The sequence below is a fragment of the Anthonomus grandis genome, chromosome 3 (assembly GCF_022605725.1).
Source record: "Anthonomus grandis grandis chromosome 3, icAntGran1.3, whole genome shotgun sequence".
Lineage (NCBI taxonomy): Eukaryota > Metazoa > Arthropoda > Insecta > Coleoptera > Curculionidae > Anthonomus > Anthonomus grandis.
The window spans coordinates 46,010,215-46,082,303 of record NC_065548.1 but is presented as its reverse complement, the minus strand read 5'-3'; the positions used below and the strand labels follow the sequence as shown (position 1 = coordinate 46,082,303).

General features: G+C 34.1%; 2 protein-coding genes and 1 long non-coding RNA gene across 3 annotated transcripts; 1 reads left to right on the top strand and 2 right to left on the bottom strand.

The window, feature by feature from the left end:
* Positions 1–22,254: 22,254 nt before the first annotated feature.
* LOC126734121 (rhamnogalacturonate lyase-like) lies at positions 22,255–66,261 on the bottom strand. Its single transcript, XM_050437654.1, has 7 exons — positions 65,995–66,261; positions 56,560–56,768; positions 46,765–47,005; positions 46,454–46,709; positions 42,655–42,890; positions 38,369–38,552; positions 22,255–22,776 (listed from the first exon to the last, which is right to left on the bottom strand). Exons 1-7 carry the CDS (start codon positions 66,212–66,214, stop codon positions 22,455–22,457), a joined length of 1,668 nt encoding a protein of 555 aa, XP_050293611.1. The 5' UTR covers positions 66,215–66,261; the 3' UTR covers positions 22,255–22,454.
* Positions 24,071–29,271, bottom strand: LOC126734122 (uncharacterized). Its single transcript, XM_050437655.1, has 2 exons — positions 25,932–29,271; positions 24,071–25,854 (listed from the first exon to the last, which is right to left on the bottom strand). The coding sequence occupies exons 1-2, from the start codon at positions 25,936–25,938 to the stop codon at positions 24,221–24,223; spliced, it is 1,641 nt and encodes a 546-aa protein (XP_050293612.1). The 5' UTR covers positions 25,939–29,271; the 3' UTR covers positions 24,071–24,220.
* A 2,821-nt stretch (positions 66,262–69,082) lies between the features above and the next one.
* On the top strand, positions 69,083–69,976 carry LOC126734128 (uncharacterized). The gene is made up of 3 exons (XR_007659981.1): positions 69,083–69,216; positions 69,275–69,418; positions 69,673–69,976. It is a non-coding gene; the product is annotated as an uncharacterized LOC126734128 (long non-coding RNA).
* The last annotated feature ends 2,113 nt before the right edge of the window (positions 69,977–72,089 follow it).

Genomic DNA, 72,089 nt, shown 5'->3' with positions numbered 1-72,089 from the left:
GGGTGTGTATTGAAAATAAAATTGAGCTATTTTTGATAATTACTTGAACAGATAAATAGTTATAAAAGTTTACTAATTCTTTAAATTCAGGTATTCGGTTTGGACCATATATTGTTTTTATATTTTCTATTAAATTTAAAAGTTGGTTAGGATTGAGTATAGAGTTGTGCATTTTATTTACATGAGCGAATGAGATTGCGTTTTCAATGTTATTTATTACGGAATTTAAAGTGTTTAATTGCAACATTATATTGTCTAATATTAAAGACATATATAGGGCATTAGATAAATCTAACTGATTTTTCTCAAGTAAATTTAGTTTTTCCAATATAATTGCTTGATTGGTATTTATTTTTTCTAAATTTTTAGTAAATTCTTGTGTGATAGAGGATAGAATTGATTGTTCTTTATTAAAGTTGTTATTTAGAATTTCTTGATTTTTTGTTAGCATATCGAAATAGTTATTATAGCGGGTTTCATCGTCTGAGTCAAGGGTACCGAAGAGCCATTTTTCAGCGTTACCTACTACGTTAAGTAATCCTCTTTTTGATCGATTAGGTTTGTAAAAAATCTTGGTATTTCTTAAAATTGTCCGAAAATATTCATAGGTTTGATTAAATTTATAGGATGTAAGAATTGAGAAGCTTTTCTTTTGATTTGTACTGAAAACAGTTTTGTTTGCCTGAGTTAGTATGTTTTTTATGTTATATAGGGGAATTTCCATTTCTGTGAGGTTTATGTGAAAAGTGGATGTATATTTCGTAGCTGATATATAGGTTTTTCCTATGGCCATTGGTAATATGCGATTTCTAATTCTTTTTACTTCTAAGTTCGTAGCTATGGGTAGGAGGAGCAGGAATGGGATGATTTGTCTCATCTGAAACAAGGTTACGTTGTGGTTTTAATAAGTTTTTATGTATTCGTCTATTTTGGGTGGCTACGGCGTTAGTTTTTTGTGTAACAGGTTTGGTTACTTTTTTATATTTATCTGATTCTTTAACTTTTGATTTCTGTGGAAACGTTTTCGCAAAAAGTGGTTTGTTAGGGTCGATGTCTACTACATTTCGGTCTTTATTTACTTTATCTAAAGAAGATTGTCGTTGGTCTGTTAATTTTTCATAAAGTTCATGATTAATTATTTTAATATTCTCTGCATGCTCTTGCATGTATTGGGAAAGATTTTGTTCGTTTGAGAGGTCTAGAGGGTTTTTATAGTCTAATTAGCCTCTGACAATTTGAAAAGGGGTATATTGGGATGCACTATGTGTAGAGTTATTATAGGAAAGAATGGCATAATTCATTAGAATTATTATATTTTCTTTTGGCTTTTGGTGCTTAAGGGTAAGAATAATTTCATTTAAAGTGGAGTGAAGACGTTCAATTGGACTATTTGAGTTGGGGTTGTGAGGGGTACAATAATGAATTTCAATTTTATTTATTTATTTATTTATTTATTTACGGGCATTACCCATTTTTACAGAAATAGCATAATTTACAATAACAATAATTTATAACCTCAAACAATTTATACTTAGTATTATTTTATATAATTATCATTTGATATTCACAATCCATTACTATCACAGTCATAGAATAAAACAGGATTAATAAATAATGGCAACAGGAGAACTTAAAAAATATACAATAAAAGAACACAATAAAATTAATTAAATTCAGTTTTCACTCCCTTGAACCCAATTATCACCTCCAAAATTGGTTTAAACCAGCACACAATAGTATGAAGTATGAATAGTATGTACACACAATTAAACAGAATAGCAAAAACCCCACAACAATATACAAAGTCACACATGAAAATCCTCAACAAACTTAGCAAAGCGCCTTGGACTTATATTGAAATCTATGTTCAGAGATGTACTATTATTTGCAAGCCTGGCTGATCTAGCAATAAAGCTATTGTACTTGATGTTTGTTCTACAGAAAGGTTAGTAGAAAAGGCTGTTTGACCTTGTATTTCTCGTAGGTATTGCTAGACCTATTGAATATAGCAGGTCTGGTGAATCTACAGAAGCAGTCAGAAGGTTATGCAAATTTTTTAAATCCCGTTGTTCCCGACGAACAACAAGAGGAGGAAGACAAAACAGCTCATACAGAACCCTGTAATCATAATGGTAGTTGTCAACAGGATCAATTTTGGATTTAAATGCCAGGTATTTCAGCATTCTCCGTTGCACCTGTTCCAACCTGTGAATATAGCAGGCATAATGAGGACTCCAGACTGAGGAGGCATACTCCAACAAAGGTCTGATCAATGTACAGTAGAGCATGCGGATAGCAGGGGTATTTGTAAACTCTCTTGTGCATCTCTTGACAAAACCTATTATTTTAAGGGCTTTTGTTACTATCTCAGATATATGAAAGCTAAATGTAAGAGATGAGTCGAATATGACTCCAAGGTCCCTAATTGTTGTCACATTCGACAAGGGTCTATTGCACAAGGAATATGCGAATGTTGTGGTATTTCTACGCTTGGAGAAGCAAATACTATAGCACTTGGCTGGATTCAAATCCATGCAGTTCTGAACACACCACTCTTCCAGTCTGGAAAGATCTGACTGTAGATTGACACAGTCATTAAGAGAGGAGATAGCTAGAAAACATTTCAGGTCGTCTGCAAAACATAAGAATCTGGAATATTTAAAACATGAGTGGATGTCGTTCATAAAAACATTAAAAAGAAGCGGCCCCAAATGTGATCCTTGAGGAACACCTGAGGGAACGCTTAGCTCATAGGACATGAAGCCATTGACCCTTACGATTTGGGACTTATCTGATAGGTAGCTGCGAAACCATCTCAAGAAATTTCCCCCTACACCCGCGGCTCCAAGCTTACTCATGATTGACTCTGTCGAACGCCTTCGAAAAGTCGGTATAGATAGTGTGAACCTCGCCACCCCTATCCAAGACGCTCGCCAGATAGTCTGCATAAGTCAATAGATTAAGCTCTGTTGATCTCCTGGTCTTAAAGCCAAACTGCTCTGATATAATGGTAGGACCCAAAAATGATGTAAGATGTTGTGTTACAATTTTCTCGAATAGTTTTGGAATAGCGTTTAAGTTGCACACTGGTCTATAGTTGCTTACGTCGCCCTTGTTTCCTGCTTTATGTATAGGGGTCAAGTAGCTTGTCTTCCAAAAATCAGGGAAGACTCCCAATTCTAATGATTTATTGAATAAAATAAAAAGTGAATGAGACAGAACAAAACTGCATGATTTAAGGATGGAGGGTGGTATGCCATCTGGCCCTGGACCCTTATTGGTGTTCAAGCTGCAAATTTCATTGTATATTGTAGAAATATTTATGTGAAAATTGCTTATGTTGATATTATTGAAGGATAAAGATTCAGGTACAGGGTAGTTTTTGGTTGAGATCGTAGATAGATAGAAGAGATCAGGTAGGGCAGGACCAAGAAGGCAATGCTTATCATTATAGAACATTTCTGAAGGTAGATCATTTCCTAGTCTTCTAGAGTTTACATAAGACCAGAACTTCTTTATGTTACTGTGATCAACTAAATTTCTTTCTGATTCGGAAACATATTGTTCAAAACAGACTTTTGCAAGTAATTTACACTCTGATCTTAAGCTTGAGAAGGTAATATAATCATCTCTGGAACCCGAATCTTTGAAAACTTTATGTGCCTGTTTCTTTGAAATTACCAAATTTTTAAGAGCTGGAGAAAACCACTTTGGAAAGTGCCCGCGAGACACCCGTTTTAAAGGTACAGCAATATGTATAACTGAATAAAGTATATCATAAAAAATATTTAACATAATATCTAGGGAATCCTGTTGAAGTACATAATTCCAATTAACCTGTCCAAGAAGTTCATTAATTAAATAAAAATTTGCTGAATTATAATCATAATAATATTGATTATTAAATCTACCTGGATGATTAGTATGTCCTCTCGAAACAGTAATGGATGTAAGAAGGGGTGGATGGTAATTGTCCTGTGGAACCAGAGCATCATCAGCTGCCGTGACCTCTGCAGGGTACTCTCACAAAAAATCAGATCCAGTGTATTCCCCAGGTGGTTTGGAATATTATTCCATTGGTATAGATTGTGGAAACTACATAAGTCTGATATCACTTCTATGGACTCGACTTCCAGAGGGCAAGCACCCAGTGCACTGGTCGCTTGAGAACAAAAGTTGTCTGATGACCAAATTGCTTTTGGCAGATTGAAGTCCCCGAACAGTAGTAATGGGCACTCCTGATTCCCAGAGAAAGAATCGATCTCTTGGCTGAGCATGTTGTACTTTTCTGAAGGTGATTTTGGAGGGAAATAAATACAGCCCACTATGAACTTTCCTAGCCCAGAGCCTACACTAACAAATAGCAGTTCAAGGTCTGTTGACAAGTTTATTACAGCACTAGATAGTTCCTTTGAGATCGCCACCAATACTCCACCACCTCTTGAGGAGGTGCTAGATTTTGCACTTCTGTCAGTCCTAAAGACATTGTACTTATCCAAACCAAGCTCTGCATCCGATATATCAGCCGAGAGCCAGGTTTCACTTAGTAAAATTATGGAGTAGCAATTAGAGATAATGTTACTCTGGAGAACTGACAACTTAGTTCTCAATCCTCGAACATTCTGGTAGTAAATATCTAGGTTTTGCTGTCTATGGGATGGTTGCTTTGTTGTAGAAGGCCCGTTTATTAGTTTTTTTCTTAAAAATGTATGGGGTACCATTACGATACCTAATGGATACATTTTCACCCTGGGCTCTCCGGCTACTAAGCTCAACTGACAATTTCTTTTCAGCATCCCTCTGCTTCATGGTGAGATCAAAGTTCAAGAAAACATTCTTTCCTTTAAGTTTAAAGCGATTCCTGACAAGATTCATGACATCATCTGGTGATTTGAGAGATATCCTTAAAGCCCGAGCCTGATTTGCGTTAGGTTTACCAATCCGAGAAAAGTGTAACACCTCTGGGGGATTTTCAGTGAGATGTTTAAATAGTTCTTCGACCTTTTTCTTGTCCTCACCCTCAGGTAAATTAAAGAGCATTAGATTCTTTGATCTCTTCTGCCGCTCCTGCCATTCCAGGATAACTTCTTCCTCTAAAGCTTGGCTTGTAATTGGTTGTGCAGAACTATTTGAATTATCCTTAGCTGCATTCTTTAAGCCTTCTATTTCCGTTTTAACTAGAGATTTGATGTCCTCAAGACTTGCTGAAAATTGGGATTTCATTGTTTTTAGGTCATTCGAAAAAGACCTCATAAGATTGGCTGAATCCAAAATTCCCTGTGTACTACTTTTTAATTCGGTAAATTCAATCTCAAGAGCTGTGACACGGTTAACTAGTTGCATGGTTTCATTTAATTTTGGCAAGCACAATTTGCATATATAAGGCATAACTCGGCTGCTCATGACGATGGCCCGAAGTTCAGTGGTACTAATTCCTGAACATTTCCTGCATAAAATCTTCTTACAAAAATCACATGGGTAGCCAAAAACATCGTTTGAATTTTTTGGCTCTTTCAGCACACAATCCTGAGAGCAGGAGGAACATATGTTAGACATTATAAGTTATGAAGAAAGATTCAGATTCGCCAAATAACGTAGGAAAATGAAAATAACGTAGATCATGCAAAAATTGGTACATGCGAAAACTGCGCGTAAGTTCGTCCGTTGGTCTTTTTATCAGTGCATTCCTTTTTTTTTGTTGGAATTGCAGTAAATTTCAAAGAGCAAATGATTTTGGTAGTTGTTTATCCACTTTCTAGTAACTCGAGATTAATATTAATACACAATAATAGTTTTATAATATCGGCGAAAAAAAGCTGCACATTATGACACTAAATAACCTGTGTTATTGGGAATAAAACTATCACAATTTGTCAGAATATCGGGAGTAAGAATACCGTGCGACCGCGCGTTGTTAAGCAAAAAAGATGTAAAGAACAGTAGATTTATGTAAAGAACAGAGGTTTTGAATTATTTCGTTTTTAAAGGATGTGCCATTATCTGTAGTAATTTTTCGGGGAAGGCCATAATGATTAAAATAGGTAATAAGTTTGTTAGCTACTTCGATTCCTGTGGGTGTTAAAAGAGGGTATGCTTGCCCTAATTTAGAAAAGCTGTCAATTACGGTTAGAAAGGACGTATTATGTGTTTTATAGATATCTATATAGATGTGATCGAAAGGTTCGTGACCAATAGGGGTGGGTTTAAAAACGATTTTGTTAGGATGTCTTTCGTATTTAGTTTTTTGGCAAATTTCGCAGAGGTTAACATACATTTTGACGTCATTTTCTAAATTTGGCCAGTAGAAGTTTTTCTTAAGTGATATAATATTTTCTTGAATACCTCGGTGGGAAGTTTTGGTCTTGTGATAATATTTAATCTTTAATTGTTGGTCTTCTACGTCTGTTATGTCTTCTAGTAGGGTATTGGATATGTAAAGGTTAAACGAATTATTTTTAAAGTATTTTTGAAAAACTCTGATTATAAGTGGCTCAAGAGATTTATTTATGAAATGTAGGCAGTATGTAGTTTTGGGTATAAAATGTTCTTTAATAATGTCACAGAGATCTTTTTCAGATGGATCATTTTTCAAAAATATAATCGTTCTTTGTTTGTCAAAAATAAATTCTTTTTGAACTTTAATTTTGTTATTATTGGAGTATCTAAATATAATTTGATTTTTATAGATATTTAATGCTTTTTGAACGTATGGGGCACCAATAATGGGATGTTCTATGTTAGAGTGTTTAGTTTCTAGGTTGGTAGAGGGTTGTGCTGGTCGTATTATTATGTCAGAAATTATGTTTATTTTTTCGTTGTCTGGTTCTGGTTCATTACAAAGAGTGTTCAGAATTTCATCAAATTCTTCAGGCGGTAATTGGGGAATTTCATCTGGGTCGAAGTTGGGTAAAATTGACATTTGATGGGGTTAATGGGGCTTCAATGGGGTTAATTTGTATGCGGGATAGACAATCGGCATTAGAATTTTGTGTTCCTTTTTTATATACGATTTTATAGTCGTATTCTTGGAGTTTTAATCGCCATCGAATAAGTTTAGAATTGGGTTCTTTAACAGAAAATAACCATTGTAATGGTTTATGATCTGTAACAATTTTGAAACGGGTCCCATAAAGATAGGGGCGGAAATATTTTGTTGCCCAGACTATAGCAAGAAGTTCACGTTCGATGGTGCTATAGTTTGTTTCTGCCGGATTTAGGGTGCGTGAAGCAAATGCGATTGGCAAATCGTTGCCAATGGGGCCTTGGGACAAAATTCCACTGATAGCGACGTTTGACGTTGAACAGGGTCATTTATTTACAGAGTTTTGCAAGTTTCAAAACACTAAATGAATTGAGGGGTATGTTCAACTTTTTTATTTTTTTTTTAACAATTTGTTAATGGTTTTGTGAGGTGTGCAAAATTTTTGATAAATTTCCGATAATAGCCAATTAAGCCTAGAAATGACTTTATGTCGCGAGATGTTTTTGGCCATGGAAATTTTTGGATGGCTGCAATTTTTTTCGGATTGGGTTTCACACCTTCGGGCGTAAGAACATGTCCTAAAAATTCTACGGTTTTGCAGAGAAACTCGCATTTATCAAGCTGGATTTTAAGGTTGTTTTCTTTGAGTTTTTGAAAGACGGCCCATAGATTAGAAATATGTTCTTGCAAGGATGTAGAGAAGACGATAATGTCATCCATATATACAAGACATATTTTGCCAAGGAGATCTTTAAGAACATTGTCCATGAGTCTTTGGAAAGTGGCAGGGGCATTTTTAAGGCCAAAGGGCATTCGGAGAAATTCGTAGTGTCCATTTTCGACACTGAATGCGGTTTTCTCAATGGAATTTGGGTGCATGGCTACTTGATGAAAGCCAGAGGCTAGATCCAATGTAGTAAAATATTGGCTGCGTCCAAGTTTATCGAGGGTATCTGAAATATTGGGGATGATATAACAATCTGTTATAGTTTTTTCGTTGGTTTTACGATAGTCTATAACGATTCTCCATTTTTGTTTCATGGAAGCGTCATTTTTTTTGGGGACAACCCAGACAGGACTAGACCAGGGGCTTGAAGAGGAACGAATAATACCATTTTCTAACATTTCCGAAATTTCTTTTTGTACTTCTTTTTTGTGTACAAAGGGATATCTGTATGATTTTGTATAGACTGGGACATCATCTGTGGTCTTAATCACATGTTTAACGGTATTTGTACAAGGTAATTTTTCGTTTGGCCTATGTAAAACTTCTGGAAATTGAAGGATGACTTTTTTAAGGGCGGTTTTTTCTTCGCTATTTAAATGATCTGTACGGATAAGTGAAAAATCATGGCTTTGATCGGGACTGTCATATGTGTGAAAATTGGATGTTATTTGCTCGATATTAAATATCTCGAAATTTTGGGCATTAAAAACTTGAACTACTTTTCTAAGTGAATCAGGATAAAATTCTAAGACGATACTTTCGTTGCTATGATTTTGAAATTCCAAAGGGACAGTGCCATTTTGAACTTTTAAAAGGGATCCTGGGATTTCAATATTTTGGCCAGTGTGTAAATGAGGAATGTATAATTCGGTTTCGTCAGGAATATCAGTATATATGTTTTTTATTATTATAGATAAGGGTGGTATTTCTATTTTTTGTAAATCAAAGTTGTCTCTGTAATAAATAGGTATTTCTGTCGTATCATTTTTTAAAAGCCTATTTGTTATATCAATGTTAAGACCTAGTTTACGTAAATCTCTCATACCTATTATTCCATCGAAATAGTCGTGAAAACTATATAAAATTAATTCAAGTTCATTATTAATATTAAATTCATGTAAAAGGGGGACTTTTGCTTTATTTTGGGTGTTGGTATTGCCGGTACAAGTTATTAAAGTGTGTTTACAAGGAAAAATTAATTGTGGAAAATATTCTTCTGCTAAAGATGGTCTGATTAAGGATGTGTGGCTACCCGTGTTAATAAGAAGTTTGGCTGGGGGATTTTGAAGTTGAATATAGGGCAGGGAGTTGACTTGAAAACTATTTAGATTTAGGACGGATTTTCGTTTAGAGGGCTTTTGGGAAAATTTTGTAAATCTTGGGAATTTTCGTAATTTTCAAAATATTCATTCTTTTCGTAGTATTCAGGGGTTTCGAAAGTGTCTTGATATTCTTGTTCTTCACGGAAATTTTCATATTCTTGTTGGGATTGAATATGGCTATCTGCTAGATATGCTAAGTCGGTAAATGGGTATGGCTTTTGATTTTGGAATGTTGAATTTAGATTTCTGGGATATTGCCTTTGTGGATTGCGGCTTTGAATTGAGCGCATGTGAACGTCTGTGTTTCTACTTATTGCAGACGGCATTCTACTTGTTGTAGACATTGGGGTTGGGGGGCTGGTTAATTTATTTGAATTTTCTTTAGAAAATACATTTCTCGGCTTGCCAAAAACTTGTTCGTTAGTGGGGAAATGTTGACGTACGGGTTGGGGTTGAATATTTATAGGTTGGCTTGGAAATGGTTGTTTAGATATTGCACCTGTATTATTTGAAAACTGGGGTTGAATGTTGTTATTTGGCATTGGAAAGGGATTTTGAAAAGAATATTGATTTTGTGGAGGAACAAAAGATTGTTGAATTGGTGGAGGCATATGGCTGAAATTTTGGCGATTATTTCTTAGGGGAGATGTTCTATTTTGGGGTGTATTATAAATTTCTTGTCGTGGAATGAAACTACGAGCATTTATTTGCTGTTTGATAAGTGAATGGTTTAGAACAATTGAACTTGCGTCATCAATATTTTGGGGATTGTGTAACATTAAAATTGTTCGAAGCTCGCTAGGAGAGTTAGACATTAAAACAGTAACAGTTATTAATTCAGTTTGCTCCATTAAAGCGTCTTTTGTACCTTGAGTTAGGGAATCATCAGCAGCGATTTTTAAGGAAATACGAGATTTTAAAATTTTTAATCTTTCTATAAAATCTAAAATGGGCTCTTTTCTAGATCGAGTTGAAAAATTTAACTGTTGAGAAAGTACTTGACGGTTTATTCTATCGCCAAATTTTTGTCTTAAGGCGTCTTTTATTTTGGGCCAGGTCGTTAGATCCGGTCTACAAAGTAAAAAATCGCCTGCTTCTTCGGTTAATTCAGAACATATTGAAGCAAAAACAAATTCTTTGAGAGATTCATCTACAGTGCCTATATAATATCTATTATAAAATTTGTCTACACTTGAAATAAAAAATTCTAGATGATCACTATTGCCTGTAAATGTTTTAAGAGTATGAGCAATCTCTTTTGCTACTGTAAGGGTAGTCATATTTAATGAATTTGGTTCTAACGTTAAATTTGTTAAATTTACGTTTCTTAAGGAAATATTTGAAAGGTTTTGTGTAAGATTATCAATTTCTCTATTTGACATTAAAATTTAACTAATGTAAACGAATTATCGCACTTTTAGTAAATTTAAAATATACTTAATAATAAATTGCAAAAATTAAAAAATAAATTAAAAATATACACACAACAATTATCATAAAATTAAATGGGAGTGGAAAGGAAAACTCACTTACGATTTTACTTCTCGCAACTGTGGTCTTCTTGCCTTGGGTTGGTTTCAATGCCTCAACAAACAGTTAAAACTGACGATTTCTTGGCTTCAGCAACGTTTTCTTGGACTGTTTGCACAACCAGGAATCTTTGAGACACCTACACGAACGACTGCGCCAGTGATGGAATTATTATTGAACATCTACTTTTTAAAAATTTAATTCAAAATAAATTCTACACATATTTGACCATCAATTAACTACAACTTTATTCGTTCTCGCGTTCAAAAATTTCGGGAGTGTTTCTGACTACATCGAAGGCATTAAATATCCGTTGTTGTAGGATTTCAATGGAAGGAACTGGTCCTGCATCATACACCAGGCTTTTAACATGTATGTTAAAAGTATGTTATGCTATTCTCCATGTACTTAGAGGTGACATCCCAAATTTCATCGCTTCGCTAACCATACAGCCAAAGATCTGAATGCTTTTGAAGCTTTATGAATATGAATACTTTATCTTTAAGTGGGTTTGCTTTTTAACTCAGTTCCAAAGTAATTAGAAAATGTTCCAGTACCTCTAACAAAATGTTTCTTTCTTCTAGGTGTCCTTCTGAGAGCTTGGTGCGGCGTTTTGACTGCCGCGTTATTATTCAAATTCGAAATGTTAGGAACTCTGTTACTTCTTTGCTCCACGTTTGTATGATCAACGGCTACGGAGTTGCTCACCATTGGTTCCGGAAGAAGAAGAGGAGGCAATTACATCTGACAATCACATTAGGACTAGCTGATCTTTGTTTATTTATGTTTTCAGAGCGTACTTCCCGCCATGAATTAGATTTTTCCGGACGTTGTAGTTTTTCTTTAAGAAAAACAACTTTTTCCATAAGAAGGTGTTTATTTTTAATCAGTGGATTCTTATCTTAAATTTATAAAACTAGACTGTTTAAAAAGTCACAGCGCTCCTTTAGTAAGGTTAGGTCGCTTTCGTATGAATGGGAATCGCAATCCCGGCAGGTAATTTCGTTAAAAGCCACAACTCGTATTCCCTTTACTCGGACGGCACACGCGGCATGGTAAATTGCGTTACACACCCTGCACTTAATATTTGCAGTCGCCGAACGATCACAACTTTCACATTTTTTCGCACTTGAAACGTCGTCTTCCGCCATTTTTTGTCTATTCGATTACCTATATATTTTCCACGAGTTGGAAGCCCTATGCTCAATCTTTCTCTTTTCTCAAACGGGGTTGAAGCCATGTACAGCAGAGGTGTTATATTTGTTGCCAAAATTTAAGATGCATGACATCGCACTATAAGAAACCCTCTCTCTTCATTCCTTTTAGGTGTTTAGTAAATCTTATTACAAAGCTGCTGGGAGGATCTCAGGAACCTCGCCGAAGCGCAAAATAGGCCAGAGATAATCCTAGCAGAGAATATGGGCAACAATAAGGCTGCAAGAAGGGCTATCCAACTTGCAACCCAGGGTGCCAGCAATAGCCTGGTAGGCCCTGAACCAACATGTTATGTCAGCGATAAGATCTGGAAGAGGGAAATCGGCAACTGGCTAACAAACCAGAACAAATTCTACTGGGAGCAGCTGCCAAAGATGGAACAATCCAAACAACTTAAAGGCAGCCCACCCTTCAAGAAGGGTGAGAACATACTGGGCCTCTCCAGACAACAACTGCGAAAGGTCGCAGGGCTACTTACAGGCCATGCACCCAGCAGGAAACACCTGCATACGCTAGGGAAATCAGTTACCTCGCTATGTAGGGGATGCAATGAGGAGGACGAAACAACTCTTCACATACTGTGCTTCTGTGAAGCATTTAATCAAACCAGGGCAACATTACTGGGGGAAGAGAAACCCGCACCAGAGGGTATAAGAAATCTACCACTGGGCACAATCCTGGACTTCCTTGAAGCTACAGAATTAAACCTGTGGGACTAAACATATGGGACACAATAGGACTGCTTCTTAGCAGACCGCAGTGTAGGGAGCCACAAGGCACCACCCAGCGGTGGAGTTTTAGTGGGTATAGGACGAAACAGACTCGACACTGAGTCCCACACTACTGGGGGCGGCGCCGCGTAACCAGTGTTCATAAAAAATTTCTCCACCGACCCAAAAAAAAAAAAAAAAAAAAAAAAAAAAAAATCTTATTAAGACACTATGCCTTAAAAAAGCCATCTTTGTCTAACACATTGCAAAAATTAACAAAAAAAAGAAGAAAATACTGTTGCTTCTTATTATATAGCCAATAATAAGCCATAAAAGAGAAAACCACCAATTTCTGCTAAAATCGAAATTACCGCTGCGAGAACCGCTACTAAAATTTTACATTTTCTACATATTTTATTGTTATTAACATTATTGGCATGAGTAACTACCAGATTTCTGTCATGTAAATTAGGTTTTTCTGCCATTAGGAGGTTACGTTTTCTTTTGTTTTAATCTTTTAACTCTATATTACGTATATAACTGCACACCACAGTATTAACGTAATTAGTATGCGTAAATATCGATCGAGTTGAATTATCCTTGTACTGGTTGTTCATCATTTCCAAGGATAATAAGGAGAAGGATGATGGGAGATATCAGGTCCTGAAGATGTAATGATGAAGCAACCAAGGTTCAGGGGCCGGCAACCAAATTGCTAGGATTTTGTCGAATTATTCAACAGAGCCGCAAGCAACTAGCAACTAGCCGAGAATGTCTGAAGTTACAAGTAAACGAGCCCCGAAGCGTTCTGTGGCATTGCGACAGGACTTTTAAAGGCTAAGGTCAAAAACTGGGTTATGAGACAATCCTACAACCTTATAGCCAGGTAGTAAGGATACTATACGGTTTATTTACAGGAAAATTAAACAAACATTTAACAACCTAAAAAATCCCAGATGATAACCTTTGTAAGCCCTATCAAGTCGAACAGTAAATCTCTGAACAAATATGGAAAATATGCAGGTTTTAGGGAAAGATACAGTATTCTAGTGCGTCACATTTTTAAGTATTACAGAATCCACGCAAGCAGTTTCCTTAAGATTCTGTAGAGCCCTGAGAGCCCCAAGACATTACGATATAATTCGAGGCCATAAAGACTTCGTACAGCACCTTGGGGAACTACAGGGAGAATGGTTGAGTTTACTCATTGGAGTAGCACGCCACTATTTTTTAAGCTAAAGTATTTGCTCAGTGAAAATTCGGTCAGAAAAGCCAACATTTTAAAGTAATTAAAAAGATTTCTCAAAACTAACTTTAGTGGGAACAACCGACCATTATATTTCTGATAACGACGGTTTTTTTTGTTGAATACAAAATTCCAAGAAGTGCCTTTCTTACTTTCGACACCAGATGCTTTACTGCCCAACTGGAACACATAATAAAACAGAATAATATTTTCTGATAAATTTCGATTCTGCTTGTAGGTCCACTATGGTTAATGAAATCAAGCATCTGAACTGTGAAAGAAGCTTGACATTTTGCTATTAAACAAGAAACTATGGTTAATGGTTATGGCTTGGGGTAAACTTGGTCTAGTTATTAGCAGTTCTTTAGTATTGCTTTTTAAGGACAGTTAAATAATATTTCACTATAAGGCAAGGTAACATTCGCTTTAAGTCATTTGAGGTCATAATTTACCTCTTTTAAGCGTCCAAATGGAAGATAAGGTTAGGAATAGTGAAAAATTATTTACCTCCTCTAGGCACTTGATTACATCTCTTCTTGTTTTCAGACATTCAAGGTAAGAGAAATGATTGGCTCTGCCTAAAATCAACGGAAATTATCTTTTCCAGGTAATTGAGGTAATTTTTTACATCTTCCAGTCATCCAAAAGAAAATAACTACAACTTTGCGGAGGGTTGTTGGGTGGAGACAGAAAAAAAACAGAAACCTGTTTACTTAAATGTCGACGTTTCGACTTATATTAAGTCATCCTCAGGACACTGAAATGGATTTAAGTAATCACATAAATGAAATAAAGTTATTTCAAGTACACAAAAAACACTATTAAAATAAATGTTTTTTACGTGTACAAAAATTAAAACAACAAAAAAAAACAAAAGCCACGACACAATTGAAATTACATTCAGGTACAATCCGTAAGAAAAAAATATTTTTAATAAAAAAAAATATAAGATTTATTTTTTATACATTACACCTCTTACCTAAGTCTAGGTTTCTTTAGTTATAATTAAAAAATATTTATAATAGGACCGTAGAATTATTTTTAACATGGGTTAAATTATGGGTGTTATTGTGGGCAAACTAGAATCAATAATAAGCCAAGAAACAAATGTTTTTATTCTTCCGAGCGTTTATTTATTTAATTTTTACGATTCAATGTTATGTTGATAAGTTAAGGATTAGTAGATAAGGAAGATGTATGTACTTATAGGTTCAAAACCAGAAACTTAATTTTTTAATACACTGTGAGATCTAAATTTGGGACGAATACACTCTTTGACAAAAATAACATTTTGTGTTTTAGTTTTATCTTTTTGGTAATAAATTAATTCAATTATAGTAACTTGCACTCAGATCATCGGTGTCTTGTTTTTTGTTAATACTTTCTTTGTATTTTTTTATAATAACCATTTCTAGTAAAATTCTTTTTTTGTAATTTTATTCTCTGCCAATGATCTGAGTGCTGTTAAAATCAAATTGGTGTTGTTAATTGAAAGAGTATTCTGCTAGAGCAGACTTCCCAGATGCTGCGTAGTTCGTTGGTTTTATGTTTCTTTCGTGTTCGCTAATTCTGGTTTTTAAATACCTGCCCGTTTGACCCATATTATTATACAGACCTTGACAATCAGAACAGGCTATTTTATAAACCACGCCACTTTGTAACTAACTGTTTTATTCTTGAGTTTTTTAGAAGTATTTGTTGATGGTATTTTCATTTTTGAACGCTATTTTAACTTTATCATCAGAAACCACTCCTGTTAGCCTTTCTGACAAACCTTTGACATAAGGAATTTATGGATTTGGTTTTCTAGGTGTAGGGTTGTTGTTAAGGATTTTGTTTAATAGTTTATGAGGAAAATTGTTTTTTAGTAAAATATCTTTAGCTCCAGAATGAATAACAGAGCTGGATCAGGGCTTATTGGTGGGATCCCACATACCAGTAGGGCATACTCGCTGGGGGAGCACGCCACTGTCTTCTAGGCCGAAGTATTCACTGTATTAAAATGCGGACAGAAAATCCTAAGCAGCGGACACCGCAATACAGTTGTATCAATATGCTCGGACAGCAGAGCTGCCATTAAGGCTATCACGGCCGCAAAGGTAAGCTCCAAGCTTGTACTAGAGTGCATAAAAGTCCTGAAAAAACTGGTACAGGTTGGATGCAGGGTCCAGCTCGTCTGCAGGTAATGAGGAAGCGGACTCTCTCGCCAGACTGGGATCCGCGAATGTGCCGATGGGGCCGGAACCCATAGTTGGTATCGCCAAATGCGTTGCGGTCGCGTCAATGAAGGGTCTGCTGGATAAGTGGACCCACCGAAGATGGACTGAGTCCCCTGGTATGAGACAGGCTAAAGCGCACATAGGTGGGCCCTCTGCCTGTCTCACCAAAAATCTACTACGCCTAAAAAGACGCGAAATTCGGCTAGTGACAGGTCTTTTAACGGGTCACTGGCACTTAAGAAGCCATCTCCATACTATCGGTATTGCGGACAACCCGGAATGCCGATGGTGCTGTGAGGAGGATGAAACCGTTGACCATGTAGTCGGGGAGTGCCCAGCACTCACGCGCGCCAACACTTTCAGTGTACCGAGCGACTTTAAGTCCTTCAGACCAGAGAGCCTTATCGGTTTCTCTAAGGCCGTTGGGCTCTGGTAACCCCCGGTGGGGCATGACGGGTCCATCAGGAGACCTATATGCACAACTGCCTTGGCAGCCCACTGTTTCGCCAATTCAATTCAATTCAATATCTTTAATTTTGTTAACATTTTTTTGATGAAAACTGGAGTGAGATAAGGCTATTGCGCGGGATTTTAGGTTGCTAATTATGTTTAATTTTTGTTTAAATGAGTGATTTGATTGGTAGTTATGAAATCTCTCAGAGAAACTGGGTTTGTGATACCAATCAGTGATGATTGTATTATCTTCTGTTCTAATTAATAGATTGTCTACAAATGAAGTTTGTTATTTGTTTCACACTCTGTAATTTAGGGTGGAATCTGTCAAATGTACTTTTTATGTTTTCTATTTCAGTTTTTGGAATACACGTGGCAATGTCGTCGACGAATCTTTTTAAAAATGGTAACCTAAATTTTATTTTGCCCATGCAATATTTCTGTAATTCTGACATAACTAGATCATAATTTTCAAATACAAATTCTAAAAGACTTAAAAATTATTCTAAAGGGATGTTACAGTGGTCTCTTATAAGGTGCCATTTATTTTGGACTATATTTTTAATTAAATCAGTTGGTTTATTGGTAAATAAAGATATTACATCTAATGATATTAGAATAAAGTCATTTGAAATTTTAAAATTTTGTAATTGCGTGACTACTTCAAAGGAGTCTTTTGTGTAGAATTGATTTTTTGCAAATGCTAAGCTAAGTAAATTTGCTAAATATTTACTGAGATTACATATTGGGAAACCTATAAAACTTACAATTGGTCTTAGAGGAGTATTTTCTTTGTGTATTTTTGGTAAACAATACATTTTTGGAGGCACTCCGTTATTGCATTTTAGTTTTTTAATTTGATCTTTTGAAAAGAAGTTTGATTTACATAAGTTTTCTAATAGTTTATTAAATTTGTTTTGAATAGAAGTAGTGGGGTCTTTGTTTAAAATTTGATAGGTATCTGTGTTTGAGAGAAGAAGGTTTGATTTTTGCAGGTATTCTTACTTATCTAACCCGACCGTAACATTGCCTTTATCAGCCCTAGTTATTAAAATATTATTATGTGTTTTTAAGAATTCTTTCGTTTCGTTACTGTATTTTAGAATGTTTTTTTCAGATTTATTTATTTTGTGCAGAATAGGTGAGTTTATATAATTAGTAATTATGTTAATAGATTGGTTTCTTTTTTGTATTTTTAACTCATCATTATTTTTAAGGCCAATAGCATTTAAGTAAACAGGTTTCTGTTTTATTCAAACAACCCTCCGCAATATTGAAGATATTGCCACAAACACGAAACTGAAAATAACTGCAACTGCCTGGAAAAATAAAACTTTAAAGAAGTTATTGATTTGGGATAATATAATAAATAATAAAAACGACTTTATTTTATACTCGGTGAGATTCAGCACAGCTGTTGCTAGCCGAGTATTCATAGCAAAAACAAAGTATAAGATTTCAATAATTAAAACAACGTCGAAACATACAGTAAGGTAAATTAAATATTCAAATAAATAGAAAATACAACTGAAAATTGTCCCCAAAAAAACTACAAAACAAAAAGTAAATCAAAATAAAAAATAATCTCTAACAACACAAAATAGTCTCTAGTCTACCAGACAAAAGTAAATCAAAAGCAAAAAAAAAAAAAAGGCAAAATTCTCTCCAGAATCCACAAGACAAAAACAAGTGATTAATCAAAAAAAAAAAAAAATAAATAAAGTGATTAGTATTTAGAAAAAAGGTAACTTTTATACTTCTTTTTAAAAGTCGCAGTTGATTGATTAAACATTTTTATGTTTCCAGGCAAATGATTTAATAAATTAACAGAAGTATAGCTAAAGCAAGATTTAAAGAAGCTTCCCTTATGCCTTGGAATTTCATAATAGTCTCTATATCTAGTATCTCGGTTATGAAGGCTTGATCTAGGTGTAATTTTTGCAAATAGATAGTTTGGCGATTCAGTTTTGAGCATCCTATGAAGAAAAGAAGCAAAATGAAGCTGCTGTCTGTCCTCAATACTTAACCACTGAAGCTCCTTTAGTCTATGGCTGACGTGATCTTTTAAGCGCAGATTAAAAATAAGTCTTATGCAGGAGTTTTGTATTTTTTTGTAACTTGTACTTACTACTCATATCAAGACAAGGGCCATAGACAAAGTTGCAGTAGTTGCACTGGGACAAAACCAGGGTCTCACATAACTGCTTCTTTATACCGAAGTTGAGAAAGTGCCTGCTTTTATATAAATTACGCAATGAAAAATAGGATTTTTGTTTAACCCTTGAAATATGTCCCCTAAATCTTAATTTTTCATCGAACCAAACTCCCAAGTTCTTGTACTCTGCAACCACTGGTATATCGACACCACCCATTTAAATTTTTATATTCGATTTAGCCCACCCGGTATTTGGCCCAAAGAACATTACTGCGGATTTATTGGGATTTAACTTTAAACCGTTATTATTTGAATATGTTAATATACTATTTAGCGTTTCATTAAGTCTGTCTTCAGCCGCCTTAAAATTATTTTTTGAGAATTCTGCTCCTATTTGGGTGTCATCAGCATACTGACTTAGGTTGCAGCCTCTAACAGATTTCCACATGTCCGCTGTAAAAATAATAAACAACAGTGGCCCCAGTATTGATCCTTGTGGCACACCCCTCTCCACGCGAAGACTTTCAGATTTATTATTATTTAAAGACACACGCTGCCATCTCCCCTCCAAATAATCCCCGAGCAAATCTAAAGTTATTTCTTCAAAACCATAATATTTTAGCTTTGCTCGAAAAAGTTTTGGATCCAAAGTATCGAATGCCTTGCTTAAGTCGAGAAACACAACCGCGGACGTATATCCACGATCTGATGCCTTAATTATGTTATCAAGAATATTGAGCAGGGCCGTTGCTGTACTAAATCCCTTACGAAAACCAGACTGGCCCTCAAAAAGTAAATGATTTTCGTGAAAATAAAGCAGCATTTGCCTATATATAAGCCGCTCATATACCTTAGACAAAACACTCAAAAGGCTAATTGGCCTCAAATCTGACAGTTGTTTTACACCTGGAGTTTTTGGTATAGGAACAACAATAGCTGTCTTCCACTGAGATGGAAAAACACCCGTTTCTATTGATGTATTGAATATATTGGTCAAAAATGGAATAACAAGAGGACAGCATAGTCTAAGTATGGAAAGAGTTATGCTATCAGCGCCAGCAGCATTCGATCTTAGTTGGGATAGAGCACTTTCAACATCCTTTTCAGTAACAAGATTTAACTTAAACCTGCCATTAGTCCCGCGGTTTGTATTATAGTAATTTATTGTGTCTTGGTCGACAGTGGGACATATTTTGCGTACTGACTCAATAAAAAAATTATTAATCTTGCCTGGGCTATTTAAGTTTAATGGTAAGTTAAAATTATTTTTTGTTTTATTGTAAACATTTAATTGATTTATAGATTGCCACATCAACTTATCATTTTTGCTGCTTGTCACATATTCTAGATATGCTTTCTTTTCGCTGCGGACAGCCTGGGTAAACATATTTCTTAAGGTTTTATAGGCCTCCCAGTCTTTGATCTCACGAGATTTTTTATACTTTGACAAAGCTTTATTTCTTTCAGCCTTCATTAACTTTAGAACATCTGTAAACCAAGGTGATTTGGGTTTGGTGACTTTAATCCTACGCTTAGGGGCATGTATATCAAATAGAGCAACTATTAAGTCAGTAAAAAACTGTAGCTTGTCCTCAACGTTATCGTAGTCTAAAATATTTGACCAGTTGCAGTTGCACAAATCAGTGTGAAATCGATCAGAATCAAAATACTTAAAATTTCGGTATTCAATATACTTAGGAATGGTGGAAGGTACCGTAATATTAATTAAGCAGTATATTAATTGATGATCAGAAATATCATGCAAATCCTTGTGATACACCGGCCCTATCAACAAATTTTCATTGGAGAGAATAATAACATCTAGTAAGCTAGGGTCAGATGCTGAAATTCTAGTTGGATTAATAACCATTTGTTTAAAATTAAAAGATTCCAGAAAATTATCAAAATCGTTACTAATTTTGTTATGACGTAATAAATTAATATTAATATTCCCCAACAGTACCAATTCGTCACACAAGGGCATTATAAACCCGACTGAATTTTCTAAAATATTAAGTGCATCAATTACATTATATTTTGGAGGTCTATAAAAAATTCCCACACCGAGGGTGATTACTTTAAATTTAATAATAAGCCACATTTGTTCCAATAATGCGTTGGAGTCTACTACATTAATTTTATCAACCTGTAAATTATCTTTTATATAAGCTCCTACTCCACCCCCTCTAATCCCTTTGTCAACTCTATAAAAATGGTAGCCATCGATATAAATTTCCTCGTCAGATACACTTACTCCTAGCCAGCTCTCCGAAATCGCCAAAATGTCTAGGTTTAAAGCCAGTAAATAATTTTGTACGTCCTTGATACTAGGCAGCAGGGATCTTACATTCAAATGACCGATTTTAAGATATTTTCCTAAAGAATCCATTGCAAAGTGAAAGGAGTAAATAACGAATAAATTAATAGAGAAAATAAAGGAGAATTATTAGATTAATTAAGTAGTTCTTCCAGAAAGCTTTCATTTTTAATTACGATTAAATCATCATTATCACTTTTTTTAGCTAAAATATTACCATTCCTATGCCAAACATATTTAAAACCGTGATTTTTTAGTTGTAGTTTCGCCTTTTTAAAAAGCTGGTAGGTTAGTGGAGTTAGTTCCTCATCCAAAAAGATGTAGCTTGTTGACTCACCCAGTCCTATGGCTCTACTCGTTATACGACCCTTTTTCACTCGTGCATCAATAATCATTTTTTTCGCGTCTGCGTTTTCTAGGGTAAGGATAACCTTTGTACCACTAGTTTTCGTAGGGACATACTTAATGGTGTTAAATGCGGTTTCAGATACTTGGACATCAATGTAGTTGAAAAGCTTCTTTAATTTTCCCACTGTGGTTACTTTATCTTCTTCCCTCTGCACTAGACCGGTCACACAAATATTGGACTTGACTTTATTCTGCTCTAACATATTGTGATAATCCTTAATACTCTGTACCTCCCGCTTAAGCAAAGTATTTTCCTTGGATATCTCGGTAATTATGTCAGACAAAACCTTGGCCCTCGCTTTCTCCTCTTCATACTTCTCGTTTAGAAATTCCATAGATTTACGCATTTCTCGAAGTTCACCCTGCAGTTCTCTTATTAGCATTTTAAGTTCCAAATCTTCACCAGGTACGGAGAAAATTGTAGTTCTACGGGAGGATGAGGAAGCATTAAAAGGGCCACTATTAGTGCAATGATTGCAGCTCCAGGGAGCCTTTTCAGCCTGCATTAACCTGGCGTCAACTTCTGAAACGCCTCCACAAGATAGATGAAAATAGCCCTTACAGACACCACAATACAGTTTTATTTTTTTGCCTATGGAGGTATTACATTTTTTACAGATTTTACTCGACATAGCAGATTGTAGCCGAAAAACACGTTACTACGGCAACACTGCACACTCTCGAGACCGAGCACAATGGAAATTATCCTCAACGGTTTGGGGTCCAAGGTCCAAACTCGGCAGCGGAACGACTACAAAAATTATTAAATCGGACTAAAAACAGATTATTTAAACGATATTATGAGACAACAATAGAACACCTGCAGTCTCGCTACGTTGCCATACGGACTCCTCCTATATACTTTAAGATTTTCTAGACCTCATCAGGAGTAGATTAGGTCAACCACAGAATATATTCATTTAGATAAGGCGGCAGCAGATAATGAAATTACGTTAAAGAAAAACGCAAGTTTTTAAATGAAAATCTAATAATTTATTTATTTTATTTACATTTTTATATTTACTTACATAAATTTATAACACAAATGTTTTTTTTAAATATAAGACTAAGTCTATATAAGACTTATCTATGCTAAAAAATAAACAACCAACAGTTTATTAAACTTTTTTTCTTCTTTTTATAACTCTTTTTCTTACTCGCCTCTTTTATTTATTGACCTGTTTGTAAACTAATACAATCGTACATAATTTGTCCTTGACTAAGCCAAAGATGAATAGTATTATTGCCAGTAACCACATAAGAGCTTGGTATAGTTATAACTTGTGAGTGGTATTTACCACTTTGTGTAGCACTCCTATAAACAGAGCTGTCATTTTTAAAATAGAGATTAGCAACTCTTTTGCCATTAACAAGAACTTGTAGATGACTTTTTGTAGATCCGGCTATTCCTAATCGAAGTATCCTATCCTTATTATCATTGGTATCTTCATATATAATATACCAGTGCCCTGCTAGGGATTGAGCGTAATACCTGAAATTAAAAAAAGAAAATAGCTATCAGCTCCAACTTTTACTACTTTTATATAAAATAAAATACTTTATAAAATAACAATAATAGGACTCAACAGCGCTGTTGAAATTTTTGTTTACGGGTCCAACTGATTTTGTGAATATTCTGGGTTTCTGTAATGAATTAAGTTTAATGCAAAAATGTTCCAGGGACTATACTAGCCATATTTCTCGTGAATCTCACGAGCTAATAAAGAACATATAAGAAAGAAACAGAAAAAAATTACCTATTACAGCTTCCCCAATTGCAGAGAGTAAAATTTCAAATTGTGATGTCAATAACAAATATAGGTAAAAATGCAAAAAGTATCATGCTTATGATTATAAAGAGCTAAAATGTAGGAATGATTTGTTTTGCACTTTTTGTAGTCAAGAGCGAAGGTCTGAACATTATCCAAAACCATTAAAAAATGCTGCGGTTGCACACGAGCAAACTCTAAATTTAACTTAAATTAAAATGTTGGTCATAAAGTTTCTTCCTTAGAATGCCCTACATAGGGTAAACTACCCAATTGTTGGCACCTTAAGGAGATAGCTACAAGTTTTTTTTCATAAGAAAAAAAATATATGAAATAGAGACACTTTACACAATTTTTGACAAATAAAAATCTCTAAAGAGTTAAACAATAACAAAAAAAACTCGAAATATTTATCAAAAATTAGTTGAAACTGCAAAAATTCTCAAATTTAGCAAATTTTCAATAGTTGGCACCTTAGAGCCAATTGTTGGCACTAAAAAAATTCCAATTGTTGGCACCCTATTTCACCTGAAATAATAAAAGCGAAACAAATTTTAAAAGAAACATTTATTGAGAAATGTACCTATTTATGCCTTGTGTACCCTTATACTGTACTATTTATACCCTATGTGTTAAAAATTTAGACTAACTAAATTAACAGTCATCCAGTTTATAAATTTAGCACAGAACAAAATAAAAAAAAAAAAAAACAAAAAATGATTTTAAACTAAAATAGGGCAATAACATGCAGTTAACTTATGAAGTTTTATTTTTAAAATAACAACTTTTACATACAAAGTTGTCATGATATATCTCGTGTTTCATTAAACATTTATAATGATAATTTCTGGTGCAAGTTGAACATTTTACACCAAAATTAATGATACTAATATTGTACGTACATATAAAGCATAATCCATTTTTTGTTATGGTATTTTGACTAAAAATGGACTCGTTCAATTTTACAGTGCCTTCTTGTTCTTTACTTTCACTCTCAAATAAATTTCTGACATGGGTTTCTTTCTTTTTTGCAACCTGTATATTATTTATTTGAGTGCTTGGACTCGCTTCTGAAAAAATGTTTGAGTAATTAGACATATTTAATTTTTTTAACACCTTTGTCCTTTTCTTTTGTTATATTATTTTTTGCTTGTTCTCCTCTTTTTTTTAATCATTTTCTTTCTTCTTTTTTTCCTTTTCAATTTTTATTTCTTCCTTTTCTTGAAGACTTTTTTTATAGTCAGAGGAAATTAAAACAAATGATGTTCTTGTAGATGTCCTCTTTCCGCTTCTTTCAGGTGTTTTAGGCTTTTCTAAGTAGTGTGCTATATTTAATTCGTTTGGCACAGGATCCACATTATCATCACTTTTATGTGTTTCAAGCACGGAGTCATTTGCACTTTTTAATATGATATTTTGAGATATAATCAATTTTGGTTTCTTCTTTTTAGGTGTGTAAACATCTTCGTTCGAGATTTTAGATTCTGTTTTTTTAGGACTTTTAATTTTAATATTTTCCAAATTTGTCGATTGTCCATCTTCATCATGATCATCATATTTGTCTTCTAATATTTCATCACTTTCAGGAAATTCATCATTATTATCCATCCGAGCAATTTCAAAAACTACAGACATGCTAAGTATTTCTTCTTCAAGATATTGAACATTTTCTTCAATTTCTGCAACCCCTATTTCATATTCATTTATTTCCTGCTCAACCTCTATAAGACTATTTTCTACTATAGAGATATTTAAAGCGCTGGATGGTTTAAGCTTGGAGTAAATGTTTCTTAAAATGTCAAAATATTTACAATTTTTATGATTTTCTACAGCTTTTCCGGTTTCAAGCTTTTGAAGAAGATCAGTATTTAGCATTTTGCAAAATAAATCATAGTCGATTTTTTTGTCGGTTTTAATTTCCTCTAGATGTTCAATTTCCCTTTGTTTCTTACCGAGACATTTAGAATAATCAATACTCTCTGGATTCCACGGAAACAAACCAGAACTTTTAAAACCGTTGACTATAGCCTCGCCCTTTAAATTTTTTAGTGCTTTATCCAATATGGGAGCAAAGTGATGTTTTCCTAATTGGCAATATGGATTTTCTCTTCTCCAGCTTAGTACTCCGTACTTCCAGAATGTTTTTAGCGGCTTAAAACAAGAAACGTCTGCCGGTTGCATAATTCTTGTTGAGTTGGGATATAAAGCCACTAAAATTATTTGCAACTGACTGCACACTTTACTAAGCTCATAGGTGAGATGTGTTGCATGTCCATCAACAAATAAAATAACGGGAAATAAAATTTGCTGTTTCACAAGGTTCTTATGAAATATTTCTTTGATATAATCAATAAAAACTTCGGACTTCATCCAGCCATTTTCAGTGGAGGCAATACCCCAGTGATCTGGAACACTGTCTGATAAAGTTTTTGATATTCTCTTATTGGGCAATATTATTAGAGGCGGAGTCACATCCCCTGCGGCCGAAAAACTAAACATTACTGTTAGATTTTGCTTTGCCTGGCCCTTGTCAACTTCATAAACATTTTTCTCAGACTTTGCTGCTAGAACTTTTCCAAGTTTTGGGCAAAACAAAAAACATGTCTCATCACCATTATACACTCGTCGCGAATCTTCCAAAATGGAAAAGTATCCTTTACTTTTTAGGTACGTTTCTATATCCCCAAACCATTTTTTAATATCGTTTTCAGAAACGTTAGATGATGCACTTGTTACTGCTACTGGTGTGCGATGAGTTAAAATAGGATGTCGATTTAAGAATGACCTATACCAGTGGTCACCTAAGAATAATATGCAGGTTATTATAAATTATAAAATCAACTAAAATAAATGTGTAAAGGAATAAGAAAAAGGATACCTGGCATGTTATTTTTAAATGGATTTGGACGTTTATCATCATCTAAAAACTGTTGCACTGATATCTGTAAATCAATTTTCCGTGTTGGAAAGCCTTTTTTCTGACTTTCGAGAATCCAAGCTACGAGCAGCTTTTCCTTATTTTCAGTCAGGTAAGTATTTGGACCAGGTCTAGCTTTGGAAAATTTAGCTCCCAATCGGAATTGGAGAGTAGATCTAGGGATTTGGTACTTCTTGGCTACAGACTTTTTTGTTGCGCCGTTTTTAATTTCGCTCAAAGCTTTCTGAATTAATTCTTCACTATATTTTTTAATAGCATTTTTTTTTTTTCATTGTAATTTTTCCCATCTAGAAATAATACAAATTTAGGTAGATTAATTTCACTTAAGGGATTTTATAAGGAGGAAAAAATTTTAAAAGTTTACAGAAAAAATGCAAAGTCGGAGTTACAGTAGATATAAAAAAGGTAGGAGTGTAATATTAAAGGTTAGACATAATTTGCCCGTTGATTTATATTCTGGTGATGCATTAGAAAGAACGAAACACGTGTTATTATTAATATTGTACACCCTTATATTAATATTAATTTTCCTTTCTTACAAACATTAATACAATTTTTTTAGCCACCTCAAATAACATTTTAAAATTATAAAAGCAAGTAAATTACTAAATCAAAATAGTGTGATAAAAAGGAGGTGCCAATCATTAGAGTGCTAATTAAAATGCTAAATCCAATAGTTGGCATGGGTGCCAAAGAATTGGAAAATCATCAATTATCATGCCCAATAATTGGCACCCTTAAAAAAGAGAAAAAATGTTAGGTTAGAATGGGTTAAACCATTTTTTAGCTTTAATTTACGCTTTATCCAACAAATCAAATATCTACTACAGGCAATTCTTCTGTCCAAAGTACCAAAATATTACATAATTGTCAAAAAGATTCTTAACTTGACGCTAATTTTTGATAGAATTCACATCATTTCACTACACTTTTACCGGCTAAAGCCATAAATAATATTACACAACGTGAACAATGAAGTCTGGTTATTGGGCAGGGTTGCCGCTATTTGTCTATTTTCTTAGAATTTAAATTAATTTGAATTCGACTTTTTTATTCAAAGAAAACTACTAAGGGTGCCAACAATTGGGTGTTTTACCCTACAAATATTTTTCTACAGAGACATAAACCTACAGAGATATAAAGACATCGTTTACAATTCCAAGGAAGTTATGTACTAAATTTTTGGCTTTTTCCTGCTTCAAACTTTTATTCTTTTATATTTGTAATCTACATTTTCTATCATATTTGTAATGGATATGCTGAGGTATTTATTGGAAAAAGAAATTGATTCTGAACACTCCCAGACTATCGTTGAGGGAGATAAATTTAAAATTGAGAAGAGTTCAAACAGCAGTAACGTTCTAAAAATATAACGTGAAAATAAATTACTCGTAGAAAAATACAAGACTTATAGAAACAACTTAAAAAAAATAAAATCTAGATACTACAGTGCAATTATCAAGGCCAATAGTAATGATATTAAACGAATTTGTTGCGATTGCAATAACAATTAAAAGCGTCTGAATTGCCTATAAAAGACCGATCATGTAAGAAGTTACTTTATCGTATGGAGACCTGTTATGTAACCATATCTTCATCGCACGCACTCAATTTATTGTTCATGTCAGTCGGCCCAATTATCTCAAAGGGTGTACACACCACTCTGGAACGACGTTTTCAGTGTTTCTAGTTGAGGTGCATTTTGTAACGGTCTAATTTTCAACGTTTAAAATTCAGTTAGTTTTCAGTAGTTAAGTTTATGAATATTATATTATAATTAAAAGTTAATAATATAGTGTTTTAGTTCTGTGATTTATCGATTTATCAATCAAATATCCCTCGAAGTTATGGATTTCCCACCAAATGAAGTAATTATCCAAACCACTTTTGATTTAGGTGCTTCTATGTGTCTTAAAACTCCAACAGGATAAAATAGCTATCGACCCTCCGACAAAGGATTTATAGGGTAATAAATAAAGCTGCAAATTCTAGTAAACAAAAATCTGATAGTAACAATAAACGAAAGTATTGTTCAAGATATGTTTCTAAGGCCAGTGACCAAAAATGAACTTATCTTGCATATAGATCTCTTAAAAATAATAGTTACTAGGATCAAAACAAAATTAGTTCAAAACTCATTAAAGACAATCATTTATATCTACTAGTTCCTCTTATGCACATATAAATTAAATCTGACCTTGGCATAAGTAAAAAGCTTTGGTCCTCTTTGTGGATCCTGCTAAAACCTTCAATATAAAAAGCTTATAAAAGGCTCCTGGAAGTACCTGAGCTTTGTGGAAGCAGAGGTCCTATTCTAAGGGTTTTTCAAAGGTATTTGGAAAATAAAACATAGTAAACTATAGATTACAATAGATTACAAGACTGTCTAAGTGAGAGTCAAATAATCCACTTGGGTAACCCACAAGGTACCGTCCTGGATCCTCTTCTTTTTATTGTATATTTAAATCACTTTTGACGGAGATCTTCTAACTTTCAGAAAGAGAAACCTATAGAAGTTGAAACGGGACACATGACAATTGAGGATCACCTAAATAGAAATGATGTGTATAATGAAAAACTAAGCCCAAAATTCCGACAGACAACCTACACTCGCGAGATACTTTGTCGTAGAAGATAAGAAATATTTTGTCTCGTGATGACCCAGATAAACTAAACACTACAGCAGCAAAAGTTCTGTTGGTGCTAGTATGGCCAGTGTTAGGCTGGATGGAATAGTTAATAACGTGAGCACAATAAGTCAAAGGTTGAGGTGCCTCCAGGAAAGAAAATTCCTAAATTAGTGACACAGTCTCGAGAGAGCGTAGTAGCCTCGTCAATAAATAAAATATTCCTAGTAACCAAATTATACTTTATATTAGCCAATTATCCGAAAATTAAACCTATAACTAAATATTTTACAAACATTTAAAAAAACTTGTTACAAGATCATAGGATTTTCTTATAAATAGAAAATACACTTTTATAGATGACAACAGCTATATTCTACAAGCTACTTTGTTATTTTCCTTTTATTCTGAATAAAGTTAAAAGACTTTATTCTGGCTAGATCTATTTATAAAACTTTACATATCTACCATTCATATCTCGTTCCTGATGAACTATTTTTAACTTAACCCACTAGTAACTTTTTTAGAAACCCCTAATTGTTTCATGATAAACTTTATACAGAGTGTTTGGCGGAGGCTTAGCCAAACTTAATGGGCATATAGATAGGCTCAGATAGAAGATATTTTCTTAATAAACTTATGTTTTAAAAGTCTCGGGTTTTTTTATATCATTGATTTTGTTATTTTCCGGATTTTCAAAAAATTATGCCTTCTTCTTCGAATCTTTAAATTTTGTCAGCATATTTTTCACGTTTTTTTTACATTTGTATTTAGTCTGTAATGTATCCTGAATATAAAAAAATCAATATCAAGTACAAATAATACCAAAATAATTAGTTTTGAGCTCAAAAAGTTATTACAAGTAGCAAAAAAAGTCATGAAAGGTAACTTTAACTTGACGCAAAAAAAAAACTAAAATCTATCAAGATGTTCAGGTAGTTTTAAAAACATCTCCAGTTATTACTCTTTTCAATGATATACGATGTGTAACTCAAAGCCGACTAACTTGCCACAATTCATGACTTTAAAGGACAATAAAGTAAAAAAAAATTTTTTTTTAATTTTATGTATTTATTTCAAAATTACAAATTTTATTAAAACTGCGCTCCCCTGGCTCTAATACATGCCCTACGTTGCCGTCGCATTTCGGCGATAGTTTGAAAAGCGGCATCGATTCTTTGAATGGTCAAATGAGGAGATCGTGAAACATGCCATGGGATTGTTGTTGTGATAACAACAATATGTGCTACATATTGTTGTTGTCATTTCATATTTGTCATTTGTCGTGGTGTAACTTCTTAGCTTTCTTACGTACCCAAGTCGTTAATTTAGTATTTTATCGTTTCTGTAGTTGTTATTATTATTGTTGCTGTTAATTGAGTTTTTATATTGTTTTTGTGACTTTCCTTATTTTCGTATCATTATCGCCACAATGGCTGCATACATTACCGAAGAATACGCCGATATTGTCTTTGCTTATGGAAGAGCCAATGGTAATACGCGAAAAGCACAAAGAATTTATGAGGAGCAATACCCCAATAGGCGTGTGCCCCACCACAACACTTTTGCTAACACTTTTCGTCGATTTAGGGAAACAGGCAATCTAAATTTTCAAGAACCGAGGTTCAATCGGAGGCAGTATGATGTTGCTGTAGATGAAAACGTAATTCGCGCATTCGATGAGGATTCCACCACTAGTACAAGGAAAGTAGCTACAGATCTGAACATTTCTACATGGAAAGCATGGTCAGTTGTCAAGGCAGAAGGAAGGCATCCTTTCCATTACACCCCAGTGCAAGGTAATTTTATACTACATTAACAACTTAATTCCGCAATTTTTACTGGCATAGTGATACTCTATTCTAGGTCTTCTACAAGCCGACTATGAGCGACGGGTACAATTTTGCCGCTTTTTGCTTCACGCAGACGTTGAAAATGGACACTTTTTAAAAAGCATCTTATGGACAGATGAATCAACATTTATACGTGCAGGGATATTTAACCAACATAATTTACATTATTGGGAAAACAAAAACGTAAATCTGCATTTGACCAGAGCCAAGTCTTTCCAAACAAGATTCAGTGTTAATGTTTTGGCAGGTGTGATTGGGAGACACCTCATCGGTACACACTACTTGCCGAGAAACCTCAACGGGGACAATTACTTTCATTTTTTTACAAAATGATCTCCCACTATTATTGGCTGATATACCCATATTTAATGAAGACGGGCCAATCGTCTTTCAGAATGACGGGTGTCCTGCACACTATCGGGTCGCCGTTAAAGAATTTCTGGACAATACTTTTCCCAATTCGTGGATCGGAAGAGCAGGTTCCATCGCATGGCCTCCACGGTCCCCTGATATAACCCCTCTCGATTTTTATATATGTAGAAATGCGACGGCGATGTAGGGCATGTATAAGAGCCAGGGGAGCGCAGTTTCAACAAAATTTGTAATTTTGAAATAAATACATAAAATTTAAAAAATATATTTTTTTTACTATATTTTCCTTTAAAGTCATGAATTGTAGCAAGTTAGTCGGCTTTGTGTTACACATCGTATATCATTGAAAAGAGTATTAACTGGAGAAGTTTTTAAAACTACCTGAATATCTTCAAAGATTTTAGTTTTTTTTTGCATCAAGTTAAAGTTACCTTTCATAACTTTTTTTGCTACTTGTATTAACTTCTTGAGCTCAAAACGAATTATTTCGGTATTTTGTACAGGGTGAGTTTTTCAAAGCGCGGATTAGTATTCTGCATTGATGATATTATTTATCGATGACGTGCTCCTGGACTATTATTTGGTTAAGCATTCTTCACATTTTAAAAATATTTTGGACTATACAGAGTGCTCCGAAAAAGCAGGGCACTACAAAAGTTAATTTTTTTAAATGGAACACCCTGTATTGCAAAACATTTTTGAATTCTTTGCGTAATTACCAATCTTTTTTGATAATGGTTTAATATGCCAAAAATTAATAGTTTAGGAGATAAATCAAATTTTGTTAAAAATTTAGAATTTGCACGCATCTCTTTAATATTAAAATTTAGCACCTAAATTTTGAATACAGACTTAATTTTTATCATCAGAAGTAAAATAAAATTACTTTGATATGCGTGCTATGTAAAATTATTCATTTTGTTATACAGGGTGTTTTTTTTGAAAGGCCAAACTTGCCCAACTTTAAATATAAAAATCTCTCTTATTTTAAATGAAACACCCTGTATATTTTCATGTCATCTAATAGCTTACTTAAGAGCCTATAAATTTTATTAATAATATTCTGTCCCTATCTCTAATAGTTTTTGAAATATACTTATATTTCTTCATTTCGTGTTATTTTTTTTCTTATAAAATGAAACAAATTTATGGACGTTTCTTTTTATTAAATTCACTTATTTTTATATAATAAAAGTTAATTTCTGTTCAAAGATATGTCCTCCTTGTTCGATACAAATATTAATTCTTTTAATTATATTTTGTCGAACATGGTATAACATTCCTGGTGTTACGGTTTGACAGGCATCCCTAACTCTAATAATCATATCCTCCCTTGTAGTTGGTTTTGTCGCATAGACTTTATCTTTGAGATAACCCCACAGAAAGAAATCTAGCGGCGTAAGATCGCAAGACCTTGGCGGCCATGCAACAAATCCTCCGCGACCAATCCATCTTTGAGGATATTCTTGATCCAAATATTCCCTTACTGCACGATGAAAATGGGGAGGCGCACCATCTTGTTGAAACCACATACTTTGCCGTTCCTGGAGATTGACTTCTTCTAATAATTCAGGCAATTGCTGCTGTAAAAATACTCGATATGAATGCCCATTCAAAGGTTCATTAAAAAAATATGGTCCAATTATACGGTTATTATGGATGCCGCACCATACATTAAGGGACCAATGATTCTGGTGCTGAACCTCACGTACCCAATGAGGGTTCTCTGTTGCATAATAGTGCATATTATGCCTATTGACAGCACCATTACTTTTAAATGTCGCCTCGTCGGAATACATAATATAATTAACAAAATTTGGATTAATTTCAATTTTGCGAAGTAACCATTCACAAAAAGTTACACGTAGCTGAAAATCTTGATTGTGAAGTTCTTGATGCAACTTAATGTGATATGGGTGGTATTTATATTTCCGTGTTGTCCGGTTTACCGTTGTCTGCGAAACATCTGAAAGTAAGGCTAACCTACGGCTACCAATGTGGGGATCCTCCTCAATTTGCAAAAGAATTTCAAGTTCTTTACCTTCATTTGCCACCCTATTAGCAACATTACGTTTTGGCAGATCTACGCTACCAGTCGTCATAAATCGGTCCATAACAACGCGAAAACTGCGGGAATCGGGTGTGCGCCGTTGAGGATATTTTTCTCTATATAGCCTTTGAGCTAGCAGACAATTTTTATTTGCTTCACCCAAAACAAAAATCATATCAATAAATTCATTTCTTGAATAATTCATTTTTAATATTGAAAACAAATATCTAAAAAACACCTTAAAACAAATCTAACTATTAATCTCTAATTAACTAATGTAACTGTCTTTTTGTTATTGAGATTTTTTTCATTTGTTTCCACGGCGCCTTGATGGATACATAAAAAATACGAGGTGCTTCAAAACTTTAAGTCGGCATTGTCAGTTTTTACAGGAGAAAAACAGAAAAATCCATGATATCTCAAAAACTGTTAGATATAGAGATAGGACATTATAAATAAAATTTATAGGCTCTTAAGTAAGCTATTAGATGACATGAAAATATACAGGGTGCTTCATTTAAAATAAGAGAGATTTTTATATTTAAAGTTGGGCAAGTTTGGCCTTTCAAAAAAAAAACCCTGTATAACAAAATTAATAATTTTATATAGCACGCATATCAAAGTAACTTTATTTTACTTCTGATGATAAAAATTAAGTCTGTATTCAAAATTTAGGTGCTAAATTTTAATATTAAAGAGATGCGTGCAAATTCTAAATTTTTAACAAAATTTGATTTATCTCCTAAACTATTAATTTTTGGCATATTAAACCATTATCAAAAAAGATTGGTAATTACGCAAAGAATTCAAAAATGTTTTGCAATACAGGGTGTTCCATTTAAAAAAATTAACTTTTGTAGTGCCCTGCTTTTTCGGAACACCCTGTATAGTCCAAAATATTTTTAAAATGTGAAGAATGCTTAACCAAATAATAGTGCAGGAGCACGTCATCGATAAATAATATTATCAATGCATAATACTACTCCGCGCTTTGAAAAACTCACCCTGTACTTGATATTGATTTTTTTAGATTCAGGAGACATTACAGACTAAATACAAATGTAAAAAAAAACGTGAAAAATATGCTGAAAAAATTTAAATATGTCAAAAGGCTTAATATAATAATATAATATATATATATATATATAATATATATAATAATAATTTTTGAAAATCCTGAAAATAACACAAAATCAATGATATAAAAAAACCCGAGACTTTTAGAACAGAAGTTTATTAAGAAAATATCTTCTATCTGAGCCTATCTATATGCCCACCAAGTTTGGCTAACCCCTGTATTTAAAGTAAACTACAAGGATTACATATCACTGGTATAGTATTTTCTTAGCATCCACTAGTTTTACTCTTCAGACATTGAATTATCTTCTATGTACGATGAGCTACTACTCATTTTTTTTTAGAAACCCCTAGTTTGTTTTATCAACTTCCAACTTTTTAACTACAAAGATCCGAGCTTCCTTCATACGCTTCGAATTAACTTCCATGTATTATAAATTACTAGTAATTTTTTTAGACACCTCTATTTTTTTTTATCATAAACTTTTTAACTACAAAGATCCGACAACCCACTAGTTTTTTTTTTACCAACCGCTAGTTGCTTCTTTCATACGCTTTGGATTTGCTGGAATTTATGATGACCCACTAGTAACTTTTTTTACAAACCCCTAGTTGGTTTATTCACACATACACTTTCACATATAAAGTACGTCAGCCTTCTAGTTATATATTTATCTAAAGAGACGGTCAATCAATCCGTCGCTTGATAAATTTTTACATCGATAGTATGATGACCCTAGTAATTTTTTTATCAATAAGGGTGTCTAGTTTTTTTTATCACAAACTTTTTAATTCGGCAAGAGGCTAGAGTATTGTTATTTCTTGTAAGAGTTATGAATGTCTTGATATGACCGATACAAGTCAAAATTTTGATTATCTGAAACAGATACTACAAAATATACAAACAGGGAAAAGTTAGTATTTTTACAACGTTAAAAAAGTTTCTCTCTATAATAAAATGAAGAACTAATATGTATGCACTTCCTTGAGTGCCTCAAATCCTTATCAATATGATCTGAAAATTAAAGTTAGAAGCGTAACAAGCTGTCTTTACCTAAAAGAAGAACTTTAAAAGCTGATAACTTGAAAGAACGATGAACATTGAAAGGCTAGAATTAGTAAACAACTACTTGGTTTGATTTAACATGTGCATAGGGGCAAAGGGGGTGTTTTGCTTATAAACCTATTCATCGATCCTCTGTTGTCAAGTTTACACGCATTTTCAAAAGAGGACATTTTCAGTTGTATATTAACACATATAATAATGTTAATTTAATTTATTGATGTTAGACTTTGGATTAAAAATAAAAAGTAGAAATAGATATATGTTATTCTAAGCGCAAAAATAAAATCCTCAGAGCAGACAAAAAATAATTTACATTCTGATTCTTAAAACCGCTTCTAAAAAATTTGAAATGGCAACACCGCAGGCAAAAGCTGATGTCATCTTGACAAATGGCTTTGTGTTGACATTTGGCATATGTGAAGTTCTGTGTTGTTTCTTTAGTTTTTGATTGGAAAGGGAAACACGGTGCATTTGAGTGTTTTTGTGAACTATTACGATAGTTAAAACTTATGCAGTTTGTGCCGCATCATGGGAAAACGGGGATTGAGGCCGATTTTTTCACAAGTAAATACTGATATTGTCATAACATCATATCAAGGGACAACCGTCGTCATAAATGTAGAATAATAGAAACTTATTAAGAAATCTATAAAATTATAAAATATTTAATTTTCATCAGAATGCTTTTTATTAGATAAGTACCTCTACTGTAAAGAAGTAGAGGTAGTTTAAGATTAATTTTTATAATTTGGGAATTCATGTAGGTAGCCAAAATCAGAGATTTTTTAATGTTAAGACTGAAAATCGTGGAGGGAAAGGCACTCAGGAGGTGGGATCGTGTCTTTTAAAGTATATCATACTCGTGTTCTAGTAAAGGAATTAAGGCTATGGTCCAACTGTGGCAGGCAGAATCGCAGCATTAAACTGGTTCTGCTATTAATTCTTGCTCTGTCAAATACTAAAATGTTTTATACAAGTAAACTTGAAGTATATGTGAATGAATAGTACAAAGCCTATAAAATTAAAAACACTCAAGAAATTTTTCCAGAAGATAAACCAAATAAAACGCTTGGAGTTTTGTGAAACCTTAAGAGAAAAAATTGATCAAAATGACGACTTCACAAATAATATTTTATTTACAGACGAGTCATATTTTTCTCTTCTAGGTCAACATAATTCAGTCGTGAGATATTGGTCTCGGGAAAATCTACATTTGAGTGTAACATTACGAACTCAATACCCGCAAAAGGTAAATGTTTGGGCTGGTATTTTAGCCAATCATATTGTAGGGCCTTTTTTAATTGATAGTACCTTAAACTCTGAGATATATTTACTTTTATTGCAATAAGATATTATACCCGCTGTACGGAACTTGGATGTTAATTTTGAGGAAATTTGGTTTCAACAAGACGGATGTCCCGCTCACAACGCTAGACAAGTGCAGGACTAAACACAATATCTTTGGCATTACAAACAGTCCTTAATAATTTTTAATTTCTGTAACTTGCTAAACATATTTACTAATTTTCTCAAAACAAACCTACGCTACGGTGGGTTGACCCATTATTGCATAACACCATCCATTTATATTTGCATTATGAACTTTTCAAAGATGCAAAATATTTTTTGTAATAACTAATTTGGTTTTAGGCCCAATTATTCGACTCAGTTAGAGGATTTGAAGCTTATATCCTTTGTGATTGAGAACCCTGACACAAAAAAAAGAGTTGTCGGACTCTTTTTTTGATCTGTCGAAAGCATTTGATACGATAAACCATGATCTGCTACTATCAATCCTTAGGAATTGCGGATTGAGGAGGATTATTTATTTGCGTTAGAAGGATTAGACAGTTTGCCTTGGGTCTGGTGAAGGAAACCTAGTTTTCTCAACGTCATCTTTGGTACAATAAGGAGTGGCTTTTAATCTTAGCCACAGAAATATTTATCATGTATCTAAATGGTCTCGGTAAGAGTTTTCCAGGATGTTTTGCCTGCCAATATGCTGTTGACACTCATAATTTTGGCGAAGCCTCTGGTCCGGGGTCTTTCTGTCAACGCTTCTTAGGCAGTGAGGAGGATACAAGTGTAGTGTAAAAAATATGCTCTGAGGCTGACGCTGATAAAGCCAGGCTAGCTTGCCTAAAATTCCTTGGTATACATATTGACTCTTATCTCACCAGGATCCCACAAATAAACACTTTTGTTGGTATGTCTATCATTACTAAGGGTGGAAATAAATTAGGGCTGGGATTCTAAAACCTCGATTCGATACGATTACTCGATATGACTGATTCTATATAAAATTTTTAGTGGTGAGTGTCTTGCGGATTGCCTATTTTTTAACGATTTGTCGACGACACGCTTGGGTATATCGTATACACCTTTTTTAGTAAGTGCATAATGTGACAGCATCCTTTTTGTTTCATTTATTATTTACCAATAGTCATACCAGGAATTTCTAGTTATTATATATATTATCTATGATACCAGGTTTTCATTAGTATATGAAGAAGCTTTCTTAAACACAACTAATAGATTTAATTCAACCCTTTTTTTCACAACCTTCCGTTAATAATAGAGGCAGAGGAAATAGAGTTACCATTGAATGAGCAGTTTTAGTACATATATCAAGATTTTATGCCACATATTGTTACCAAAGAAGCATTGGACAAGATTTTAAATTTGCAATTAGCGAAACTACTACAAGTCATTGGATCCATAAAATTACTGAAATTATTGACAATCACCTTGCTGACCGATTCATTAATTTTTCAAATATAAGAGATTAGATAAATTAATAAATTAATATTTATAGAGTGATCCAATTTCCCTGGTGTTCTAGGTCCTATTGATTGCACACATGTTGCCATATTAAAACCAAAACTGGATAAACACAAGTTTTTGTGATTTTCCATAAATTCAATTATGATTTTCCAATGGATAGTGGTGGTTTTAAACGACAATTTTTTATTTTAAAGAAATAATATAGGCATATATTTAAATAAAAAAACACGAAGGCGAAAAAAATTAACAAAATAAATGAAAATTCTTAGTGTTTATCAATAGAAAAGACAATTGACGTTTCCATCGGTCAAATATTAGGGAAAATAGCAAATATATACCAAGAAACCTAAATCAAATCGAATAAAACGAGTTTAGCCGACGATTGAAATTTAGAATCACCCTTCTCGTCACGACTGAGTCGCGATCGAATTCGAAGTCGTGATCGTATCGAGATCGAGTCGTGATTTTAGAATCCCAGCCTAGGCCTCCCAACTTTAATTTGAGTTTTTAAAAATCATATATTCAATAAGGGTTCTAATAATGCTTACCAGTCTTCTGCAGGGTTACTTTGGCCAATGGTAAAGTTTAAAGTTGCAGGTGGCTTCCATTCCCATTGGTAGTTACGCAATTCATTTGAATATTTAAACTCACTGGAAAGTCGGTTCGCTTCACCAATAGACCACAATATATCGGTAGGTTCCTCAAGAGCGAAGTTCACTTTTGCGTTTTCATCTAATAGAAGACAAAATGAACTAGTAAGATATTTTTCCTATAATTACATTTTATTGGAAACTACAGTTGTAGCAGTCTTCCATTTATATAAGACAGGATTAATTAATTAATTTATTTATTACAAACTTTTCGGGAAACCTCATTTTATAAAATACACATACTACTGAAATACTAAAGTACAATTAAGGTCAAAATTCACAACTCAAAATAATTATGGCATAACCCTGTTTATCCAACATCTTTTTTTTTAATTTAAACCGACTTGGTATGTGAAAAATGTGCTGCTCTTATCAGTGCTTAGACATTTTTTATTTTTCACTGAAAACTGCTATCCGTTCTTAAACTTACATGAAACCACAGTTTGACTAGTAAAGTATTAAGCTTTATCAAAAATTGGTACATTTTTAATACTAACAATGATAACAGTCGACATACAAGGCATTCCGTGGAAGCTAAGGTTTTAATCAAAAAAGAATTGCACGTGTTCTATATCTGATTCAATCGACAATAAGTAGGATGTTAAGACTATACACATACAGTACTGGCTTTGCATAAGATTGACATGTAGTTGCGCCCCTCCACATAACTATAAGGCACGAACGACTCTGTTTGGTACGACAAAAACAAGTTACGCCGGCCAGGCGCGGCGGCTCGATTTTGTCTTTGTCGCGTCGGAATCATTTTACTTTGCGTGTTAATAAACAAAACATGTCTACTTATACCGTTAAGAAAAAAACACAAATTATTAAATGATATTACTCGGGTAATTCAGCCGCGGATATTGTCGGTAAATTTGCCTTTGAATATCCAAACGAACCCGTGCCGGTGCGTCCTACGACCACGGCAATTATTGCAAAATTTGATAGGGATGGCTATGTGACTGAAGATCGTAGTAAATGCCATGATAATAATAATAAGCCTTTATTTCCAACAGGCAACTTGCCCAATAACAGGAAACAGTTGCAAAACAATGAAAAATATAGTTTAAAGAAAAAACACACAAAACAAATATAAAAGAATGAATGAAAAGAAAAGAAAAAAGTAAAGTCACAATCTCAAAAGTTATCAAAAAAATTAGAACAAATAACTATTAATATGATATAAAAACCCAATTATGAAAGTTTAACAAGATAATCACATATTCAACAAAATTAGATTTAATTAACTGCAATATACCTACTAACTATAACTTAAACACATGGGTCTTAATCCCAAGACTAATGATCCACCAAGATATCAACAATCACATGAATCGGAGAGAAATGTATATCACACATGTGACAGATCCGATTAAATATAGCGCATATTGTATATAGTGGCGATTTCAACAGGATGTTAGTATGAGGCCTTGGCAGAAAGAATGTTAGGGGATGTCTAGCATTAAGCCTAGGCACCATGAAACGTACACCAGAAAGAAGTTTAGGACTATCAATGAATCCATTCAGTAACCCATGCAGGAATTTTACAGGGAAGATCATTCGTCTGAGATATAATGGATGTAGATTGAAGCGTTCCAGTTGACGATGATCATCCCTCTAACTGGATATATGCATCCTGCCTGAAGGCCAAAAACTTCGCTAGCAAATCTACGCTAAACAGATTCAAGGAGACCAACATGATTTTGATAGAGCGGATTCCATATAATTCAGCCAAACTCCAGTTTTGATCTTACAAAGTAACAAAAAAGCAGTCTTAATGAAGATTTTAAAGTAAAACTCTGAGAACTTCTATTTATGAACCCAAGCCTTCTCAGGGCTGATTTGATTATATTGTTGAAGTGTGAAACGAATGTAAATTGAGAGTCAAAGGTGATACCAAGATCAGTAATTTGCTCTAAACTACTCAAAATAGTATCATTAATAAAGTAATCAAAATTTTAGGGTGTTTTTTGATATAGAGTAACTGACCACACTACATTTAGCCGCATTCAAGCCTAACTTGTTAACACAGCACCATATCTCCAATGTATTTAGGCAGTTCTGAAGAAAAACACAATCCTCCAAACCATATACATTTAAATATACCTTCAAATCACCGGTAAAAGCCAGCCTATGACAAGTGAGTGACTCAATCGAGACATCTATAAGAAAAATAAAACAGGAGCGGACCCAGGTTCGAACCCTGTGGCACACCCGACGTTACGTTAAAAATTTTCGATTTAAAGCCGTCATATTCGACATATTGAGATCTACCAGTCAAGTAGGAATGAAATAAATTAAATAATCTCCCTGAAAAACCATACTGAGTTATGCAGCAAAATATAGTGATCCATCCAATCAAAAGCTTTTTGTAAGTCGGTATAAATAACATCGACTTGAGTATTAACATCAAGTGATTCACAGATGTGGCTAGACAGACAGGATAAGCTAGCAACATAAGATGGCCCGCTAAAAAATCCATGCTGGTCTGCAGAGATGAGTTTTTTTGCGTGACTAAATAGCGACCGATTCAGGATAATTTCGAAAATTTTTGACAAGTTATAGAGTAATGAGATTGGCCTGTAATTCACGAATTGATCAGAGTCCCCAGCTTTTAAATTAGGTATTATTTTAGCAGTCTTCCAAATTTCAGGAACCTGTTCGGTTAACAGTATTAAGTTGAAAATGTAAATCAGCGGATCAGCCAGGACATCAATGAGCACCAAGAAGCTAGGTACACCGTCTACACCAGATGTTAACTTATTTTTGAGTTTTTTACTAGCCAAAATAATCTGGGAAGCATCAACGTTGGAAATGTCAAAGTGGGGCATATTATCAGACGTCGAGAACAGTGCAAAAGCATATGTCGAAGAGCCACCTTATTCGAAAGTTGGGGTCAGAAAGGGAACTTTAAGAAATTGCTGTTTGCATTGTGGCTGAGGTAAACTTTTCTTGTAACAGTACCTAAATTTCTGATAAGCTTGATATTCCGCCGCGAATTGTGCGAGGTATTTTAAAGCGAAATAAATTTAAAAGCTATAAATTGCGGACTAGTCAAGAAATTTTTGATGAGGTTCAGGTGAAACGAATGGAATTTTGCAAATAAATGATGGAAAGGGCGAACATAAATCCTGCATTTATAGAAAATATTTTATTTACTGAGAAGTCGTCTTTTTCTATTCATGGTCGTCACAATCCATCAGTCACTCAACAGAAAATAAACACACGAGTATCGCAAAAAGTACGCAGTACCCTCAGAATGTTAATGTATGGACTGGCATTTTAGGAAACCAAATTATAGAGCCCTTTTTTAATGATGGCAATCTAAATGCCGAAAAATACCTTAACCTTCTGAGGGACGAAATTATTCTTACACTTCGTAGGCTGAATCAGGCGGCCTTCTTGAGTACCTTTTAAAATAGAAAACTCTTACTGACATTTTCATTTATTTTATTTTTTCAATAATAAATTCTAAAATAAATAAAATACTTCATGCAGAATGTTTTATGTTCATTTTATGTAACAGAATACCAGTTTTATTTCGCTTTGCGGAAAAAAAGATGGGATAATAAATTGAGTAAATAGAGCCTATGTCAGGCTAGCATATCGTAATTTTTCTCTGGTTAAGAAGGCATCTAACTGCACTCCAGCGTTGATAGCGAGCGAAATCAATTAATCAAGTTTTGTAAAATGAGCTAGGGACCAAAAAGTAGTATTTAGGGTGCTAATAATATGTGCAAAATTTTAAATTTTTCATATAAATGGATTCAAAAGATAAGAGGGTGATGTAAATGCGCCTTAACACCGTACGAAGCATTGTACAAAATATAAACGTAACTTAAGTTTTCATCTGTCAGGTCGCTCAGTACAAATAAAGAGGTTATGTCTTGCCTTGCTTCGTGTCACATATTGGTTGCTTAACGGCTTGTTGAATGTCTTGTAATTATTTAAATAAAAGTCTTGCTCAAGAAACAGTCGTACTTATTTAAATACATAACAGAGGGAAGGGAACAATTAAGAGCCATGAAGCGAAGAGGTAAAATTAACTGGCCTTCTCGGTCACCCAACTTGATTACTTAAGTAAATTTTTTTACGGTAGAAAGCTGCATTTCATTGTATACTTTCAGACTATACCACCTCAGAAAAAGTAACTAAATGAATATGAAATAAATTCAAAAACTTACTTGCTTCTAAAGTTACATTAGTCTCGTCCAAGCTATCTGTACCTAATCCAGCACGTGGAAATGCTGCCATCCTATAGGTACCAGGACGAATATTCTTGATAATATAATTTCCCTCAGCGTCAGTATTTGTAGTGTATAAATAGCCGTAACTATTATCATCAAACTCTTCGTCCAAAGAATCCCATATTACGATGGTTGCGTTACTTTGGCCACTCACTGATCCACTAACCTGTGCCCTATGAGGTAATAAAAAGTAGAAAATTAACTTTTGGAACTAAAATATAAAAATAAAAATTGATTTAGGCTTTAGATGGATAATCTTAAATTAGCACGAGTTTGAATTGTTTTTTATTGAACTCGCAAATTACTGTTACGAATATTAGCTGTCCTATTTATTAACGGATAACTTGTTACATTAAAAAATTTAAGTTTTATTAAATGAGTATTATACATATTATAATAAATAAATCATCAATCCTGTAATACAAGTAGATTGTAATTCTCAAATAATCATAACATAATTAAAAATTAAAAAAGTGAACAAGTTTTTTATATAAAATTCGAGTTTAAAATTTAACTACCTATAAATGTTGTGCGGTAAAATCAGGCCACAAATTATCAGCTATCATGGATTTCGATCGCATATTTCGAATTTAAGTTATTTTTCAGGTCTTGGTAACATAAAGTCATGTCAGCAAAGTATCGCCATATGACCGGATTTCTATCCTTATCTAGATCGCAAAGCCGGTCATCATTTGTTTCTCTTCACAAGCCATTTTGAAATGTGCTTACCTTGTTAGTTAACGTGGATCAGTTGTTCAGCTTCTATGGGTACGCGTGGTAATGAGAGCAAAAATTAAGGTATTTTAAGGTTAATCATCCTATGTGGGGTTTGGATTTTAATTTTATTAATTGGGTGTGGCGTAACGTTTGTTGCTGTTGAGTATTTGTGATATTGGCCGTAACTGATTTCGCTTGGCGGGATTCACTTGATTCCGTACGTAAGTAAAGTTTTCCTATTTGTTAATATTATCTCTTGAAAGCTTCTTATCAACTTATCTTTAATTTTTTTAAATATAACCTAAAAGAACACCAACGCAAAATATTGTCTTTATCTGAAAACAGGACTTTTATCTTAATAACAAAATCATAGGCTTGAAACCCCCGTCCATCAGAGGTAAAAAATAAGCTTTCACTCCCAGACCTTATAATAAGATTTACTTTTATTGTTTTCTTAAGAGTTTTTTAACTAGTTTTTCATTTTTCACTATATTTTGTGGTGTCAAGCTTCTCTCAACTTGGTAATTTTATTCTAGGAGTTTAAAACCAGCTCCAGGAAGGTGTCTACGTTACTGGAATTTTCCACGAGCCCGATAATAACGATGTAGCCGTATTATTCGACTGTCTATTACCACCAAGGCTAACCTGGAACACAGTACCAAGTTCAGGAACGTGCATGTACTATATTAAAGTACCATATTAATTTACTACATTAATGAACTATTTTCTTAATTCGCCATTTTATCTTATAAACTATATATATATATTTTTTTCTTTGCATATAATTTTATTTCTTGGCTTAATTACGTAATCGTATTGGCAAACATATAAAGGAATAACTTCTTGAAACATATTATAGATTACATTCAATTCACACTTGTAAACCTATTGTGATCACATGCGGTAGAAGTAATACGTAATCGGTACGTGCGCTGAACTTGATCTTTCCTCAATTAAAGGATATTTTTCGGGCTAGCTTAGCAATGGAATATGTGCGAATGTGTTCTGTATGCCCAAAGCGGGCAAAAACGTCTATAGCCTGGCCAAGTCTTATAGGCTATGAGTTTATCGCCCTTTATAATGAAAACTTTAGAAAAAATGATGATGAGAAACACTTAACTGAGGTAATTCTGAAGGCAAGTCCACTCCATAAAAATCAACACGTGTACACAAAAGGGCGGTCTACTGAAGTTGGTCTACACGCCGTAATTAAAAAAGCCATCAACAATAAGGAGGTTGCATTAGCACTCTTCTTTGACGTTGAAGGAGCCTTCGATAAGTTAACCAATCAGATCTGAAAGCTCTACAGACCATGAACACACCGGCTTCATTGGTCGGTTGAGTCAGATCAGCGCTGCGAGAGGGGACTGCCAGCTCAGCTCTGGGGATCACTGAGCAGAGATCGGAGTGCGTTGGGTGCCCGCAAGAAAATTGCCCATCGCCAAAGCTCTGGTGTCTGGTCATGGACGGTCTCCTAAGGCAGCTTGAGGAGGAAGGGTTCTATGCTCAGGCTTATGCTGATGATAGACTGGTTATAGTCATAGGCAAATTCATTGAAGTAGGGTGTGATCGCATGAGTGCATGTCCAATTCAAAGGTAGTGCAGGAAAACGAGCCTCTCTGTCAATTGTGACAAAACAAGTAAGGAAAAATGGTCTAATATAGAGGCGCGACCTCGAAAGGATTTGCAAATATGGTACACGGACGATTCAAGATTGTATCGACACCGATCAAGGACAAGCTTTCTTGCTTGGAAGACATTCGTCAGTCTTTCAAGCCGAAGTGTTCGCCATTCTCAAAATCGCCACTAGCCAGGAAGGCAAAGAGGGCCCGGAGACTAAAATAATCATTTACTCCGACCGCCAGCTGCCTTACAGGCAGCACACAGGACCAGCTCTAAACTGGTCCAATAGTGCAGGAATCCACTGGACACATTGAGTAGGAGGAAGGTGATTCGAGTGTGTTCCTGGAGACAGAGAAGTAGAGAGCAATAAGCGGATGGACGTGTTTGCGAGGCGCGGATCAACTTTCCCACCGATTAGCCACGCCTACCTTGGACTAAGTAAGAGAGACATTTTCCATATCCTAGAGAACTGGGCATCGGAAAAGATCAGGAAAAATGGGATTAGGAACAGCAGTTGTCGATAGGCCAAAGAACTGCTCTCAAATCCAAGTTAAGCTAGGATAGCATGGCTGCTCTCACAGCACAGAGCAACCCTGTCTATAGCAGACCTGTCCGGAATCTTAACAGATATCCTAACCGTAGACCCAACCGACATCTGCATATCTAAGGCGTGGTGCACAGCTCGTTGTACGCTAAATGTGGCCTGACGGAAGAAACAGCATATCATTCTATAGGAGATTGCGAAGGATGGACTAGCACCTAGTGCTCTGTCCCTGCTACGAAAGAAACTAAAGAATCTTTACTTGGAGGGCCTGCACTTAATTAGTAGGACGGATCTCCTGCTTAGGTAGACTAAAGAGGGTGGTCAGCGGTGATGACAGGGTTTTAGGAGTTGGCAAAAATTGACTTTTAGGTCTACCTGCCGGCTAATGTCCCCCCACGATTACTACTACTACTACTACTTGGAAGAAATTGCCAAATATTTTTCCAATATTTAGTCATATTGGGCACAATGGAGCTTTGGCTAAACTAGTTAACATCAAATATCAATGATGATTGAGAGATTGGGATAGCTTTCGTTACCTGTTCCTGCTAGCTTATCTTAAAAAAACGTAAAGACGGAAAATAGTAAGTATGTAAATAAGCCTTACTGCTAGGAGATCAGTTCAAATCTAAATATTGGTGTGACTTTTAATTAATAGTAATAAAAAAAATAAATACAGTGTAAATAAATATTTCTAGTAGTTTTAGGTGATCATGTTTAGTGGTAGGTGCATAGTAACAGTAAAACGCTACAGCAATAATATGACATTTTAAGTTTTTTTTTGTAATTTATTTCATCGTTACATAATAAACTCTTTCGTTTACCCTATTTCCTTTAAAAAAAATATCTTACCTTTCTAACGGGTACTCGGTATCATTCATCCATGAATATGGCCAACTTGCTTTTTCAATTTCAACCTGCTTGACTACTTTAGACATGATATCATCATCACTTGTTCCAGTAGGGTAGTAATGTAAGAATGGTCCATAAATGTGAGTCCATCCCAGTGGACCACGAACCACGCTTGAACCAAAATGTGTGCTACTAAAATAGTTTGTTATTAGACATTCTTCATGGACAGTAATGTCTTGTCGCAAAGGTCCACCACCTTAAATAAATGAAACTTTAAACTCAATAATTTAGCAGACCTTATAGAATCTTACTATGGTACTCCCTGCTGGGAGAAATTAGAAAGGCTCCATGTCCATTACCATAAAGCCCTTGGTAGTTGGTTTGTTTTATGTATGCGGCGTAATCGTATTTGGTATAATAAGTACCATTGGGAAATCGACATGTAGCGTCTTGAACGGATGTACAGTTTTTTAATTCACGACCATTTGGAATAGTACCACTCCTTTCTTGATTAGTACCTTGTGTCAGGATTGTAGCATTATATCGATAGACCTTAAATAACAATAAAATTTATTTTAAAATTTGTATTTATACATTAAAATAGGCCTAAATATTAAGTCGACCTTTTGTTTCTTTAGATCTTTTATCACTAATTAAAAAGAAGTGCGAAAAGTAATAATTCGGAAGTTGTCACTAGGGCATATGACTAAAGTCCATTACTATGATGCATTAGACTCAGAATCGAAAATCAGCTGTCTTAAGATAAAATAGCTGCCTATTCCTTCGTCTCCCAGAATTTCAGAGAATGATATATCGGTCTCAAACAATGACTATATTAAGGAAAGTATGTAAAATGTAATAAAAAGGAGTATACGTATATGTTTTAGTAATAATCTGCAGATGATTAGATTAAAAAAGAAAAATCGAATTTATAAAAAAAAAGGCTGTTTGAGACTTTATTTCCGCCAATAGAGACTCCACCCTGCCAGTTTTTTAGAACCTTTCTAATAATCCATTCTCCGTATATGTTGAAGAGAATTGGGGAGAAAATTCAGCCTTGTCTGACACGTTTTCCGATGCTAAAATCCGTTGAGGGTTTTCCTTTTTTTTACGTTTGCTCTATTCTTGTCGTGCAGGGCTTTTATGACATATATGAGATGTTTTAAGACTCCTATTTCACTTAGGATGCTCTAGAAGCAGATTTAAGTAATGTAGGTCAGAATGCAAGTGTAATGAATTTATTGGATCAATCCTCATAAAATTTTTTAAGGCCTCTAATAATAAGCGAAGCTTACGACAAAGAATCTGACTTTCATCGTTTTAAGATAAAGAAAGACCCCAACTGAGAACTAACACTAACTAAGTAGCAAGAATAGCTAAAACTTTTGGTTCTAGCACCAAGGAGGATGCCAAAGGTCTATTTATTAGTTAGCTAAAGTATAATGAAACATCATTTTTAACTCGCGTTAAAGAATTTTAAAGATTTTAGAAAACAATAGTTGGCGAAGAAATTTTTTATGAACACCGGTAGTTTTTGAACCCTCGATAAGGTGGGAACTTCCTCACTGGGTAATACAACGTCGTTGATTCCCTGCACTATGGTCTGTTGCAGTACTATTGTGGCCCATGGATTTACTACCATATGCTCATGGTCTGTTGCTTCTAGGAAGTCCAGTATTTTGCCCAGTCTTATCTTCTATGAAAAAGGTTTGGCTTCGACCAGTACTGTAGTCCTGCTTTGGTTAAATGCTTTCATAGTTTCTTACTATTCCTCACAATCTCTACATAGCGGTGTATCTACTTTACCGAGTCTATGTAGGTGTTTTCTGCAGGTTGTATGGCATGAGCAGTCCTGCTACCTTTTGCAGTGACCCAGTAAGTTCTCACCTTTCCTGGACGGGTCGCCCAAAAGTTGTTTGGAGAGTGTCAGCATTAGCAGTTGTTCCCAATAGCTGTTATGCTCAAATTCCAACCAGTGTCTGATCCCTTTTTCCGGTTTTATCGCTTACTGATTCTGGGCCTATGAGTCTGTTAATGGTCCTCTTCATTGCAAGTTGGATTACTTTTCTTACAGCACCATGGTTGGTATATTCTGTCATAGGATTATCTTTAGCCTGTTTTGCTCTTTAGCTAGATTCGCAAAATTCGCCCAGCAGTTTGGTACAGTCTTTGACCTAGTCTTAAACTGTTCTAAAGCGTTTGTTGCTGCCTAATATCCTATAATGATTGCGCAGGTTCGGCCTTTAGTGCCCCTTCTCTCATCAGTTGGTCTCAGGTCTGGATACCTCTCGCCAAACGTCCTATATTTTGTCAAAAATAGGACATTGTGTCCAACTTTCGTTAGGATCGTTGTGCCATTCAACAGTAGCTCCTTGTATTGGTAGCGGGCCTAGCGCTGTTAGGTTTTGTAGTGCAGAAGTCATTGACATTGTGTGTGTGTCATTGACAGCTCTGAATAACAGTCCTCCTCTCTGCCGCATGGCACCATATTAGTGTATCATTTTTGATGAGAGTCCCCATGATCTGCCGAGCATTCTCTTACAGTATATAAGAGTTTTCGTGGCCTGTTATTTATTACTTACTTCTTGTAGCTGCGTTTTACAGCCAGGGTCAAACGTAAGTCTTTACCTCATCTTCGACTCGCAGGTATTCCCCAAAGACCACTTACGAGCTCTAGTTTTGTCCTTTTTGTAAGGGCAACTAGGGTCATTTTTGCGGGGCTTACCCTTAGATGTTCTTTCATGCACCAGTGCTCGATAACGGTCCGAGCTTCTTGCTTCTTTTTAAATACGTAAGCCTGGTTGCCCCCTCGTGCTAGTATCCCACAGCGAAGATATGCTGTCTCTCCAGTTCTATCTTTGATATAAGGTTCCACAGCGGTCCTGAAAGAACTTCCCTCTGCGGTGTTCCCCTCCACTCCTTGGCTTTTAACGTGGTGCTATTGAAACTCGCTGTCACTTTCTTATGACTTAACATTTGCTTGTCCCCACCACCTATCATAGAATGTATACCTCGTGCAGCTGTGGCATGATTGATTGAATCATATGACGTGTTGTCAAATGCTTCCTCAATGTCTAAGATGGCTCCTAGGGCGATTTCTTTATTTTACAAAGATTGCTCGACTCCCTGGGTTATCTCGTGAATCGCTTGTTCACAATATTTACTTGTTTGGTAGGCATATTAGTATCGATGTAGAGCGCTAATCTATAGAACGTCGTCTCTGATGTAACTTTTATAAGCTTTTTCTCTGTTTTCAGGCGGAATTATGTAATACAGATGATACACTTTTGGTAGGAATACTACCTTCAAACTCCTGGTATGTGCGCCGGCTAAACTGGCGCGCATACGTAACATGGTAGCAGCAGTTCTTTGTCCTGCTGTAGCATGATGATATGACATGACATACTAGTTATTCCAGAAGACTTAAATGATTTGAAGGTGTCTATCGCCCCTTTTACTTTCTCCTTAGGTTACAACCATTTTTACCAGTTTCTTGTTCTCCCTTTTGTTCCTGTTTGGAATAACAGGAGACAGATATTGGAACTGTCTTGATGGGAGAATTTCCGATCCCGGGAAGTGTGTGTTCAACATTAAACTAAACGTCCTCGGCTATCGTATACTTTCCAGTAGAATTTATGTAAGAACTAAAAGTCTGTTGTGGTTCTTTGACTATTGCCTTGTCGAGTCATGCATATTCTGGTACCACTCTTCAATTTTCTTTGCTCTGTTGAAGAGTCTTTTTACTGTCCGCCTAAGCTCACTCAGTTCTTGGTTTCACCAGGAGGTATTCCCAGCCTGACGTGGTTTACTTAGAAGACATGATTTCTCGAATTTCACTTTGAGCTCTAGATTGTTATTAGCCTGGACGGTGGGCAGTTTTCCAGTTGCGTCCTAGTGTCTTTTTACAGACTCCAGTGGGATTTCCGTCTGGGTCCCTTTTCCTGGGATTCCTGTAAATCCTTGAAGTTTATCCGCAGATTCTAGTTCGAATCTTATAAACTTATGATCTGAAAAACTGGGTTCGTCAGGTACGTGACCATCATTTATCATAAGGTCACAGATGCGTTCCTTGCCTAGGGTTAGATCAATTACTTCTCTGCGTAGTACGTTGACGAATGTCGGCTCGTCCCTCACATTAAGTATATTTAGGCCCAAGGTTGCACAGTAGTCTAATAGTGTCTCACCTCGTTTGTTTCTTCCAGTGCTATCCAGGTCTACCAGTCTCCGGACGATGGTTAAGATAATTGGTGATATATACAATATAAAGTGATATATACATTTTTCCTCGTAGAAAACTAAAATTGTCCTAAGGCATATATATAAAAGTGGCGGATATGAGAGGACGTTTAATAAGTTAATCAAAGATGGAAATAAATATACGAGAATTTATAAGTTAATATATCCGACATAAAAGCCACTACGCAAAACGAGATAATCCCAATCAGTAATTTTTACCAAGCTACCTAAACATTCGTCAAATGCATAAAGGCTATTAAGAGAACAGGTTACAAAAAGGATTTACAGACAGCAAGTTTTGATGTTTTTACTGGTACTTGATATAAATTTTAATAGCCCTACATCGAAATATGTCGCAAGTGTCACGAATACAAGGCTCTAAAAATAGTGCTAACACCGATGCGGATAAAGTAAGACTTAAGCGTTTATTATTAGTTTACAATCTTACTCTTTCAGATATAGATATTGGACAAAAATAATTGGAGTCAGATGATCTGACCAAATTCCTCATGTGTTTAGTAGTAAAATAATAAACCTAATAGATATCTTTCAGTGAGTTAGAATACATTCAAACACGGTGCGTAGGGCAAAACCGAAATATCAATATACCGGTTACGTTTCTATATGCCATTTAGAAGAAACCAACTCTTGAGACAATTGATAAACAATTTGTCTTTTTAACAAACAAAACTTTTATCAGGTTATCTTCGCCTTGAGTGTGACAGTGATCACGCAAGAATTGAAAGGTGTAAAAAAACAAATATCGAATGATTTTAAAATTATGATGCTACGAGACTGGTTTCAGCTTGTACGTTCTTTTAGAGGTAAATCCAAATTTACAGCTGTTGGTCTTAGCCGATAAGATTTTCTGGCATTTCCAAAGCTCTTCGGTAACATACCTACTAGTGAGACGAAGTACCGGTACTGATAGGCAAAAGGTTTCTTGACTAAAGATTAAATGGCTAAAATATACCACAGAGTTTGAAATAATTCAATTTACGTGTACACTTAAAACCCTCGATTTAAAAAGGGAAGAAAAAATCGATGATGGTCGACTATCACTCAAATTGATGAATTTTCCTTTATTATACAGCGTTCTTTTAGCCATTAACACAAAGAAAAAGAATGACCTTTTGTCATGCTTTTTATCAAAATTTACCTACTTACTAAAATACTACCTGTATATATATATATATATATATATATATATATATATATTTGTAGACCGATAAAATTGAAATAGAGGCGTTTTTAGGCCTTTCATATTTGCTGGGTTCTTTTAAATCTGGACACGAAGATCTACGATCTCTATAGGCTACCGACGGGACAGGTAGAGATATATTTCGTTGTACGATGTCTCTTGCACGTTTTTCTTTCCTATTATGTTGCCTAATATTCGACGATATGGTTACCAGGCGGAAGAGAATGAAAGTCGACAAACTGGCTGCAATATCTGAAATTTATAATGAATTTGTTTAAAACTCAATGATGTGTTACACGCCCTCTGAATTCTTAACCGTAGATGAAATGTTAGTTCCTTTTAGAGGGCGCTGCGGTTTTAGAATTTACATGCCTGCTAAGCCAGCGAAATACGGCATCAAGATTCAAATTTTAGCAGATTCCAAATCACATTATATGATTAATTCTGAAATCTACACCGGAAAACGCAGTGATCGGTCTAACGTGTCTATACCGACAGAAACAGTACTTCGTTTAGTTGGTCCTGTGGTTGGGACCAATAGAAACAGAACGGGAGATAATTGGTACACATCAATGGAATTAACTGGTGAACTTCTCAATAGTAAGCTTACATATGTTGGCACAGTCAAGAAGAATAAAAGATTTGTTCCACCCGAATTCTTACCTTGAAAAAAACGTGAAGTAGAGTCCTCCATTTTCGGGTTTACCTCTACTCATACTATTGTGTCTCACGTTCCCAAAAAAAAACAAATCCGTAATATTGTTGTCGACAATGCATAACGATAATGTTGTAGACGACTCATCAAAAAAGCCGGATATAGTGTTATTTTACAACGATACAAAAGCCGGTGTTGATGCACTAGACCAGAAATGTGCAACATATTCGACATCTCGCAGGATGACAAACACGCCGATGACCAATGGTTATTTTTCACATGATTTTAAACGTTTCTGCAATCAACAGCAGAGTTATCTATCAATTTGCTGCCGAAGGAAAAGAAAATTGTAGATTAAATTTTCTAAAAAATCTTGGTCGTCAACTATGCGAAGCCTATATGAGATCGAGAGTTTGCAACAACAAAATACCACATAGGTTGAGAGAACTGACTGCAGATATACTTGGGGTTGCTATAGAAACGCATTGTGCTCTTCAGCAGGCTCAGGGTGCCTCCAAGAGAAAGAAATGTGCTTTCTGCCCACCGAAAAAGGACCGCAAAACGAACACCTTCTGCGATTTCTGCAAAATACCAGTTTGCCAGCAATGTTCAAAAAAAATCTGCCCAAAGTGTGTTTAGGATATTTTGGCCAACAAAATTTGTTTATTAATGTTTATTTCATTATTTTCTATGAATAAATTAGTTTATTTTGATCAAACAGTTTTTTATTTTCAAAATAAAAAAGTGGGTCATATTGACCCGCGGGTAGCTGTAATATTTTACTATAGGGAGGATAGTAGTTAAGGGTTAAAACTGTCAGTTCGACGCGTGCAATTTTTCGATTTTAGTTAAAACAGTGAGTTAATGAAATGGTGTATACGCTAGCCGAAAGACTAGAAATAATTAAAAAGCCTTTATGGAGCTCAAGATCGGTGTGCTCGCAGAACCGCGGGAGCATTTAATGAAAGGTATCAAGATAAAAACGTGAGCCATAAATACGTATTAGAATTGATACGAAAATTTGAAGAGACGGGATCGATTTGCAATAAGAAAAAATATGAAAATAGAGTTGTCGATGAAGCATGCCAAGTTGAAGTACTAGGACAATTTGCTATGGATCCAAATACCAAAGGCTGCAAAACTAACAAATATTTCCACTGGTTCGGTACATAAAGTTTAAAAAAAAAATAAGTTCTTTCCTTATAAAATGCATATTCTTCATGAACTCGGAGAAGATGATTTTGATAGGAGAATTCAATTTTGTAAAGTGATGTGCCAGCGAATTGACGACGATCCCCATTTATTGAAGAACATTTGCTTCAGTGACGAATCGACCTTTTTTTTAAATGGCCTGGTGAACAGACATAACTGTAGATACTGGGATAATGAAAATCCGTATGTTTTTCGGGAAGGCCATGCCCAATATCCCCAAAAAATGTTTGGGCAGGAATTTATTGGAATGAAATAATCGGGCCATTTTTTTTTGGAAGAAAATTTGACTGGCGAAATTTATTTAAACCTTTTAGAAAATGCAATATACCCTTTCAATCTATGGAAAATCAAGTAGATCAACATGGTGCTATATTATTGAATGAAAATAATATACATTTTCAGCAGAATGGAGCTCCCGCGCACTACACTTTGGTAGTTTGAGAGTGGCTTGATGAAAATTTTCGAGAAAAGTGGATTGGCAGACGTGGTGCAATCGAATGGCCTGCGCGGTCTCCGGACCTAACCCCACTAGACTTTTTTCTTTGGGGCTACTTAAAAAGCAAAGTTTATAAAACCCCACCTGAGAGTATTGAGAATTTAAAAAATAGAATATTTCAAGAATGCAGAGAAATTAGCGGGCAGACTCTTGCCAATGTTCGTAAGGAGTTTAAAAATAGGCGTTTTTATTGTCTTGCTAATAACGGCGCGCATTTTGAACATTTAATAAAATAAGTTGGTTAAACTAATTAAATTTGTTTTTCTACCTTACCGATTTACACTTTAATTGCTTCTTGGTCAATCAATTTTATTTTTTTTTACAACCATTGATAGCATAATGAATGCCTTTTAAAATAATGTATCACACCATGGGGTAGCCATTTGATATACCAAAGTTTGGCGTAAATAAAATATTCATTATTTCTAGACATTTTCGTTAACTATTTGCTTACACATTTACCGATTTTATTTTTTTTGGTACCGTTAAATAGAGAATTTTACGCTGCTTACTATGATGTATCACACGATGGAGGTTCCCATTTGACATATTAAAGTGAGGTTAGCTGGAGGTGAGGAGGTGATTGACAGAACTTCAGTAATTGCATAATTAAACGGCCCCCTGTATATCTAATTTGACATGCTTTTTTTTTTTTTTTTTTTTTTTTTTTTTTTTTTAAGAAAGTTATTAAGGTTGGATTGTTTTGAAATGAAAGCACTGTATACTGTATATATATATATATATACAGTTATGGTCATATAAATAGCACACTTTTCTTAATTGCGATAAAAAATATTAAATACCATTTTCTATTTTTTTTATAATATATTTAGCTTAGATCTTCTACAAAGAGTTGTATTTAATTAAAATTAAAAGAGTATTTTAAATATGTAAGAAACATAACAAAAAAACTAAAGAAATGCTGGCCATTTAAATAGCACACTTAAAAAATATTTACTTTCACCAAAACCAATTTAATATTTTGTTGGGTATCCTTTATTTTTTATAACTTCACTTAATCGCTTGGGTATTGACTCCACCAATTTTGCACACACGCTTGCCGGAATACTGTTCCAAGCCTCTTGGAAGTTTTGCCATAGTTCATCCAGATTTGAGGAATTTAATACCTTAATTTTGGTTTTAACGTGATCCCACAAATTTTCCAGAGGGTTCAGGTCTGGGCTTTGTGGCGGCCATTCCAAAACATCTACCACATTTTTAGTAAACCATCGTTTTATTGATTTTGCAGAATGTTTTGGATCATTATCGTGCATGAACTTACATGTAATTGGCATAAAATGCTCTATGTATGGTTCCATAACATTCTGCAAAATCTCCCTATACTTGTATTGGTCCATTATTCCCTCTATAAGATGAATAGGTCCAACACCATGCCATGACATTGCTCCCCATATCATAATTGATCCTCCTCCATGCTTAACAGTTTTAATTGTGTACCTAGGGTTTAAGGCACGATTGGGAGGACGTCTAACATAGCATTTTCCATCATTTCCAAATCTATTAATCTTGGTTTCATCGCTCCATAATATGGTTTTCCAAAAATTAATGTCCTTATTTATATGTTGTTTAGCAAATGCCAATCTTTTTTTAATATTTCTTTTTGAAACAAGTGGTTTTTTCCTAGCTACACAACCTTTAAAATCTTTTTCACATAATCTTCTTCTTATTGTTCTTGCAGAAATATTGACGCCATATTGGTCTGCTATTGCACGTTTTATTTGGGCGGAACTTAAAAATGGATTACCCTTGCTTATTCTAATAATAATTTTATCCATGTTATACGTGGTTTTTCGAGGCCTTGTTAATCTTTTCTTGTTCATTGTGCTTTGAGTGGTCTCATAGAGAGCCAGAGCATTATAAACCATTTGCTATAGCAGAAATAGAAAAGCCTTGATTTTTCTTTTCTATAATAAGAGCTCTCCTCTCTGGTCCACAATGTTTCTTTCTACCCACTAAAAACAAAACTACTCTTGACAATATTCAAAAATTTAAAAGTTAAAATAATACTTACTAATAACCACTCGATATATTTAATAAGAATGAAAGGTGTGCTATTTATGTGTCCAGCCTTAAAACGTTAATATTGGAATGAAATTCTGTATGTGCATATATTTTTAAAATAAACATAAAGTCTTGCATATTAGGAGGAGATTAACTGCTTAAATATTTTCTTATCAGTCAGGAATTTGTTTTTTGTAAGTAATATATGAAAAGGCTAAGTGTGCTATTTATGTGACCACAACTGTATATATGTATATGATTTTGCGATCTTTCCACAGACTTACCATTCTGCTTTCTGCAGTAGTAAAGTTCAACTCTTTATCATTAATCACTTTTACGTAACAATATATGCCGCTTAGATCATCGGTCATAATATAATGCATTTCCATTGTATATTCGTCTTCTAATTGATCTTGAAGCCAGTAAAAGTGGACTCTGGAAGTGGTATTTTCGACAACATGAACGCTTGTTGGCTTGAAGAATATATGTGTACCTTAAACAAATATAAGGTATACTAAGAATTTATACAATTTTGATTATACAGAATTATTCATGTTATACTGCAACATATAGTAACGAAATTCAGGAACACACTTTTATTGGCAACGTCAAAAAAACTCTAACCTGACTCACGTTGACTGTCGTTTAATTGTTTCCAGGGTAAAAACTGACTAACCAATTAAAACTGAATAATATGTTGTTAGATAAAAATATTATTTTTATAGGAGACGCACAACAACCGTTTCAAACAAGGCACGTAGTAATTCTCTACTGATCGCTGGTAAAAATTTCTGTTATTTTTACCAACGCATCGCATTACTTAGAATCACTACCTGGACTTGCATTTTTTAGACAGTGGCATCGCATCGCGTTGCCCATATTATTATTAATATAATAATAAGCTTGTATACTTATCTCAATATTATAATAAATCAAATAATAACATAGAATTACAAGATTATTAACAAAAATATCGCTTGACGCTAAAATATGTCACGAAACGTGTCCTTTTTAAAGACCCATGAAACAATTTAGAAATGTTTAGAATTTTCTTTATTGTTCTTGCTCAAAAAGACGAATACTTTCAAGAAAATACTGACAGTCAAAGCAAGCAAATATACCAATTCTAGAAAATTGAGAATACAGGGATTTTTCAATAATATAACCTAAATAAGCTAAATTGGGGTCAAAATGGAGTCCTCAAATAAGATGAGCTACTTAAAAAACTATACACTATAGATGAAAATATTAAACTAAACGTAAGTAGAAGCCTAAATAAACCCTACTAATCAACTTTAACTACAACATACCAATAAAATAGTACAAAAACTAGGAGAATAATCAACGTATTTACATTTTCATAATACTGCTCGCCTCTCAAGTTTGATCGTCCCGATCAATCAACACTTCCAGAGTTGAACATGGGACTCCCTGAGTCATGATAAGGCACTAACCGGACGATGTTTACCATATTCATCTTTGTTATCCGACGTTGCTGGATACGGTACACCACGTCGTTGATTCTGGTGACCACATGGAATGCAAATGCAATGCAATGAATTCTTCTCAAATCTTCTGAAGCTTTGGTGACTTGCCCTTCATCCTCCGTGGATTGTATCACGAGACTCTATCCCACGGATTAAAACCGGTAGAATTTGCCTTTGAGCCATAACGTGATTTTATTGTCGTACTTTCTAAGTTAAGTTTATGACGTGCTTGTTCGTGGACCATTTGCAAACGCTCTTGTAGGTGGTCGAAGTACTCCTTAAGACTTACAAATTTACGTGTCTCCTAGTAATAATGTCCAAAGGTAAACGAACTTCATCACCGAAGACAACTTTTGCTGTTTTTTTTAGTTGACTTGGGGATAGAAGAATGATATACCAATAGGAATGGTTGTATACAGGTATCTCAATTGGTTTGCTTAGAGTTAGTACCACAATTCTTAAATAGGTTTGAAATGTGCGATTAAATCTTTCAATCATTCCATCAGACTGAGGGTAAATGGGGGTTGTGTGTGTCTTATTGGTTCCCAGCCTTCCTTATGGATTACTTTAGTAAGTGGCCCGAGGTTTGTCCGATTCCAAACCAAGAAGCAACGACAGCAGCTGAAGTGCAGTTCTAGAACTGGATATGCCGATTTGGTGTCCCCAGAGACATACATGAAGACCAAGGAAGGAACTTTAGTCACGAATATTCCAACAAGTATAACTGGCATAGCATACTTGTTGGAATATTCGTGACTCAAAGTTCCTTCCTTGGTCTCCATGTATGTCTCTAGGGACACCAAATCGGCATATCCAGTTTTAGAACAGCACTTCAGCTGCTTCTTAGTTTGGAATCGGATAATCCTCGGGCCACTTACTAAAGTAATCCATAGCAACAAGAGCATATCGATTTCCGGAGCTACTAGTAGGAAAAGGTCTTGCTACGTCTGTGGCAATTCGTTCAAATATGATACTACATTATCACTGTTCAGCCAGTAAAATCATTCTCTCACTTTGGCTAAGGTCTTACTAACTCCAAAATGTCCTCCGCTAATACCGCCATGGATAGTTTCAATAACTTCTAGAATTCGTTTTTCGAGGAAGGACTGTCAAAATTGTCAGATATATCTTTTCTTTTCCATCTACGCTTTTCCAGACTCTTTTTAACAATCCATGTTTTATACTCAACGAATCCCATTGAGACCAATAAGGTTTTAGTTCTGGAGATTTGTCAGAAATATCTTTCCATTCTGGGTTTGAAATTTCTCGAGACTTCAGTTCGTAAATAAGACCAAATACTGAGTCATCACATTGATCCTGGATTAAACTAGCTGCGTCATACTCTTCAGGACTGTCAAGGCCAATACGATGACAAGTAGATATCTCTGGATGTTGTTTCGGTTCCTTTTTAAGACAATGTTGACATGTTTCAGTGCAGGGTTTTCTTAATGAAGCATCGTTTTGTTGATATCCGCTTTGCTATGTTCTATTAGTAAGATACTCTTGTAATCGTTAAAGCCACCTTGTATTTGTCCTTCAGGGTTTTTGACATACAATAGTTTCTTTCTAGTTTTATTGAGGTTTTACTGAAATAACCACACTTGCAATTGCAGCAAATCACTTGCTCGCCAACTTCATATTTTTGTGATAGAACGGCTCCAATTTCAACATTGCTGGCATCTGTATGCAAAATAAAAGTTTGTCCAGGAATCGGATATGTTAAAATTGGAGATGTGCATAGTGCTCTTTTTAGCCACTGAAATGCTTTTTCGCAGTCTGCTGACCAACTAAATATTATTTTGACCTCCGTAAGCTTATGTAGAGGTTTGCAAGGTTAGCAAAATTTCTTACAAATCTTTTGTAATAGGTACAAAGGCCCAGAAATCTTCCTAACTGGTGTTTGTCCGTGGGTCGTGGCCAATTTTCGATTGCTTTTATTTTATCTGGATCAGTCTTGAAACGTTTTTCTGATATTACATGGCCAAGATATCGAACTTCTTTTTGAAATAAGTAACATTTTTGAGAACTTAGTTCCAGGTTGGCCTCTCGGAGCTTAACAAATATCTCTTGAATATTCTTGAAACAATTTTCAAATGTTTTTCCCAGTATGATAACATTGTCCAGATATACTAAGCATGATTCCCAAGTCATTCCACGTAACACAGATTCCATAAGTCTTTTAAAGGTGGCTTTTTTTTACACAGTCCAAGGGGCATGACAGTAAACTACCAAAAATCTGTTCCAGTGGAAAATGCGTCTTTTTCCTTATCTTCTGAGTGTATCTTTACATGCCAGTAGCCACTCTTCAGATCGAGTGTTGAGAACTAGTGTCAATCTGTTAGCGTGTCCAGGGTGTCCTCAATTTTTGGTTGGGGATAACTGACTTCTTTAGGCATTTTTCATGACTGTCACTACTGCAGAGCATACGCCAATGTTCTCTCCTTATTTCAGGTGTTGATCATATTCTTTCAAATTTACCATTCGAACAAAAACAGCAGATTTCTTCTGCGTAGATAACGTCTTTGGTGGAAAAATTCCTTGACTATATAGTTTACAGCATTCCATGGGCTCAATCAAAACGGTTTCTCCTTTTTTCCCCCCAGTTGAGGCATTAATCACTACCACTGAATTTACTGGTATAGTAATATTCTTAGATAACTTAACAACTCTAGTATTTTCTTTATCTTTATATAGATGGTGCATAAAAATCTCTTTAGTTCTCGTCGTCAATATCCGGTTACATACATCCATTTTAAACTGCTGGGCATTCATAATATCTAATCCTAATATGACATCATCCATAATTTCTGCCACTAGTACTGGCTGTTGGAATGTCGTTAAGCCAATGGTGACTGTAGCTTCATGTAATCCAAAAATCGCTTTTTATCCGCGGACTCCAGAATTAAATATGATGATGGTGAAATTCTATAGTGAGCTACGATATTCGGCTTCACGATAATACGTCTTGATCCTGTATGCACCCTCATCTCACATTCACGATCGCATATTTTTCCCAGTACTACCAAGCTCTCTCCAGAACGTGGCAGTAGGTTTAGTCTTATATGTGGGGCTTGATAACACCCAGCCAGCTTGCACCATTGGGTCTCTCAAAGGCTTGGGGCATTGGCGTTTAAGGTGCCCCTTCTTATTACAATTTCAACATTGGAATGGTCTTTTAGGTCTTCTATATAAAAACTATTCAATCTTCTTCAGGTCGTCTTCACTTCAGATCACTTTCCGGAGTTCTGATTCGTCTAATTCGTGTCTATCTTTTAGTTGCTTGAGAAGCTATTTCATACTCTAATCCATGGGCCAAAGCTTCCGAAATACTTTTATGATGAGCCATCCTTAGAGCATGGTTAGTATCTAGATCTTGAACCTCATCAATAAACCAATTTATTCAAAGCTCTATTGGGGCTGTACCCTTCAGAGCCAGATTTACTAATTGAGCAACATCGGCCCCAATGTGTGAAGTCCTTGCTCGGGTTGTTATCTTCTAAATTTCAATTGAGCCAGTTATACTTGTTATATGGGCTTCACCGTATCTCATCTCTAAGGTACGCACCAGTACGTCGAAGTTCAGCTGATCCTCAGATGGCACCATTCTTAATATTTCTGTAGCTTCTCCTTCTTAAGGTGCAGCTTAAGATTGATTGATTGCCTTTTCTTCTTTATCCCAGCGATTTCCCCCAGCAGCGGTCTCGACCTCGTTTAAGTAGGTACTCCATACTTCTTTGCGTCAAATTTTGGTGAGTTCACTTTCGTCATTGTTTGCATTCCAGGATCGGGATAAAGAGGGGTCTGCTTTACTTTTATCTCTGGTTCCTGGAGCTTTTTTTGTACTTATTGTCTTTATTGGATAAATGATCTTTAATTGGATTTAATGATCTTCATGTTTCTTGTCTCGATCTTCTTGTTTACGGTCTTGTTCTTTTTGTATCCGGACTCGTTCCTCTTGATCTTTTCTGTATTTAAGAAGTCTTTCTTCTTGTTCAACTTTCTGCTCGCCAAACTTCATTAATGGAGCTGCTTCATCTATTTCTCGGTCTTCATCTTAGCCTGATTTCTTGTCAAAGGCATTCACTAAAATATGCTTTCAAAAATCCTTTACTTCTGACAATTGTAAAATCGGGTAAGAGTAGCATTATCAACTACGAACCCTTTTCATAATCATTGAACAATCATTCTTCCTACATATAAAACAGCTGATACTAAGTTAGTAATAACTAGTTAGTAAGTTAGTAAAACGAAATTTAGGAACACACTTTTGGCAACGTCAAAAAAACTTGAACATGACTCGCGTTGACTGTCGTTTAATTTTTTCCAAGGTAAAAACTGACTAAACAATTATTAAAACTGAATAATATCTCACGAAACACGCCCCTTTTAAAGACCCTTGGAACAATTTTGAAATGCTTAGAATTTTCTTTATTGTTTTTGCCGATGGAGATCAATAATTTCAAGGAGAATACTGACATAAACCCTACTAATCAACTTTAACTACAGAATAACTATTTTATTAGTATTAAAATTATTTATTTTTTATATTATTAGTACAAAAACTAGGAGAATAATATTTAACGTATTTACATTTTCATAATAATATGAAATTAATATGGTTATTACATTAATATGACATTAATATAATATGGTGTCATCATTATCCTAATATTTAGAAATTAAAATATTTTTATTATTCTACCATTCCTTCAGGCTACCATTATGTCCAAGCTGTAGTCAACCTCATTTTATCGTATTTAATAAATGTATTTTGACAGTATGAGTATATCCTAATTGTTGAAAATTACTCAAATCGTTCCAGTACATAAATCTGATGAAAAAATAAATATTTGTAAGTAAATCAATATACCGGGCGGTGCGTCGCCGAGCGGAACATAGGAAATCCCATGTAAATTTTAAGGGGGTCAATTATTGGCTTCCCTGTACATTTTACAGAAAAAATGTAACATAACTTTTTTAAGAGACCAATCTGGCAAACCCTTGTGCAAAGTTTCAAAAAATTTTAATAAGCGAGTCTTGAGTTATTCAATTAAAGGTAATTGAATCGTGAATTTCGAAAAGGGCTTATCTCGCAAAAACGTAATTTTTCAGGAAAAGCTAAAAACTGAATTGCTTCTGACAGATTTGAACAACAAAATTATGAATTTTAAATGTTTTTCTAAAATGGACTTTAGAATTTCCCGAGATGAGCCGTTTTCGAAATTTAAGCACCACTTGAGAGGTTATATAATCACAAGAACATTAATAAAGAAACTTCAACTTTATTTTTTAAAGAAAGATACAAAAACATAAAAAAATTCCTTAAAGATCAAATTTTTTTTTGTTAATTTATTTAGAAAATAATAACAAATATAAAGTAACTCTGCTAAAAGTCTTGTTTAATGTCAGCTCCTGCTTCTCTGTCAGTAGTCGGCCAGCTCAAAATACTATCGTAAAAGTCTTCATATTCTGCAGGTATATACTGCCTCAACTTTTTCAAGTCAGTCATTTTTAAGTCTTCAACAGTAGGAAGATTAGCACAAATACCTTTAGTTTTTGGAAGGCTAAAAGTTTCAGTATTAATTTCGCTGTCAATGAAGGGGCGACATAAAACTTCTCCAGGCTTTTCTGTATTAAAGTCAAATTCATAAAAAGTTGAAACTTGAAAAGATACTTTGTTTTCTTTAGCAACTTTTTTCCATAGCATCTTTCTGATAATGGTTTTGCTTTAAAGTGTACTTTGCACCATGCCTTGAAATCAATAATATCGGTATAAGTTATCGTTTTTACACAAAATTTGTCTGTTTTAGTGCTACTGAGTATTAAGTTTGTATACTGCTCGTAAGTAAACAAACCATCTTCTCTTCTAATCTTACGCTTTATGGTTGCAAAATCTCTACCACAGTCATTAAAGGAATAATCTCTTTGGGGAAAATAAAGAATAACTTTTAAATTTCGAGTAAGTGACAAAGCGATAAGATATTTTATTATGGTATTATTTTTATTTTGCCCAGGACATCCGTCGCAGAATAAATGTAATTCTATAATATTTTCAGGAACATTTTTAAATATAAAGTCATTTAAAATCGAAGCTACTTCGTTTGGTCCCTTCAACGCTTGGCCCTCGAGATAGGAATACAAAGTTGCCTTCCCCGTTTTCATATTATGTACGCAGAATTCGTATACCCAAAGTTGGCGGTAATAGAACACTTTTTGGTCTGGAAATACTGGCAGTGGTAGATTCTGCTTCGTTCTCGTTAAATTTTTCTGTAATAGCTTTGGCTTTATTAAAAAACTTCGATGCCCGACACTTATGTATGATTAGCTCCGCACTGGCGACCCTCTTGGCATTATCGTTTAAATGGGGATTCTTCAGCTTAACGCTAATTTCTTCACATTTTGAGCACACATCAATTTGTGGCCTACCAAATGCCAAGTCAAAATTTCATTGAAATAATTTCTAAAAAACTGATAATTTACTTTGCTTTCTGGATATTTTGCCGAAAATCTCTCATGCAATATTGTCACATTCAAAACAGATGATTAGTATTTTTTTACAATGTTATTTGAATAGTGAATTTCTTTAACAGGAATTGACTCGATAAAGTTGTGAATTAAAGCACATGTTTCTGCGGGCATTACATTGCTTCTAGACCCGGCAGATTTTCCTCGCGTATCGTGGGGGCTTTTATTTGCAATTTTTAGTAGTCAAATTCTCTTTATTCTCTTGTCGGTAACACTATGCAAGTTTAGAAAAGCTACTTTACATACTTCTTTTCTGTTTCCATCTGCTTCGATAAAATACATCCTTGAATATATATGTCCTGTTCATATTTGGTATTAAAACCATTTATGCGATTCAATATTCCTTTTTTGGCATCATCGGATAAAACTATTTTTTCACAAAACCATTTTTGTATTTATTTTATATTGAATATAATAGCTACCTACTAAATAAATAACATTATTTATCTACCTCTATCAACATCTCCTATTATTTTTTAATTATGTAATAGAACATAGGTATACATTTACCTACAACTAGGCCCAGATTTCCTACAAGGAATATTTTTACCCACGTGGTTTGTGTGTGCAAGTCCCTTAACTTTGGCTTTTTTGATAATTAAATTTTTATACATTTCACTATTTCTTACTCCTCGCTTCTTTTTCTCTACTCCTGTATCTGCCTCGTCCGAACTACTAGACTCACTCATTATTTAGAAAAAAACTAGTAACGTTGAACAAAACAGTACCCAAAATATGTGATTGTTTACTAATTCAAATGACAAACTTGACGTACACCAAGTAACTGTCGTAAAGCGACTGAAACAAGCAAACTTTACGATGCCTATACTCCAATAAAATTCACGTCTTATAAAAATAAGAAATCCCCTTTTTGGTTCGCTTCATTTACTAAACGCGTAGCAATGCATGACGAAAAGGACCCATCTCAGCGAGATGAGTCGTTTTCGAAATTTTGTTTTAAAACCACGAGTTCGTATTTGTAAGAACAACATCAGATATGAGCCCTTTTCCTTTATAAAATAAACCTATAAAACCTGAAAAATTTGCGGAAAAGTCAAATTTAATCAAAATCCGAGTTGAGTCCTTTTCGAAATTCACGATTCAATTGCAAAATTAGCAAATTTTCGGTTCAGGTAAAACCAAACGGGCACCAGTAAAATGAATATTGTCACTGACGTGAGGAAAAGTGTCAATAAATCAGTGACAGTCGATATTTGAAAACAAGTATGAATTATTTAATCGACGAAAAATCTAATAAATAAAAGTTTAGATAAAAAGTAATGTTAACGTGTCTTACTTTGAATGTATGGTTGTGAGATTGATAAAATGAAAAAAAAAACATTTCTTGTATTCGGCTGTACGTCAGATTTGACAAAGCCTTATAACAAATTGTTTGCTGGTGGCTAGTGTCTGGTTTTACCTGAACCGAAAATTTGGTAATTTTGCAATAACATTTAATTGTATGGTAATAAGCTAACTCACTTTAATTGAGTGTCATTAATTAATGAAAGTTTCAAAACTAATACTCTGTATAAATTAAAAGAGATCGTATATAAAATCATTTCGAGTATCTATTATTTTTTATCAGTTTTTCATTTTGTATCTCTATATTTTTATTATCACTTTTTGCACAAAATTTATATTAATCATGGTCAGAAATGTAACTTATTAATGTTTTTTTTAAATAAATACTTTTAAAAAACTTACTTTTCATCCAATCCATATAGAAACTATTGCTACTGCGGTGTATAATATTAGTATCTCCTACATATAATGATCTAATTCTGGAATTATTCCTAAAGTTTAAGGTCAAATAGTCGTTCTTAATAACAGCTTCTAACCCATTAAAGGTTAAACTTACTTCTGCATAACTAATATGTATGCAGCTAAAACAAATTAAAACAATAATGAAATGAGTCAAACCCATTTTTAAATGATGCTGTTGAAATCAGTGATCAATTGAAATGATTATTATTTTTGTCCTTTCAAATATATCATCTGTGGTTTTCAGATAGGTAATATCTTATTTATCTAAAGTAGTTAGAAGTATTTTTAATTTTCGATTAAATATTCATTTTTAGATTAATATTAAAGATAATCATTGTTTTGATGAGACAATGGTTTGTACATCAACTTAATTTTTGAAAACGTTTCACTTATTTTAGCGTTTTCTTTTTTAAATTTAATTGACATTGCCATGCACTCTTAACGGACACCTATAATATAATATTATTTATTATAATAAATATTATTATAATATTTGTTTCTTTTCTAGAAGAATGAGGATTGATTAACAAAGAGAAAAGTAATATGTCACCTAAGTAAGTTGAAAAGAAAACAAGAATTTCGGCTTCTCCTTCTTCACAAAGCGTAACTAACTGTTTGGTTCTCCGTCCGACCTATTCACCATGCGCCTAGATTGGTTTAATTTTGTTTTTTGTTCTCTTTTCATTTTATGTCCGTTTAGTAGTACGAATTATAACGCAAATCCCTAATGTATTACCCCTGGGATAAAATATTTGCTTTGTTAGCAAATAATAGTTGCATAGTAAAATTCACAATCTCCTATCTTTGTTTGATAATGAATCGATAAAAGTCCAATTGTTGACCAAAATATAAAGGCAAAATATGTCGTAACTTTAAACATAGCATGGAAAAGTGCCAGTTCCGTTAATCTTTTGTCAACTACATTCAAAAATGTCCTTTCTGGAACACTAAATATCTAGTGTTTAATTCTAGGTCTTTATCGGTTCTTTCCAAAAATTTTTTTTGTTAATATGAGTTGTCCTTATCGCGCATTGTTGCTCTATAACTATTAGCTACAAGACTATTGGTTTTTCCAATGTTTGGTGGTGTGTTATATGAAAATGTGAAAATATCTCCTTTTACCCCCTTTATAATTCTCACAACTATTTCCTTCGCAATATCTAAAAATGAATAGCCATTTTTGTTGAATCTGTCAGCCATTCTTTAATGAAGTGGAGAGTATCATAGATAGGTGCACTGAACTTACCCAATATTGATAGTGTGTTTCTACAAAATTCACTAAATCTTAGCAACAATCTAATAGCATCCTCCGCCTAGCCTCCGTTAGTCCTTTTTTAGTAGTAATAACTTAAACTCTTTTGTAGGCATAGATTTAAGTTAAATCTTCTTTTGTTAAATGCTTAATCTAAAAGAAAAAAGACCAAGTGATTTAGAATTATTTCTAGATGAACTAAACTATCCTTCAATTGCTTTTCTTAGTGAATATTGGTTATGGTCTGAGGAGCCAGTTTACATTAGCAATTATAATAGTTATTTATTGTGTTATACACTTAGAACATTGAAAGGCTAGAATTAGTAAACAACAACTTTGTTTGAGTCCAACATGTGCACAGGGGCAAGAGGGGTGTTTTATTTACAAACATATGTGCCGATTCTCTGTTGTCAAGTCGACACAAATTTCGAACGGAGGAAATTTTTAGCTATATTTTAACAAACATTATAACGTTAATTTAACTTATTTCTGTTATATTTTATAGGAAAATTTAAAATAAAAAGTATAAATACTACAATTAACCTATTTTAAGAATAAATATAATATCCTTAAGCAAAAAAAAAAAAACAAAATTATTAACATTCTTATCCCTAAAACTGCTTCTAAAAAATTTGAAGCGACAACACCGGAGCTTAAGCGCCTAAACCATACGCGTTGTGTCATCTGTCAAACGGCTTTTTGTTTATATTCGGGATTCGTGTATTTTCTTTAATTTTTGGTTTAAAAAGGAAAAAAGGCCACGTTTTAGTATTTTTTTAAATTGCTAGGATGGCAAAAACTTGTGTCGTTTGTGCCGCATCATGATAAAAACGTGATTCAAGCCGATCTTTTCACAAGTAAGTACCGATACTTTCATAACATCACATCATGGGGTAACCATCATCATAAACGTAGAATAGGGGATCTTATAGATATAAACCTAATAAAAATTTGAATGTGAAAGTGTGCGTAAAATACCAACATATTTATATTTTTAAATCTAAAGATTTTTTTGAACATATTCATCTATTAATAGGCTATAAAAGATATAAAACTAGAATTTTGTCCCTGGTTTTATTACAGGATTTTATGTTTTTTTTGTTGTTTTGGCAGAAAAAATGCATAATACCTATGTACCTATCTATATATAGTTTGATATCTATGTATAAAGTTAATTTTGTCTTTCTTTAAAATTTGTTCCATAATTTTTTTTTGTTTTACCTTATTGCAACTTACAATAATATATATAGTAATTGGCACCACATATTAATTTATTACTGTAATTTTTTTCTGCTTTTTGATTAGATATCAAATACCTATTATAGATTGCCCAATGATTATGCCCAAAGGGAACAATGGGTTTCATTAATGGAAATCAACACATTTAAAAAGAACATATTTTTTGTTCAGATCACATCCTTAGAAGTGATATAAGGGAGATAATATTATCAGTAGCCAGACTTTATTAAAAAAATCAGCTCTACCTCAAAGGTAATTTTTTTAAATATATTTTTCTAGTATATTTATAGGTATGAGTATATTTTACCTTAGAATTATTGATAAAGGTTTGCATGCTTTTATTTACTACATTATGTAAGCTAAAAAAACAACCTTTTAAAACTTGTGCTTGGGCTATGTTGTAAAACATACAGCTTCTTCACAAAAAGTATTAGTGTTACTCATATAAGATTTATTTATACCTAATACTTATTAAATTAGGTATGTGTGTAAAACTATTTTTTTACTAGGATTTCTGATGCACTGGTTAAAAACACGGCAGCCAATAATTCAGTTAATTTACCAAGTGATTTACCCTTCAAAGCTACAGGGGTAGCTTTCCTGAAGAGTGCAAAAACTTCTTTAGCTTTCAAAATGGTATATAGTACAAACAGTGAAGCTAATATAGACACGTATGGATAATTAAAATAGATTAATATTCTTGATACACCAAATTTTGTATAATTACAGATCTGATCATTCATCATCAACAATAACTGCATCTGAGAATTATAGTTCTACAGTAACCGTGGAGTCTAGGTCAACAATTACTATTTCTCATCCAAGCCGTTTTTGTTTAACTGCTACACATTCCCTGACTCTGCCAAGGAAAAGGTATAAATACACCCAAAATAGACTACTAGTTTTATGCCATGTATCATCCTATTCTATATATCTTATTTAAAAGTGATATGGTATTTTATTGTATTATATTTGTTTAATTAAATGCAATTAATCAAATGTATGACATTACAAAGATTCCCTATAATAACATACATTTTATTGATCAATTGGATTATCATAATACATTTTTTTAATTTTTTCTTTTTAATTTTGGTAATACTATATTTTTATGTATATTATTCTAGGGTAAAATCAAAATGATATCCTGAGGACCTAAGCACTGATGATTCCACCGTTTCAAGAGCTTAATCACTTGTCACCAGATTATGGAAAAAAAATAAAGAACAAAAAATTAAAATTCGAAGATTGCAACAAGCAAATTTGCGCCAAAGAAATTGAATTAGATGTCTCAAGTCATTATTAAAATACTTACATGAAATAATAACATGATTTTATGGAAAAGCCCAACATACTACATATTTTATTTGACTTGTAAAAGCACTTGTTTGTATATTACTACTAATAAACTCTCTAATCTAATCTATTGTACATAGTCTTTATTCTTAGCTTTGTTTTTTAGTATAAATTAATATGATATAATATTTGGTATTAGGTATTATATAGGTCACTATTAAATGTCTCAAAACCATTATACAGGCTAAATAATCATAATAAAAATCTTATAACCTACAAAAAACCTGCAACTCCTTCACAATTTGAACATCCTTGTAGTTTTAACTTTTTCCGCTGAAGCAATACTGTCCCTTTGAAAAAGTCAGCAGCATAGAAGTATATATTATGTGATGTAAGTAAGTGATGTAAAACTGAGTTTTGTCCAATATAACAATAACAATAAAATTTTGCAAAATGTTAAAAATTTGTGTCTTAAAACATGATTTATTAAGAAATCTATAATATTATATTAATAAAATATTTAATTTTCATAAAAATGCTTTGACAAAAATGCTGCCTTTCATTAGGACCTTCCTCTAATGAAGTCCATTAAAAAAAACACATAAATAGCTCATAAATGGTAATATTACTTATACTCAAACTCTTTATTTATTAATTAATAAAAATTTATCAGGTAAATATTTGTTGACGACGTCACTGGTAGAGAGTGCTTGTATCTGTGACATAAACAATGCAATCGAGCGGCGTTGCGATGCCATTACCGTTTTCTCGTTTCTTCGTACTTTATTTTCATTTACTTAACTTATATTGACTTCGATATAGAGTATCTTATCAAATTTATTTTTAAAAAATGCTTGATATTTTATTAAAGGGGAGCAGTAGTATTGTTTTGTGCCTTCGGAAACAACTGAAAATTTTTATGATATTATAAAGTGATTTTTGCCATTTCTCTATAAGCACTTGGCATCATTGCATCAGAGATGTTGCAAGCAAACAAACCTGCCCATAGTTCCACGGCATGCTACTTCTAGCCTTTCAATGTTCTAAGGTTATACAAGCCATTTATTCTCTTCAAAAACTTTTCATCCCGGAAATTGTAAAAATCCTTCATGAGTGCCTCAAAGGAAAGAAGCTTGACTTGTTAGAGGAGATGGAGGTCACAAGGGCAAAAAGGAGTCCTGTACTGTCTTGTGCGAACGATGTTTTTACATTCGAATCGTATTTAATTTTTAACAATATTTATCACGACCTGGATATCATGTAAGTTTATCGCCTACGAACTTGATGGTCGCTGATTCAATTCTCGACCAAGTCATATTTTACTTTTTATTTCCGTTCTCCCGTTTAACTTAACCTCATTCTGTTTGTTTTATTTACTTTCATTTTATTTAGTTTGGAAACCGGATATAACGTGAACGTCAGTAATATTTTTTATAAATTTATTTTTTATTTTAACTTAAATGTTTGTGGTATTGAACGAATAGCTTTACCGGTAAGTTGTATCTTAACGCTGTAATGTGTGTCTATGCATTATTGTTTTTTATACTAGGGTTGCTTTCTACTTCTTACTTGGTTACTTGCTACTAGATCTGATGATGCCATAGGGCAAAACACGTTTTATTGGTAAAAAAAAAATAAACCTAATCTGAGACCATTGACTTTGTGTCCCTCCAATCTCTGAATTTTTAATTATAATAGTAAGAACTAAGTCTTCGAAAGTGCAATGCCTTTACTTTTAAATTTAACACGATGGTTCGGTTCTTTAACCGTTATTAAGTGCAAACTAACAACAATTACTATTCTACGGGCTTATACTGGACTTATTACAGACTTATGATGTGCTTAGTCATGTAGAACTTTTGGTCATGTGTGAAATGCATTATATCGTGCAGAGTTCTGACAGTAGCTGTCTCCAGATATTTGGAATTTCGACACTGGTTGGCTGAAGATTCCTTGATTTTACGCGATTTAAGTTGCTTCAAGAAATTTAATTTTTTTTCAGTATTGTTCCTTACATAAAATTTTTGGCTGCTCCTAATGTATGTTCTGGCCGTTGGACCAAGCGTGTTCTACAATTCCTAATTTGGAAAGTTCTCCTGCTTGGGTTAACTTTTAGTGCTCCTTTTTCCTAACTTTCAAGGGTCGTTTAGTCTCACCAATATATGAGTCGCTACATTCACACGATATTTGATGTATACAGTTCTTGGTGTCCACTAGGCTTTCTGGTTTGGTCTTCAACACTAAACCT

Coding starts and splice junctions, on each gene's coding strand:
- LOC126734121 (XM_050437654.1), bottom strand. CDS start 66,214: ATGGGTTTGACTCATTTCATTATTGTTTTAATTTGTTTTAGCTGCATA. Junction 42,891..46,453: donor ACCGAGTACCCGTTAGAAAG/GTAAGATATTTT, acceptor ATTACCTCATAG/GGCACAGGTTAGTGGATCAG. Junction 22,777..38,368: donor AGTAACCCTGCAGAAGACTG/GTAAGCATTATT, acceptor TTTTAATTTCAG/GTATTACGCTCAATCCCTAG.